Source organism: Primulina tabacum, chromosome 18 (genome assembly GCF_025594145.1).
Source record: "Primulina tabacum isolate GXHZ01 chromosome 18, ASM2559414v2, whole genome shotgun sequence".
Classification (NCBI taxonomy): Eukaryota; Viridiplantae; Streptophyta; class Magnoliopsida; order Lamiales; family Gesneriaceae; genus Primulina; species Primulina tabacum.
Genome location: NC_134567.1, coordinates 677,845 through 749,933, shown reverse-complemented (window position 1 = coordinate 749,933; position 72,089 = coordinate 677,845). Strand labels below are relative to the sequence as shown.

The following is a 72,089-nucleotide window of genomic DNA, read 5'->3' as shown; positions in this document are numbered from 1 at the left end:
AGAGGTAAATTAATTATATCAAAGTTTGGGGTAGGATCCCCTTAAATCCCAACAAATATTAAAGGTTTAGCTACTAGAATTCATGGTAAAACTAAACAAAACAAAGTTTAAAGAAGAGAAACTAGATCAGAAATACTAGGCGTGACGAAAATCGCGAAGACGACGCCCGAAAATCTTCAAATCTTCAGCTTCAGGCGCAAAGTGCTCTCCAAAGCTTGTGGCGGCTCTCAATGAAGTCTGAATATCCTCTTAATTTCGTGCTTCTCCTCCTTTTTCAGCCCCCACTACCTTCCAAGTTGAAGAAGAGATAAAATAGGAATCTTTCCATGTTGAGTCGCGCTGGGGCGGTCAAGTTTCACCGCCCTAGCGCGAGGTCTTCTGCCCTGTTGTGTGCTTCGCAACCTCGCGCGCTGGGGCGGTCGAGTTTCACCGCCCTAGCGCGAGGTCTTCTGTTATTTATTTTTTCAGTCTCACGCGCTGGGGCGGTCAAGTTTGACCTTCCTAGCGCGACACCTTCTGCTTGACACTTGTTTCCTTGCTGCACTCGCGCTGGGGCGGTCAAGTTTCACCGCCCTAGCGCGAGGTCTTCTGCCACAAATTCTCTTTTTCTCTCATTTTTGCACGAATCTCCTGCATTTTCACACCGAGACACATGATTAATAATAAAACATAATATAAACTAAAATGTGACAAAACGCATGCACTTTAAAGATAAATGCAACACAACGAAACAAAACATGACATGAAAAACAAGTAAAATCCACCTATGTCAACCCCCCAATACTAACCTTTTGCTCGCCCTCGAGCAAAATAGGTGACAAGACGGAATGGAACATGACATAAATTAGCTCGACAGTGGATTAATAGTCATCAACTAGCCTCAGCGAAACTCAACATATTCCCTTGTCAATCAACAAAAAAGCACAATTCTTCGCACTTCCCTTGGTCTAGACATCGTTTCAAATAAAGCCTGAACGTTTGTGTGTGTTGTTAGTCCTAGCATCACAAATGATAGAGGGATCCATTCTCAACCATTGTCTGAGATTTAAATCAGTCTGTTAGTGTAAATATCACTCTCCTTTATTCCTTTGCACTCAGTATCCATCAGCAACTACTTTTTTTTCTGAATAAGAATACAGTAATGAAAGGACTATATTAGAACTTTTCATTTCAGATTCAACTCCATGTGTTTTGCATTTTTAGCCAGGAATAGGATTTCATTCCTTTATTCGGCTCCTCAACACCTTACATCTCCAACTTTAGCCAGGAATAGGATTTCATTTCTTTATTCGGCTCCCCCACACCTTACATCTCCATCTTTTTCTTTTTCTTCCCTTTTTTCTTTTTTTTCGATGCTGACAGATACCTCGATTCAAGAGAATGTCATCAAGTTCAATTACACCTTCAAACATCTTCCTTCCCCACTTTAGTTTTTAAATTTTCACCATCTTATCATGTATGCTTCTAGTTCCAACATTTGTGCAAAGAGAGTTCAATGTTTTAAATAAAACTGTATATCTTTACCATAGTATGTGCTAAAGGTGTGCGAATACACGACAGAAAGAGCATGTCTCATCACTTCCTAATCATCCTTGGCTAACAATGTACTACTCCAAACACTGTCGGCTGACACACAAACATATGCAAAACAACTAAGACTACATGCCAACGAACAATACGACCAAAGCACCAACACGACAAAGACGACACAACACCCATCCTCCTCCAATACTAAAGTCGAGCATTGTCCCCAATGCAATAGATGATAGAACGGAGACAGATGGGGCACAACAAAATGGACACAATATAACTTAAGCATGTAATAGTAAAAGAAATAAATAAAATGAATGGAAAGAAATGCAGTAAATAAAAGAAGGGATAGAAGTGACTCCCCTCTCACTGATCCTCCTCCTCGTCATCGGGTGGTGCAACTCCATGCTCCCCATCTTCGGCCTGAGGATAAGCATACTAGAAGGGGAAAGGGGGTGGGTATGCCGGTGGTGGCGGGTAAGCTACGGTGTCAAGGCCCATGTGCAATTCCATCCCACGTACCAGAGACTCCATCGATGTCATGTGTGCGCAATGGACAGTGTTATACTGATCTTGATGGACCGCAAAGGCACACAACTCGTCCACTCTATCAATAATGGACCGGGGGCGGGGCTGTTGGGGTAGTGGTGGGTGGTTGGCGGCCGCCTCCTCCTCAGGTACCTCTGGGAAGTCAATAGCACGCTTTCCTCTCTTTGTCTTCACCCACGAGGCGTCAATGGGCCTCATCGGTTGTAGCCATTCGTCTTCCACATTAACGATTACCCCGGCTCGCACACACAGCTCGGTAATAATATTAGGAAAGAATAGGGCGATGCTCGAGCTATGTGTGGACTGCTGGATCTGCGAAAAGATCACCCGGCCCACATTAATGGGAATCCTCTCTACTAATGCGTACACCATGATGGCGCGGTCCTTCTGAACGTCACTGGTATGTGACACTGGCATCAATCGTTTTGATAGGAATGCATACCACATTGCGGGTTTGAACAACAAATATTTTTCCAGAAAGCAACTCGGAGTCTTCCACCTAGCCCCAGGGTAACATATAGATTGCAAAATGACTTCGAAATTCGGATTGGCGATTAGCGCCTCTAAATCAGACTCATCAACTACAAGGGTAGCTAATAATGCAATTATCGTGGTTGAGTCGAAAGAAACTAGCTTACCCCGTACCATAGCCGCTCCATCAGTACTCTCGGCGGCGTTGGCATAGAATTCTTGCACAAGCGGAACCACCGCGGCCTTAGATGGCGCACAAAAAGATTCCCATCCCCGGTTCGCAATAGCACGCATCAAACCTAATGACCCCGAAGATAATTCAAACCCCTTCTCTGGAATGGGGCGCCTATGAACTTTGGCATGTTCATATCTCTGTCAGGCTTCCTCGGTGACAAATTTATCTCGGATACCAGATGATGATGAGGAAGAGGCGTGTGTTACCTTGGATTTCTTTGGGGCCATGAATGAATGCGTGTGTGGAGGGTTGCCAAGTTAATCCGCGTGGTTGTCCTGAATGTGAGTGAAGAATGGAGTCACCAACTGATTGAGTGCTCTGGGAGTGTAAGAACCCGAGAATCTGCAATTCAAGAAGAAATTTGAAGGTGAGGGGCGATTTTTAGAGTGTTCGGTGTGGGAGGGGAAATTGGGGCGTGCAGAATGACAAGGGAAAGGGGAGGTCGCGTTTAAATAACGCGGCGCGCTGGGGCGGTCAAACGCGCGAAGCGTACGGGTGAAAATCAAAAGGGTTGGCGCTGGGGCGGCAAAGTTTGGCCGCCCTAGCGTGCGACCCTCTGTTCCCAACGTGCCACTGGTGTTCGCTGGGGCGGTCAAGTTTGACCGCCCTAGCGCTATAGCCTCTGTTTGTTTTTAAATATTTTTTTTATTTATAAAATAAAATAATAAGAGCACAAACTAAAAATTGAAATAAATGCAAGAAAAGAGAACGAGAGGTAGTTCTCAATTTATAGTCGAGAGCTGGAATTTCGGTCAGTTTCAGTTCGGATTGTCTTGGAACCGGGTGATTTCAAGTTGTGGCTCAATCGTGCCACCCATGTAGTGCTTCAGTCGCTGGGCATTGACCGTAAATGTCCCATCCTTTCCGTCGTGCAATTCTACAACTCCCGATGGGTAAACTTTAGAAATCACGAACGGACCAGACCATCGTGACTTCAATTTTCCGGGAAACAGTCGCAACCGGGAGTTGTAAAGCAGGACATTTTCGCCTTCTTTGAATTCTCTTTCGATGATCCGTCTATCATGAGCTTTCTTTGTCTTTTCTTTGTATGACAGTGCAAGATCATATGCAAGATTCCGGAACTACTCCAACTGATCCAGTTGAAGGAGACGTCGTTCACCTGCATCAGTAAAGTTAAAGTTTAATGCTTTTGTCACCCAATATGCACGATGCTCTAACTCTACAGGTAGATGACATGCTTTACAAAACAGTAACCTTATGGTGTAGTGCCTATAGGTGTTTTAAAAGCTGTCCTATATGCCCAAAGAGCATCGTCTAACCTCACTGACCAGTCTTTCCTACTAACACCTACCACTTTATCTAAGATTCGCTTTATTTCTCGGTTGGACACTTCCACTTGACCACTCGTTTGGGGGTGATAGGGAGTAGATATCTTATGTGTGACACCATATTTACTTAAAAGTTTTTCAAAGAGTTTGTTGCAAAAATGGGTGCCACCATCACTAATGATTGCTCGTAGTGTCCCAAACCTGTTAAAAATATTTTTCTTTACAAATTTCAGGACCACTTGAGAATCATTAGTGGCAAATGCTTCTGCCTCTACCCATTTAGACACATAGTCAACCGCAACCAAAATATATTTTTTCGTGAATGAACTGGAAACGGTCCCATAAAGTCTATCCCCCACACATCAAAAACCTCACATTCAATGATGTTATTCAATGGCATTTCATGACGGTTGGAGATGTTACCTGTCCGCTGGCATTTATCACAGGCTAGCACATAAGAACGAGCATCTTTAAAGAGGGTTGGCCAATAAAAGCCGCATTCAAGTACCTTAGATGTCGTCCTTGTTGGTCCAAAGTGACCACCTACCTCATGGTCATGGCAATGATTGAGAATTTGCCCAAACTTCTCCTCTGCAACACACCTTCTTATCATGGAATCTTCACAAATTTTAAACAAAAACGGTTCCTCCCAAAAATAATATTTCACGTCAGAGAAGAATTTCTTTCGTTGGTGAAATGATAGATTTGGTGGTGGTGTGCCTTTGACAAGAAAGTTAACGAAATTTGCATGCCAAGGACAGTTTCTCACCTCAAACAGTTGCTCGTCAGGAAACCAATCATTAATCGCCTGATCTACACAGTCATTACTAACAAGTTCCAGTCTAGACAAATGATCTGCCACCACATTCTCAAAACCTTTTTTATCTTTGATTTCTAAGTCAAACTCTTGCAACAGTAAGATCCACCGAAGTAAGCGTGGCTTTGCATCTTTTTTAGCAAGCAAATATTTCAGTGCTGAGTGATCTGTGTAAAAAATGACTTTGGACAAAACAAGATATGCATGAAATTTGTCAAGCGCAAATACCACTGCAAGTAATTCCTTTTCAGTTGTTGCATAACTCAATTGAGCATCATCGAGGGTCTTACTTGCGTAGTAATATGTATGAAATACCTTGTTTTGCCGCTGGCCAAGCACGGCTCCTACCGTAGTGTCACTGGCATCGCACATAATCTCGAAAGGTAGATCCCAATCTGGTGCTACCAAGACAGGAGCCGTCACCAAGCGCTCCTTCAAGTTCTCATATGCCTGTAGACAATCAGTATTGAAATCAAAGGGCACATCTTTCATAAGTAAGGAAGATAGAGGTTTAGCAATTTTAGAGAAATCTTTGATAAAACGCCGATAAAAACCGGCATGGCCTAGAAAACTTCTAACTCCCTTAATGGATGCCGGAGGTGGTAAGTTCTTGATAACTTCAACTTTTGCCTTATCCACCTCCATTCCATGCCCTGATATCTTGTGTCCCAATACTATTCCCTCTTGTACTATAAAATGGCATTTTTCCCAATTCAGCACCAAATTTGTCTCCTCACATCTCATCAATACCACCTTCAAATTCTGCAAACAGTCATCAAAAGAAGAGCCAAAAATCGAGAAGTTATCCATAAAAATTTCAAGAAAGGTTTCTATCATGTCATGAAATATAGCGGTCATGCATCGTTGAAAAGTGGCAGGGGCATTACACAAACCAAAGGGCATCCTTCTAAAAGCAAAAGTGCCATAAGGACAAGTGAAAGTGGTTTTCTCTTGGTCCTCAGGCGCAATCATAATTTGGTTATACCCTGAATACCCATCCAAAAAACAATAAAACTCATGACCCGCTAACCTCTCAAGCATTTGATCAATGAAGGGTAGTGGAAAGTGATCTTTACGGGTAGCATCATTTAATTTCCTATAATCAATGCACACACGCCATCCCGTAATTGTCCTAGTGGGAATTAATTCATTTTGTTCATTTGTGATCACAGTAATCCCACCTTTTTTCGGCACACATTGAACAAGACTTACCCATACACTATCAGATATAGGATAGATAATACCTGCATCAAGGAGTTTGATAGTTTCTGCTTTTATTACCTCTTGCATATTTGGATTTAATCTTCTTTGAGGTTGCACAAGAGGTGAGTACTTATCTTCCATCAAGATCTTGTGCATGCAGACTGATGGATTGATTCCTTTGATATCCGCCACCTTCCACGCAAAAGCACTCTTGTGTGCTTTCAAAACTTCCAACAGTTTGTCCTCCATCACACCTGTCAAAGCAGCATAAATTATGACAGGTAAAGTGTTATGCTCACCTAGGTATATGTACTTGAGGTGTGGAGGCAATGGTTTTAGCTCAAGCGTCGGTGGCTCCTCCAGGCTTGACTTCTGTGGGATCAATTCTCTTCGATCTCCCAAGTCCTCTAATCTCATCTTTATTAGCCTCTTCCATGGCTGGTTGGCATTGAGGTATGCCACAATTTCGGCTTTCTCTTCGTCCAATTCATCTTCTCTCATTGCAGTGGGAAATGATCATGCCTTAGAAACCGTCGGGGTAGGTACTATCAAAATAAAAATATTTGATGGCACAATTTGCACCATACAGGATGTACGACATATGAAGGGACTGACAAAAAATCTTTTGTCCTTGGGGCACACACAAAAAAGCAAAACTAGTTGTTACATCAATTGAGTCAGAAGAAGAATTAACAATGTTATAGCATAGAAAGCTCGGGCATATGTCAGAACGAGGGTTGAAAATTCTCTCAGAACTGAACCTGCTGCCGGGACTTACAAAAGTGTCACTACTCTTTTGTTATCATTGTGTTACCAGTAAACAACACGGATTAAATTTTGGCACTTCTACTACCAGGAGAAAAAGTATATTGGAGCTGATTCATTCGGATGTTTGGCAAGCACCGGTTGTATCCCTAGGAGGAGCGAGATACCTTGTTCTCGTTTATTGATGATTTCTCTAGGAGATGTTGGGTGCATCCAATAAAGAAGAAATTAGATGTTTTCCAAGTCTTCAAAGATTTCAAAGCGCGGATTGAAATTTATTCTTAAAAGAAAATCAAGTGTTTGAGGACTGACAATGGAGGAGAATATACCAATGACGAATTTGATGCATATTGTCAACATGAGGGCATCAAAAGACAGTTCACGACGGCTTACACACCTCAACAGAATGGGGTGGCGGAGCGGATGAATAGAACCTTGTTAGACAGAACAAGAGTTATGTTGAGGACTGCAGGTCTAGACAAGTCATTTTGGGTGGAAGCAGTCAAAACCGCTTGTTATACTATCAACTGTTCTCCTTCAGTAGCGATTGATCTAAAGACTCTGATGGAGATGTGGACTGGGAAGCCGGCAGATTATTCTCATTCGCATACATTTGGAAGTCCTGTATACGTTCTATACAATGAGCAATAAAGATCGAAGTTGGATTCAAAATCTAGAAAATGTATCTTCTTGGGATATGCTGATGGAGTAAAGGGGTTTCGCTTGTGGGATCCTACTGTTCACAAGCTTGTCATCAGCAGGGATGTTATCTTCGAGGAAGATAAAGTAAAAGGCGACAAAAGAACGCTGAATTCAGAAACTACTATATTTCAGGTTGAAAGTAAGACGGACGAAGGTCAAATTTCTTGTACAGTAATACCAGAGCACGAAGAACAAGAACATGTTGAATCTAAGGTTTCCAATGTGAGGCTGCCAACTCGAGACAGAAGACCACCAAGTTGGCTTTCAGATTATGTCACTGAAAGCAATATTGCATATTGTCTATATCAGAGGATGGTGAGTGATATAGGTGGATTTTACTTGTTTTTCATATCATGTTATGTCGCATTGTGTCGCATTTAACATTTAGATTGCATGAATTTTGTGTTATTTTAGCATAATTTATGTTTTCTTATTGCTCATGTGTTTAGTTGGTTAAAATGCAGGAAATTCGTGCAAAAAAGGGAGAAATTCGAGAGTCATTCGCCCGGCGCATATTTATGTCTGCCCGGGCACCTGAAAGGTAAGGGAGAAGGAGTTTTTGCGAGAGTCATCCGCCCTGCGAAAACTTATGTCCGCCCGGGCGCGTCAAAGAAAAATTAAAAGACAAGATCTGCGCAAACCATCCGCCCGGGCAGAAACTTATGTCCGCCCGGGCGCGCTTGAAATTTTGGAAAGAGTTCTTGGTCGATTCCTTACCTTATTTTCTGGATATGGATGATATGGAAGAGTTTTGGGGACAAAATTCATTATCATTCAGCAGCCATCGAAGCCTTGAGGAGGATTTCGCGCTTGGATTGAAGATTCGAAGGTTTCCGAGCATCGTCTTTGCGTTTTTTGTCAAATCTAGTATTTCTAACTTAGTTTTGATCTTTTAAACATTGTTGAGTTTATTTTTATTATGAATTCAAGTAGCTAAACTTAAATATTTGTTGGGATTTAAGGGGATCCTACCCCGAACTCTGATTTAGTTAATTCATATTTCAGTTGTTGGTTTATTCTTGATTGTGTTACTATTTTTCATTGTGTTGTTAGAACGTAGCTAACTTTAACAACGTTTTATATTGCGAGTAAGTTCGAGAGGATAGCTTGTGATAGGAACGAGTAGCATAGCTCGTGGATCTACAATTTACATAGACATATAAAATTGGATACGCGCCAATAGTCATAGTCCAGTAGGGCGAAAACTAGGGGATTTCATAAACCAATAAGCGATTCACTCATTATAAATAATTAAAGATATTTAATTACTTCATTGAGTATAATTAGTTTGGCATAGCTCGAGAAGACGTGTTCAATTGAATAGGAAATCATGTCGGAAGCATACAATCACTATCGAACGAATTAATAAATTAACGAGGGGTAGGTGAATTGAAATTCCCAACAAATTCACTTCTCATTGAGTTTTAATCAACCATTCTAGATATCATATCTCATTATTTAATTCTTGAATCTTTTTAATTGCATATTTATTTGAGCATAGTAGTGATAAACAATCAATCAAATTTTGTTGCTAAAGATTTGATAACTGAAAATAATAATTGTAAAATATAGTCTTCAGTGGAACGATACTCGTATTCATGTACATTATACTATTACTTGACATCGTGCACTTGTGATTAATTTTCGAGCATACAAAACTATATTTTTATTGAGGATTCCACAGTGCAAGTTTTGCTCGATCAAGTTTTTGACGCCGTTGCCGGGGACTGTTAAGACAATTTTATTTTTAGTTATTTTATTTACCATTTTTTCATTTTTATGAAATTAACACTCCATATTCTATTACAGATATCTCTTCCAGTGCATGCCAAAGTCACTTGACGTGGAGCATGAGCAATTTGACCCTGAAATTGAAAGAACTTTTTGCAGAAGAAGACAGCAGCAGAGACTGAAGGAAATGATGGAGAGGCACGAGCACGAGCATGAGGAGGAACATCATGAGGATAGACATGTTGAGATGCCATGCCGCATACCAATGCTAGAGTATGCCCAGCCTTCTTTTGATGGTGCATGCCCCAGCATTGTGAGGCCTATTGTGCGGGCAAATCACTTCGAAATCAAGCCAGCTATAATTCAGATGATTCAGAATACAGTCCGGTTTGGAGGATCTGCAGTAGATGACCCAAATACGCACATCGCAGATTTTCTTGAAATTTGCGATATTTTTAAATTTAATGGAGTTTCTGATGATGCTGTTAGGCTGCGTTTATTTCCTTTCCCCTTATCTGACAAAGCTAAAGCATGGTTAAATTGTTTACCTGTAGGTTCGATTACCACATGGGAGGACATGGCGAAAGCGTTTCTAATTAAATACTTTCCTCCATCTAAGACCATGAAGCTGCGGGCAGACATCACTACATTTGATCAATTCGAGCAGGAGTCTTTATATGAAGCATGGGAGCGTTTCAAAGATCTATTACGAAGATGCCCGCATCACGAACTGCCACTTAGGTTATTTGTTCAAACCTTTTACTATGGCTTGCTTACTCCTAATCATACTATGATAGATGCTGCTGCTTGTGGAAACCTCTTGAGAAAAATTGCTGAGGAAGGATATGAGTTGTTGGAGGAGATGGCTGCTACCAGCTATCGTCCTCAATCTGAAAGGAACAACCAGCGAAGAAGTGCAGGAGTCCACCAGGTAACTGACCTTTCTGTTATCACTGCAGAGCTTGATGTTTTGAACATAAAGTTGGACGGGTTGAATATGGGTGGCACGGCTATGCGTCTTCAAAAGATATTTTGTGAAAAATGCGGAGGAGAACACTATGTTAAGGACTGTCAAGATGGAAATCCCTTTTATGTGCAAGAAGGGGCACCAGTGAACCAAGTGGGAGTCCAAAACCGTCCAAGGAATGACCCTTATTCGAACACATACAATCCTGGATGGAGGCAACATCCCAACTTCTTATGGGGTGGCCAAAACAGTCAGAATCGACCACAGGGAGGACAACAATATGGGAAACAACCAATGTACATATCTGACCCTCCTAGAGAAGAAAAGTCCAATTTAGACCAGATGATGTCTAAATTCATCTCATCCACCGAAACTAGACTCCAAAACCAAGATGCATCGATAAAGGGGCTAGAAAATCAAATTGGACAGTTAGCAAAGATGATAGCAAGAAGAGAGCCGAGCACCTTGCCAAGTAACACAGAGACCAATCCAAAAAAGCAAGTGAAGGCCATCGCGTTGAAGAGTGGAAAGATCTTAGAGGCTAGAGGGACAGAAAAAAAACTCAAGTACAGGATGAACATGCTGAGTCATCAAAAGGTAAGTCTTCCAACTCAACACCAGCACCCACTGCACAATATAAAGTATTCAAAAAATTTATATCAATATTCCTTTTTCTGATGATTTGATGCAAATGCCTAGTTATGCATAATTTTTGAAAGACAAATTAGCTAATAAGAGGAAGTTGGAGGATCACATGACGGTTAATCTGACTGAAAATTGCTCTGCTTTAGTGCAAAACAAGATCACACCGAAACTTAAGGATCCAGGGAGTTTTTCTATTCCTTGCATGATTGGTGATGTTGTTTTTCATAAAGCTTTGTTTGATCTTGGTGCGAGTATTAATCTTATGTCGTTATATGTATTCAGGAAACTCGGATTAGGAGAACCTAAGCCAACAAGGATGTCCTTGCAACTATCAGACAGATCTGTCAAATACCGGCGAGGAGTCATAGAGGACGTCTTGGTAAAGGTGGACAAATTCATATTTCCTGCAGATTTTGTGGTACTTGATATGGAGGAAGACGTGGAGATGCCCTTTATTCTAGGGAGACCATTCCTTGCGACTGGCAAGGATCTGATTGATGTTCAAGAAGGGAAGTTGAGATTGCGAATGGGCGAGGAAGAAATTAATTTTGACGTCTTTAATGCTCTTAAGAACACACTGATAATTGTTTTAGAATTGATGTTGTGGACTCACTTGTGTGTAATTTTGTGCAGGATGCCATGAAAGACCCATTGGAAGCCACCCTCACAACTGAATTGAAGGAGGAAGACTTGGACGAAGAAAAAGCTGAAATAGTGGCATACTTTAATGCCAACCATCCATGGAGAAAGCCAATGAGAATGAGACTGGAGGATTTAGGAGAGCGAAGAGATTTGACCCCTCCAAAGTCAAGCATCGACGAACCACCAACGCTTGAGCTCAAGCCATTGCCTCCGCACCTAAAGTACATATAGGTGAGAATAACACTTTACCTGTCATTATTTCTACAGCTTTGACAGATGCTATGGAGAAAAAACTGTTGCAAGTTCTCAAAGCGCCAAAAAGGCATTTGCCTGGAAGGTGGCGGACATCAAGGGAATAAGTCCATCAATCTGCATGCACAAAATCTTGATGGAAGAAAAGTACTCACCCCTCGTGCAACCTCAAAGACGACTCAATCCAAAGATGCAAGAGGTAGTGAAGGCCGAAACTATTAAGCTTCTCGATGCAGGTATTATTTATCCTATTTCAGATAGTGCATGGGTAAGTCTTGTTCAATGTGTGCCTAAGAAAGGTGGGATTACGGTTATCACTAATGAAAAGAATGAACTTATTCCCACGCGGACTGTTACGGGGTGGAAAGTGCAAAGGCCCTCGAACTACTTGCTTGAAAATTTGCGGAAAATTAAATTTTTTTTTTTTTAAAGAACTTAATGGCCTCGCTCATAAAATCACTGGTGAAACAAGTTCAATATTTCAAAATAATTGCAGCGGAAGAAAATAAAGTTTTCCAAAAATCACAATTTAAAAATATCCATCAACTGATAAAAATTGTTTGCGGAAAAACATAACAACTGCTGCACTGAGGTCCTCGGGTGCCACTACTGCCGACCCAAGCTGGCTCACTGGTCCCCGCCCTCGGCCCTGGCCTCAGCAGTACCTACAACAATCAAGTCTAGTGAGCCTAAAGACTCAGCATGCATAAATCGCAGGTAACGAGTAAAAATCTGAATTTAAAATATGCATGGGATAAAATATCCTATCCTGAGGCATACTGAAAATAATCTGTACTGAGCAATTATAATACGTGCATAATTGAACTGGAAATCACTGTAAAAATATTTGCTCCTTGGAGCCTGTACTGAAATATCTGGTAAAATTTTCTGTTGAGATTATGTTTTACGCCTGTGGCCACTGCACTAAGCTGAACTGATCGGTAACTGGCTACCGGGGAGGCTGAAACTGAACTGAGCTGGCCGGTCACTGGCGACCGGGTGGTACCATACTGAACTGATCGGTCACTGGCGACCGTATAAAATAACACTCCCACATAGTGAATGAACCACAAGCCATATCGCATAAATCTCAAGAATAATCATTTTCTATTTAATGCACGTAAAATAATTAACTGGCGTAATGAAAAATCCTGTAATTTTACCAACTGGATTGGATTGGTTCGTTCCCAGGCTCGCTGCAACCTAACTGTGCCATGAAAAATATGCAATAGTTTAAACATGACCAACTATGCAATTTACGTTCAAAAGATGCGACTATGACGCCTAATGACTTCGCATTTAATCATGACTCCGAACCAACCTGAACTGACACCGAACCGACGTATAGTCATGATTAAAATACGCTGAAAAATCATAAAATAATGCTCCTAAAATGATAGGGTCGAAATCTAGGTGGAATGGAGGCCAAAACACGGAACGCTCTTTCGAGAGTCAATTTGGCACATTGCACCGTAAATTCTCGTACGGCCTCAAAAATGATCCAAATGACGAACGGTCGAAAACATGACCTTCCTAACTCAATGAGGCACTGTCCAGTCCAAGGCCATGGGCTAAAAGCCAACCAAGAACTCGAACGAGCCTCTGAACCGACACAGCAACTTGCTGTAATTTCCAGCAGCTGCGCAACTACAAGACTTGCGTTGGTTTCGAGACTATAGGCCATTAGGGGCGTGAACCACCGACCAGAGACTCTTACCAACATCCCAAGGAATGATTTTAACCATGGCTAAGGGCCCTAGGCCAGCCACAATCCGCATCACACCATAACTCAACCGAAGGGTCCAACCGAGAGCAACGTGCATGCGTGTGTAGTGTTTATGCTATGATCGATGTCTCTTGTCGTTCCAATGGCCATTTGATTGACCATGGCACGATCTAGACATCTAGGAGCATGATATGAACCGTGGCTAAGGGCCATAGGCCAACCAAGATCCACACCAAGCAAACACAAACCGAAACCAAAAGCTGTCCAACCGAAGTAGCCGAAGGGGTATAGGGGCTGTTGTGATGTTTTTTATTAAAAACCGATGAACCATGGACCAAGCCACCAAAAGGGCAACTTATTCACGTCTTAGACTTGCTAGGGAAGTGATCCAACCATGGCTATAGGCCCTTGGGGCAGCCAAGATCAGATCCTTCCTCCATGACAACAAACTGAATTTTCGAATCACATTTCTGCACTTATGGGGAACTTGCTGTCATTTCGGTTTTCCAGCAAGTATGGGGCTGGTTTGAATGGACCAACATGGTCCTAATGCATCCTACTACATGTAAACAAGCCGCCTTGGGAGCCTGGAGTCGATCCAATACCTGAAACCATCAAAACTCAAAAAAAACGTGAAGCTTGTCAAGGGAAGTCGAAAATTCTGCATGTGTGTTCCAAAATATTTTGACATGGATCTCGATTTTTGCTTGCTACAACATGATCATGTACTGAAAAATAAATGATAATATGACTTGATTGAGGTTTGAAAGAAATCTAGACATGCCTGGTTTTGTTTCGAAAGAAAACGAACGAAACAACGACGACGCGGCACGGAGGAGGTGGAGCGCTTCTTGTCTACCTTCCTTGAACTCGATTTTCTTGCCTTTCTCCCTAGCTATGGCTCACGATTTTTACCTCTGAAAAGGGTCTTATTTTCACTCAGATTTCGAAAGAAAGGAGAGGGGGAAAAATGGTTAGGAGGGTGAGGGAAGTGGGTGCAAGATATAAGGAAGGATCAAGACCAAGTCCACTCCCTTTGAATTTGAATTTTGAATTATGGTTTGATATCAAATGAGTTGGTGGATGCTTCTAGGAGGTGGTGGCCGAAATTTATCTTGATTCTAGAACCATTTATTTAATTAAATTGTGCTCCCAAAAATCCTAGAATTATCCTACTAATTACATGCAAAGAATTGGTCAAAGTTGATGAGTTGGAAAATGAATCTTCTAGCACTAAGGGTGGCCGAAAAATGCATGATAAAATAAAGGGAAATGTTGACTATCTAGTCAACTAATAATCCTTGAAAGCCTTACTAATCCTTTAAATAATTTAGTGAGCTAACCCCTTAATTTAATAACTTAAATGAATTCATTTTTTAATCACCTCAAATAATTAAATTAAATCTTCAAACCTCCCTTTCTAACTTAAATGAACTTGGTTACTAGCTAAATTAACTTCTGGAAATATTCTCGAATCTTAAATTCTATCTCAAAACTCCAACTCCGGTCCGGCCTCACTGAAAATACTGAAATGCTAAAAATCATACTACTGAACTGAAATAATAAATAATTAACTTCAAATAAATGCATTTAAAATAATCATGCAATGAAGTCAATTAAATTTAAAAAAAATCTAGAATTATGCATGGCTTATACGTCTACTGATTTACGGGTTCTACAGAAAGTATGTATTGACTATAGGAAGTTGAATGATATCACCCGTAAGGACCACTTTCCCCTTCCCTTTATTGATCAGATATTGGAGAGACTAACGGGGAGTGAGTTTTACTGTTTTCTGGATGGGTATTCGGGGTGTAACCAGATCACTATTGCACCTGAGGACAAAGAGAAAACCACTTTCACTTGTCCTTATGAAACATTTTCTTTTCGTCATATGTCTTTTGGTCTTTGTAATGCCCCTGCTATATTTCAGCGCTGCATGACTGCTATATTCCATGATATGATTGAAACCTTTCTTGAAATATTTATGGATGACTTTTCTAACTTTGGTGCAACATTTGATGAGTGTTTGCAGAATCTGAGTTCCGTGTTGCGAAGGTGCGAGGAAACAAATTTGGTGCTGAATTGGGAAAAGTGTCATTTTATGGTATAAGAAGGAATAATATTGGGGCACAAAATATCAGAGCATGGAATAGAGGTGGATAAGGAAAAAGTCAAAGTTATCAAGAACTTACCACTTCCGACATCCATAATGGGAGTTAGAAGTTTTATAGGCCACGCCGGTTTTTATCGGTGTTTTATCAAAGATTTTTCTAAAATTGCCAAACTTCTATCTTCCTTACTTATGAAAGATGTGCCTTTTGATTTTAATTCTGACTGTTTACAGGAATACGAGGATTTGAAGTAGCGTTTGGTGACGGCTCTTGTCTTGGTGGCACCTGATTGGAATCTACCCTTCGAGGTCATGTGTGATGCCAGTGATAGTGCGGTGGGGGCTGTGCTTGGCCAGCGGCAAAACAAGGTATTTCATACAATTTACTACGCAAGTAAGACCTTAGATGAGGCTCAATTGAATTACGCAACAACTGAAAATGAATTACTTGCAGTAGTATTTGCGCTTGACAAATTTCATTCATATCTTGTTTTGTCCAAAGTCATCATTTACACAGACCACTCTGCACTGAAATATTTACTTGCTAAGAAAGATGCAAAGCCATGACTACTTAGGTGGATTTTATTGTTACAAGAATTTGATCTAGAAATAAGGGTTAAGAAGGGTGTCGAGAATGTGGTAGCGGATCATTTGTCTAGATTGGAGCTGATTAGTAATGATTGTGTAGATCATGCTATAAATTATTGGTTTCCTGATGAGCAGCTATTTGAGGTGAGACACTATCCTTGGTATGCAAATTTTGCTAACTTTCTTGTCACAGGCACACCACCACCCAATCTATCGTTTCACCAACGTAAGAAATTCTTTTCTGACGTGAAACATTAATTTTGGGAGGAACCATTTTTGTTTAAGATCTGTGCAGATTCCTTGATAAGAAAATGTGTCGCAGAGGAGGAGTTCGGTCAAATTCTTAACCATTGCTATGACCGTGAGGTAGGTGGTCAATTTGGACCAACAAAGACGGCATCTAAGGAACTTGAATGTGGCTTTTATTGGCCAACCCTCTTTAAAGATGCTCGTTCTTATGTGCTAGCACGTGATAAATGCCAACGGACATGTAACATCTCTAACCGTCATGAAATGCCTTTAAATAATATCATTGAGTGTGAGGTTTTTGATGTGTGGGGAATAGACTTCATGGGACCGTTTCCCAGCTCGTTCACGAAAAAGTATATTTTGGTGGCGGTTGACTATGTGTCTAAGTGGGTAGAGGCAGAAGCATATACCACTAATGATGCTCAAGTTGTCCTAAAATTTTTAAAGAAAAATAATTTTAACAGGTTTGAGACACCACGAGCAATCATTAGTGATGGTGGCACCCATTTTTGCAACGAACTCTTTGAAAAACTTTTGAGCAAATATGGTGTCACACATAAGATCTCTACTCCCTATCACCCCCAGACGAGTGGTCAAATGGAAGTGTCCAACCGAGAGATCAAGCAGATTTTAGAAAAATTGGTAGGTGTCAGTCGGAAAGATTGGTCTGTAAGTTTAGATGATGCTCTTTGGGCATATAGGACTGCGTTCAAAACACCTATAGGCACTACACCATATAGGTTATTGTTTGGTAAAGCGTGTCATCTACTTGTAGAGTTAGAGCATCGGGCATATTGGGCTACAAAAGCACTAAACTTTAACTTTACTGATGCAGGTGAACGACGTCTAGTTCAATTGGATCAGTTGGAGGAGTTCCGGAATCTGGCATATGATCTCACACTGTCTTACAAGGAAAAGACAAAGAGGGCTAATGATAGGCGGATCATCAAAAGAGAATTCAAAGAACGCGAAAATGTGCTACTGTACAACTCTCGGTTGCGACTGTTTCCCGGAAAATTGAAGTCGCGATGGTCTGGTCCATTCGTGATTTCTAAAGTTTACCCATCTGGAGCTGTAGAATTGAAAGATGGAAAGGATTGGACATTTACGGTCAATGCCCAGCGATTGAAGCACTACATGGGTGGCACAGTTGAACCACAACTTGGAATCACCCGGTTCCAAGACAATCCGAACTGAAACTGACCGACAGTCAAGCTCTCGACTATAAATTGAGAACTACCTCTCTTTCTCTTATCTTGCATTTAATTCGATTTTTAGTTCATTTTTTTATTGTTTTACTTAAAAAAAATAAAAATTCGTGGGGCAGCGAACGAGGTCCGCCCGAGAGGAAACTTATGTCCGCCCAGGCGCGACCCTTTTTCAAAAAAAAATTTTCGAAAGCCACAAGCCATCTGCCCGGGCGGAAACTCACATCCGCCCGTGCGCGCACCTTTTTCTAAAATATTTTCAAAAGCCGCAACATATCCGCCCGGGCGGAAACTTACATCCGCCCGAGCGGGTCGCGGAGATTTTAAAAGCGCAGACTTCTTCTTTTTCTTCCCCAGTTGAAAACCTAGCCGCCCCTTCGATTTTTCCGCTCCTCCTCACTCAAATCTTGCTCAAATTGTTTGTTTTGTGCCGATTTCAGGTCAATCGTGGGCCATCACCTTCACCAAGCGTCAAGAAGTAATTTTTTTCGGCCACCACTAAAATTTTCCGGCCACCTCTGCGATCTCCGGCCGCCGCTGAAGCTTCCGACCACCATCTTCTTCCGGCAACACGCCTCCTACTCCGGGATACTTGTGCTTCCCAGATAATCCACAATGGCACCAAAGAAAGCTCGGGTAAGTCACTATGCGTCTTCGTCTTCATCGCATAATTCTCAGTTATTTGTGAATGATGCCGCTAGGGAATGCTACGAACATGCAAAAATACATCGAGCTCCGATTCGAGAGCGAGGGTTCCAGCTTGTTGTCCAAATTTTTATTATAAATCAAATTGATACTAGAAGATGGGGAAAATTTTGTAGCCAACCGCAAACAGCGGTGGCACCGATAGTAAGGGAATTTTATGCTAATGCGGCTGAGGGGAGTGATAGTAAAGCATTTGTGAGAGGGAAGCTGGTAGATTTTAGTTCAGTAGAAATTAATCGGGTGCTTGAGACACCGGCGGTGGATGACTCGGTATATGTGGCATGGGCAGAAGAACCCAACTTGGACTTGATGATGCAAAGAATCTGCTATCCGGGGTCTCCGTGGAAGACAACTGGATCCTACAATTGTTTTGCAGAGAAATATTTGCTTGTCCCGGCTGCAATGTGGTATGCATTTCTGTCCACATGTTTGATGCCAGTCGGGCACACCAGCGAAGTACAGGGGGATAGGGGAGTGCTGATGTATGTACTGATGACCCAGATGCCACTCAATGTGGGCAGGATTATTCATTCACAGATCCAGTTGAGTATTCATAACCGAATGTGGCACTACTCTTTCCACACATTATCACCGAGCTGTGTGCGGGTGTTGGGGTCGTTTTTCAAGATGATGATGAATGGTTACCACCGACCAAGGCCCTTGATGATGGTAGTTGGCTATAGAAAATGGCAGTATGGCGGAAGGCCTTCCCTCAGTTTGGCCCTATCTGGGACGACTTGATGTTCGATCCACTACCACAGCCGCCCCACCACCGGCCCTACGACCTCGACGTCGCCTTCTTCAGGACCGGATGGACGAATTTGCTGCCTTCGCGGACCATCAGTACAGTGGCAGGCTGTAGGTCAGACATATCAGACTGCTACTGATGCCATGCTGCGTCTGTCCCTGAGCCACGGTGGTATTGACCCATTCCTTATGCCACCACATATGCCAGCTTTCCCGCCACCATTTCAGTTCCACTATGCCGTTTCACCAGAGCCGGAGGCTGGTGTCATTCCCCCAAAGGCGCACGAGGAGGATGATCTTTGAGAGGGGAGTCACTTATGTCCCTTCTTTTTATTTCTTGCATTTTGTTTCATTCCTTTTGTTTATTTCTGTTTCTATTGCATGTTTAGGTCATATTGCATCTATGGTGTTAGGCACTATCTGTCTCTTTTCTATCGTCTGTTGCATTGGGGACACTGCTCGACTTTAGTATTGGGGGGTGGATGGGTGTTTTCTGTGTGTTCATTTTTTGGGGCTTTGTTGGTTATATTTGTTGGCATTTAGTTTAGTTGTTTTGCATTGGTGTGGGTGTCAGCCGACAGTGTTCGAAGTAGTACGTGTTAGCCAAAGATGATTAAGAGGTGATGAGACATGCCCTGTCTGTCGTGTACTCGCACTTCTTTAGCACCTATTGTGGTAAAGACATGAAGTTTTATTTAAAACATTGAACTATCTTTGCACAAATGTTAGAACTAGAAGCATGCATGATAAGATAGGGGAAATTTAAAACTAAAGTGGGGAACGAAGATGTTTGAAGGCGTAAATTGAACTTGACTATATTCTCTCGAATCGAGGTATCTATCAGCAGCGTTAAAAAAAAGAGAGAACGATGGAGATGTAAGGTGTGGGGGAGCCGAATAAAGGAATGAAATCCTATTCCTGGCTAAATTTGGAGATGTAAGGTGCTGAGCAGCCCAATAAAGGAATGAAATCCTATTCCTGGCTAAAAATGTAAAATACATGGATTTGAATCTGAGATGAAAGGTTCTAATATAGTCCTTTTATTACAGTATTCCAATTCAGTCAAAAAAAAGATAATAGAAAAAGGGACGTTGTTGGTGATTACTGAGTGAAGATGAATAAAGGAAAGTAAGATTTACACTAACATGCTCATTTAACTCTCTGACAATGGTTGAAAATGGATCCCTCTGTCATTTATGATGCTAGGACTAACGACACACACATACACGTTCAGATTTTATTTGAAACAATGTCTAGACCAATTCGAGTGCGAAGAGTCGTGCTTTTACATTGATCGACAAGGGAATATTTTGAATTTCGCTGAGGCTAGTTGATGACTATGAATTCACCGTCGAGCTACTTTGTGTCATGTTCCATTTTGTCTTATCACCTGTTTTGCTCGAGGGCGAGCAAAAGGTTAGTATTGGGAGGTTGATATAGGTGGATTTTACTTGTTTTTCATATCATGTTATGTCGCATTGTGTTGCATTTATCATTTAGATTGCATGCATTTTGTGTTATTTTAGCATAATTTATGTTTTCTTGTTGCTCATGTGTTTAGTTGGTGAAAATGCATGAAATTCGTGCAAAAAAAGGAGAAATTCGAGAGTCATTTTCCTGGGCGCATATTTATATTCGCCCGGGCGCCTGCAAGGTAAGGGAGAAGAAGTTTTTGCGAGAGTCATCCGCCCGGGCGGAAAATTATGTCCGTCCGGGCACGTCAAAGAAAAATTAAAAGACAAGATCTGTGCAAGCCATCCGCCCGGACGGAAACTTATGTCCTCCCGGGCGCGCTTGAAATTTTGGAAAGATTTCTTGGCCGATTCCTTACCTTATTTTCTGGATATGGATGATTTGGAAGGGTTTTGGGGACAAAATTGATTATCATTCAGCAGCCACCAAAGCCTTGAGGAGGATTTCGCGCTTGGATTGAAGATTTGAAGATTTTCGGGCATCGTCTTTGCGTTTTTCGTCAAATCTAGTATTTCTAACTTAGTTTTGATATTTTAAACATTGTTGTGTTTATTTTTATTAAGAATTCAAGTAGCTAAACTTAAATATTTTTTGGGATTTAAGGGGATCCTATCCCGAACTCCGATTAGTTAATTCATATTTCAGTTGTTGGTTTATTCTTGATTCTGTTACTGTTTTTCATTGTGTTGTTAGAGCGTAGCTAACTTTAACAACGTTTTATATTGCGAGTGAGTTCGAGAGAATAGCTTGTGATAGGAACGAGTAGCATAGTTTGTGAATCTACAATTTACATAGACATATGAAATTTGATACGCACTGATAGTCATAGTCCAGTAAGGCGAAAACTAGGGGATTTCATGTACCGATAAGCGATTCACTCTTGATAAATAATTAAAGATATTTAATTACTTCATTGAGTAGAATTAGTTTGGCATAGCTCGAGATGGCGTGTTCAATTGAATAGGAAATCCTGTCGGAAGCATACAATCACTATCGAACGAATTAATAAATTAACGAGGGGTAGGTGAACTGAAATTTCCAACAAATTCACTTCTCGTTGAATTTTAATCACCATTCTAGATATCATATCTCATTATTTAATTCTTGAATCTTTTTAATTGCATAATTATTTGAGCATAGTAGTCATAAACAATCAATCAAATTTCGTTGCTAAAGATTTGATAACTGAAAATAATAATTGTAAAATACAGTCTTCAGTGGAACGATACTCGTACTCACGTACATTATACTATTACTTGACATCGTGCACTTGCGATTAATTTTCGAGCATACAAAATCATATTTTTATTGAGGATTCCACTATGCAAGTTTTGCTCGATCAGTGAGCCATCGAGTTTCCACGAGGCTACTCAAAGCTCGGATATATCCTTGTGGATGATAGCAATGCAAGAAGAGTTGGAGGCATTAGACAAGAATAAAACTTGGGATCTTGTTAAACTATCACGAGGGAGGAAAGCCATTAGTAACAGATGGATATATAAAATCAAGCGTGATAATAATAACCAAGTGGAGCAGTATCGTGCTAGATTGGTGGTAAAAGGGTATGCTCAGAAAGAAGATATTGACTTCAATGAGATATTTTCTCCTGTGGTTCGGCTTACAACAGTCAGAGTAGTATTGGCATTGTGTGCAATGTTTGACATATATCTAGAACAGCTAAATGTGAAAACGGCGTTTCTTCATGGAGATATTGAAAAAGAAATTTATATGCTTCAGCCAGAAGGTTTCGCGGAAAAAGGCAAAGAAAACTTGGTTTGCAGGTCGAACAAATCTTTGTACGGTCTCAAACAGGCGCCGATGTGTTGGTACAAGAGATTTGATTCCTATATCATGAGTCTTGGATACAACAGACTGAGTGCAAACTTTTGTACATATTTTAAGAGGTCTGGTGATGATTATATCATTTTGTTGTTGTATGTAGACAAAATGTTGGTAGCAGGTCCCAACAAAGATCATGTCCAAGGATTGAAAACACAGTTGGCTAGAGAATTTGATATGAAGGACTTGGGACCAGCAAACAAGATTCTAGGGATGCAAGTTCATCGAGATAGAAATAATAGAAAGATTTGGTTTTCCGAGAAAAATTATTTGAAGAAAATCTTGCAACGCTTCAACATACAAGATAGCAAGTCAATATTTACCTCTCTTCTTGTTAACTTCAAATTATCCTCTAAGATGTATCCTAGCAGTGAAGCAGAGAGGATGAAGATGTCTCGAGTATCATATGCATCAGCAGTGAGAAGTCTGATGTTCGCCATGATCTATACAAGATCGGACATTGCTCAAGCAGTGGGAGCAGTTAGTCGGAATATGACGAATCCTGGACGAGAGTATTGGTGCACAGTCAAGAGGATCCTTAGATATATTAAGGGTACCTCAAATGCTGCATTTTGTTATGGAGGATCGGATTTTACACTCAGGAGCTATGTCGATTCAGATTATGCAGATGATCCTGATAAAAGAAAATCTACTAGTGGTTATGTGTTTACACTTGCAGGGGGAGCATAAGCTGGATCTCAAAACTGCAAACAGTTGCGGCGTTATCTACAACAGAGGCAGAATACATGGTAGTTACTCAAGCTTTGCAAGGAGGCAATATGGATTAAAATATTATTGGAGAAGATCGGGCACAAACAAGAGAATGTTTCTTTGTTTTGTGACAGTCAGAGCGCCTTGCACATCGCAAGGAATCCAATCTTTCATTCCAGTACGAAGCACATTGGAGTCCAATTTCACTTTGTGCGGGAAATAGTAGAAGAAGAAAGTGTGGATATGCAGAAGATCGATACAAAAGATAATATAGCTGATTTTCTTACCAAAGCAGTGAACACTGATAAGTTTAAATGTTGTAGATCCTCAAGTGACCCTGAAGAAACGTAAGCAGCATGTAATGACAAGATTGAAAGGATGTGCGGAGATGTGTTTGATTCTCAATCAAATCTCTAAGTGGGAGAAATGTTGGCAAAGTCATCCAGTCAAAATAATTTGGCCAACTTTCCAGTCAAAATAAGTTCGCTCACATTTTAAGTGATTGTGAACAAAATTTTGAAACGGAATGATGCGTTCACACAAGGAATTGCATTTATAAATAGATGCATTCATTCATAGTTCAAATCATCCATTCTTCGAGTTTTCTCTCATCTTATAGTATTTGAGTACTTAGTTCTATAATATTTGTGAGGTGTTTCGTTCTCCTGTATTAAGAGAGTGTGTGTCCTCTTTTGAAACACAGTGAGTGGTTGTACACCATAAAATATTATAGTGAAATTCATTTCACCTAAAAATTTTTAGGGTTTTCCACCTAAATCTCGGTGTCTGATTTATTCTTTATTTTCATATTATTATCTCAAATTTACGCAAATAGGACCAACATGACAGACGTACACACCGTAATTCCACGAACGGATTGAAAGCTCAGGTTGAGGAAAGTTGAGTCATTGAAGTTACAGAATCGGCGCCAATCAATTTCATTTATGAGCGGAAAGCTAGAAAGAATCAAATCATTTGATTTATTAATTAATTGTTATATTTTATTTTGACAAGCAAGTGATTGTATTGATTTATTAGTTACTAAAAATTTCTCTGTCATCTGTAGTTTATTGTTTTGATTAGGCATGTTAGAAATGAAATAGACGCTCAATACACCTCTCGTCCATCCTCGAGAGCCTGACCTCAACCATTTAAAAAAGTACACTTTTGTGCCTCCACATTCTTATGCGGTTTCTCTATTGACACTTTACTCAAACACTAGAAAATTGTCAGGGGCCATATTTTAATCTCCTTGGTCTAAATTTTTTGTTTGTTTTTTGCTGTTGGCTGATTTGTGCTTCGCAAAGATCCTGCAGACCGATGTTCTAAACCTTGAGAGGAAATCTTCCGGATGAGATATTAACTGTGATCAAATGGTTCTCATCGGTATTTGAATCCCCATAATAGTTTCGAGACGGGTATGTAGATACTATCTTCGAATCTGCCCTGATAATTGAATTTGGAAAGCGAACAATACATAATCGGGAATCAAAACTACTCAAAAAACTCTAGCATGCCAATGAGGAGACTTTTGGAAGCCACATATGTAGTCAATTTTACACTCAAAACAACACGAGTCTTGATGTAATTATGATATTTAGAAATGAAATTTGGAAAAGGGACAATTCATACTCAGGAATGAAAACTACTCTCAAAACACTCCAGCATGCCAATGTGAAGGTTTATGGAGGAAGCCTCATATGTCATCGTCATTGTCTGTAGACAATGGGTCAATATCATATATGAGAGGTGACCAACATGCCGCAGAGGAGATTTGGGGAGGAATCCATGTATGCGATTGGACATCTTATTGTTTGTCCCATTATATATTCATATATCTCGCGGGACCTGTCCCAAGAATTCCATTTTTCTCTTTCCAACTCAATGAATCCAACTATTTGCTTTTCTTTTTCCTCGTTTTTCCTTTTTCTAGCAGCTCCACTACCCCTGCTCACTCTTTAATTGCTTCAAATGGATATTTTACCATTACATTTGGTTATAATGGTAAAAGATATTTTCTAGACATGGTAGATCAATTGTCTAGAGCTACTTGAATGTTTCTTGTACATTTCAAGACTCAGATTTGGAGTTCTTAGCTCATTTCAAATTGATTTTCAATTAGCGTTAGAACAACAAATAGATAATGATTAAGCAATACACTCAACTGTCGGTCTCTGTTGCTACCAATCATTAGAGTTCCAGTGCATACCCCATACATGGAACAAAATCTTAGGTTGACGACCCAGGCTTATGAGAGAGCATCACCATTATTTAGGAAGTTGGCACACACACCTGTACTCATCACAGCTTTTACCCAAATAAGAAATCAAGTCGTATTAAAGAAATAATCTGAGGACTATTTCTGTTTTCAACAGATACATTTGCAGGTTTTTATTTGAAAAAAGAAAAGTATGTTTTCAACAGCAAAAAATGAAACCCACATATTCTTCTACTTCAATTTTGGGGGTAGAAAGAAATATCAGGCATTTTCTTGGAGGGTTTTGGTCAAATAAAGAAAGGCAACAAAATTAGGAAAACTTATGAGTTTGAGTTTGTGGAGAAGTTTTTGACAGCAAGAGGTTCATACCATTGAGGTCCAAATCCAGCAGCTCTTCTTGCTGGCTCATTGAAAGGTGGTTTGAGTGGCCCCTTGAAGAAATCCTTGACAGTTGCATGAAACTTCTGAATCACTTCATCCTCCATGTCCCTCGAAACTTCATCATTGTTGGAACACATCAAAAGATTCAAAGATCTCGAACACACATACTTAAACCACTTGACTCCAGCACCACAGTGTGTTATCTCTTCTGGATAAACTATTTTCTCCAATAAATCAGCAGTCTTATCATCTCCTCCTTTCCTGAAACGAGAAATAGTTGTTGGCAGCACATCAAGCCCTCTAGCCTGATAATATTTTGTAGAAGCATTATTGAAATGGCACCACATTTTCTCTTATATTTTTCTTTTCAATTAGAGATAGCTTAGGATACCTCATGAACACAATGTTCAACTGCTAAGCGCGCTAGCAAATCCTTTGAAGTCGCAATAGCTGAATCCCACAGACCATCATGAGCCGGCAATTCTCCATAGAAAGATCCGAGTTCCTCGAGTCGTTCTGCGAGTAGGATGAAGTGTCGACCTTCATCTTGTGCCACTTTCACAAAATCGGTGAAAAAGTCCATTGGCATGGACTCTTGCCTACCAAAGCGAGCAATTATATCCTATACAGAACACATGCAATTATAATATATGTGAGAAGCTAATGAGCGAACAAAATAGCATCAAGGACTAATACGTATTACCTAAGAAATGGGCATTTGCATTTGGAAATATTACATACCCCCGGAGTAATCTATTCAACTAGGTATGTAAATTAAAAATGTGATTTAAACTAATATATGTTTACAAATGCATCCAAACTTTGATGTCAAATGAATATTATTGTGTTGCATGCAATATTCACCACTGATCTTGTGAGGTGGGCATGGCATGTCTTGTGTTTTCCTTCAATTCACAAGATGATGAAATACAAGTACCCATATTAGAGAAGTATGGGACAAAGGTACTTGGCTATTTTAGGAGCATATGAAAGTCCCCACCCCCATGCAGTGAAACGCATATACTTGACAAATTTGGCCATAAATTTTCAAAATATTTACCAATGATCTTGTGATATTTTTCAGTAATATGGTAATTGCAATTATATCGAATCAATGTTCTTTGCTGCATATTGTTATCTGCATCATTGCAAAAAGAAAAATGAAAAAGAAAGAGACTTCAATGAAAAACAAGGTATGCAATTTATTTGATTTGATAAGATAAAGTAACTTGCAAGTTCGGTAGGATGATATTTTTTGGGGGAAAGTCCTCGTACAGTCTTAGATGTTTGGGCCCTGTCACAGTTCGGTCCATGATATTTCGTTCTTCCCGATTTAATCCTAAACGTATCAAAAATTTGATTTAGTTGGTCATTCCATTAATTTAAGGGTTAAAAGTAACAGTAAAGAGTCATGTGCAAGTTCAGAAAACCCAAAATAGAATCCGTAATTTCAGTCCAATTTTGTGCCTTAATTCTGGAAGGGACTTGCAACTCACGCTCACAAATTTTTCTCCACCTCGAGGAATGAAATGGATGTTGCACACAATTAATCTCTAGCAGGTAACTCCGGCTTCCTCTCACGCACGATAACCACATTTTGTTCTTCTCGCAATCGAAATATCAATTGAACTTTAGAATCAGGTTTTTTTATATATTCGGTTTTTCTAGATAGTGTTGTTTTTTGGTTTTGAATTTTATGTTTTTGTTGATTGATTGTGTTTTTTTACCTTTCCATTGGGGTTCTTTTAGGATTGAGGTTTCGATTTCGAGAATTAGGGGTTTTTTATAATTTCGATTTTTATGGAAATTTGAGTAATAAATTGACTAAAGCTTTGTGGGCAGTTGATGTTGATTAAAACTCTCCTTTATTTTTGTTTCTGTGTAGAATATAATTTTTGATTCCTTAAAATGGTGAGCCTTCTTTATTTGAAGTTTTTGGGAAACTCTGAGCAGTAACTGTATTGTTTCGATTCTATTTCGGGTGGTTTTTGGAATTTTTTGGGGGCTCGACTGACACGTGGCTTTTTACCATTATTTTAATCTTTAAACTGACGGAATGACATATTTGGTCAAAATTTTGAAAATTGGGACTGAATCGGGAAAAAGCCCAAACATCTTGGACTAAACCGAGACTCACATGTGTTTCTCCATTGGAGTTTGTTTTTGTTTTGATTTGCCGACATAATTTATATTTGAATACAAAATGGAGTAAATCTTATCTCCTTATTGAGCTTCATAAAATCACGCTTTCCCGACGTCATTCTATGGATACCCTATAGGCTTCACAGAATCGAGCTTATATGTGTTTGGACTATGATTTCTTGATTCGGTTGTGCCTAATGGATCGGAATACGATATGATACCGACCCGACCCGACCCGACATGCATTGTATACATATCATTTATCATGGATACATGTTGTCTTCATTATGATTGTTTCTTACTTGGCATTAACTCACCCCCAAGAGGGACTGTTGCCTTTGTGTGTGGACAATGTCCGACATGACAAGTGGCCAAGAAGCGGGAGAAGTTGCTTCTGGAAGGAACCACTTGAGATTATTTTGGTAGAGTGTATCCCAATATATATTATATATGGGGCATGTCCGATAAATATGACATGTTCGTGAATATTTATTCTGATTCAGTTATGTGTGGGAATGTTTATTATTTGATGGTTTTAAACAAGACATTATATTATACTACTTTAGTATTGAAATTACAACCAATAAATGATTTTAGTTTCACGTTAGATAAAATTTTTACACTGGTTTCCGTCGTGATAAATTAACCTAATCATATTTGATGTGATCTCGTTAAAATGGGTGAGCCGGGTACGGGGCTCCAACGGACCAAATCAATAATTTATAATGTTTGGGAATTTGTGTGAAGATAATGGCTTGGATCAACACCTGCAAACAAGAAAGTAACTCGTGAATGGGCGCCGGAGGGATGTCCGGCGTGGCCACTACGATGCTTAAGTCAGCCGGCTTTTTGATGAACACATTAAATGACTTTAATACCTGCTATTTTTAGTGGAAGAATGGGTAGTTACCTTGATTACCACACCACCTACTAAGTCGGTTTATCATACTAGCTTCTGATGACTTCTCGGACACTCCAAACCCAAGTGGTTCTGACGGATTAGACTGCCTGTATCGATCACACTCGAGTGTGGTGCAATTCTCGAGGTGGCCTGAGTAGTTGATTACCTGGGTACCTGTATGAGAAACCGGGTGGAGGAAAAGTACCCGTGCAGTTGGCTTCTGATCCGGGCTATTCAACCGATAACCCGGGTCATCATTAACCCGGAAATGGGTCACCATTAACCAGGACCTTTACAGGGGTATCACCACACATCCTAAAAATAGTCGGGCTAGAGCTTGACTCGCTGTCCCGATCAGTCATGCATGTTTACTCCAAAACATATCCCAGAGTGAATAAGAGCATTGGGTCTCTGAATATCCTGCAGAAGTGATGAGGTGTCAGGCTTCCATATCTCTCAGGTTTTGAACATTCATCGTTTAGTACTCTCGGGAAATCCAATGAATGTCATTATGCTGCATGTGTTAACAGTGATACCGTCGAAAATTGTTCGTATTCCGAGATAATAATGAGCCTGTTTCCTCGATACCCGTACACGTCTTTTCATCTGCCTGCTCAATTTCCTAGATTCCCTCTGATCGTCCGATTGAATTCGGATCGACGATGGAGACTGATTCCTTCCTATATATATATACAGTAACTTGCTTACCTATTCTCCTACATTCCATCAATTCAGTCCTCAAGAAGTGCAATGGCGGGTTCCAGTGGTTCGAAAGCTCCCGACATGGCAGCCGAGTTCATGCACGCAGCTTTTGAGAAACGGAAACCTGAATTGGAAGATGAAGTCTTCCAAAAGATCCTCCATTACTGGGAGGAGCTGCAAGGACTTCAGCTTCTTCACGAGTGGGAGGAGGCTATCACTCCTGAACTGGTGGCCAAGCTTGCAAAGTATCGGGAACGCTTGCAGATTTCTGATACGGAGGACCTCTTTGAGGACGACTTCATCCTCCAACTATTGCTTCATAAAGAGAGGAGGACGCTGCAAAAGATTGCCGACTCCGCTAGCTTTATGAAGGCGTTCACTGGTAGCTCTGTAAAGAGTTTTGTGATTAAGTGGATAGCCTCTGTAGAAGAGGAATTTTTTAATGTAACGGGTAAAAAATTCCCGGAATAATAATAATAATAATATTAATAATGCTTATCTAGTTACTCTTATTGTCCGTATTTCATTGACACCGCATGATATATGTACCATAAAATGAATCAGAATAAATATTCAGAACTGATAAGTGATCAACTGAAAAAACCGGGCCCTAAAATTCCCCATGCTCAAAATGAAGTACCGGGGCCTTACTTTTCCCGGGATTAAGATAAGATGCCGGGGTCTCAGACCTCCCGGGCTAAAATGAAATCTTGGGTAACCCACGGGGTGCCATGATAACGCGTGCCCTTTCTATCAACGATCAGGAACGTTTCGTATTTCGAGGAGCCGATAAGTCTGACATTTTTAATTATTGCGTGTGTCCCGTCGTAAGCCTGGTACAATTTTCTAGGCAAATCGTGGTCGTCCACGCATGCTTTTTAAATAAACGGCTGAGATCTTCCCCCACCGCCTATATATACTAACTAACAGGTTTTCCAAAAATTACTCTCAAACTCGAAATTGCAGCGAAGCTCTTGCGAATTCTCTTCTCGAGACTCTATTTGTGCGAAATCATTTCCGGCAATCTTCCACCGCATATATCGTCGTAAGTTTTCTTCTTTTAAAATGTCTCATTCCACTTCTTCCACCTCAGGAGCGAATGCGCGAGGCTCTCCTAGCGCTGAGTCTTCCGCACTTCGTTCCGATTCTCCCCCCTCTCCCCCACGTCGCTCCATCACCCAACCCTCAAAAAAACCAGTGGCACTTCCAACCAAACCTCTCTTTTCTAAACCTTCATCTTCTGGCCAGTCCCGGGCCCGAGCTCTTGCGAAGAACAAGGGTAAGGGTAAAGCCAAGGTCTCGAGTCCTCGGGCGGTCGAGATCCCGGGAACTCCCTGGTTCTCCTCTATGCGAAGCGCCTTACGCTTGGGGGCAGATGAGGAACTCCGAGCGCTGGGCAATATTCCTTCTTCCATTTCTATCTTGATACCTGGGCCCTCTGATAGGGCCGATAACCCTCCTCCTAGGTACACCACTTTCTTTCGGGACCAGGTTAGGAATGGTCTTCGATTTCCCGTTCATCCCTTTTATATTGATGTTGCCAAATTTTTTGGTGTACCTGTCAATCAATTTCATCCCAATTCTTTCAGGATTATGGCCTCGGCCTATGTCCTTTTTAAAATGAATAATCTTCTCATCACCCCCCTCATCCTTCACTATTATTTTTCTTGCCATTTCGGGGATAATGCATTTTCCCTTAAATCCCGGCTAAACACCCGATTCCTCGATGACATCCCTTCTTCTCAAAAGGGATGGAAAGGAAGATTTTTTTACATCCAACTCCCGGGTCCTCTACCCTGTCTAACCCGGTTTCTCCCTTCCCTTCCTCAACAACCTTCCCTTCCTCCATCCTACAAATTTGAGGAGCCTTTCCTCCTGAGTCAAACCCTCGTGGAGGGACACAAGTACTCCTCTTCCATCCTTATCTCAGAAGAGAACTTAGTGGCCTACGGGTTGAGTTCCCGGGCTGAGGACCCCATAGACCGGGTAATTGATAAGGTGGCTGGCTCGGGCTCTCAACCCGGTACATACTTTATCTTCTGTGCTTCCCTATTCCTTTATCCTGTTTATTTAATGTATCATAACCTTGTCACTCCTCTATGCAGATAACTTTGAGATGCAAGCAGCTTTTGCTAAAAGGCGTGCAGCTGAGAAGGCAGCCCAAGAGAAGGAAATGGCGGCTCGCCGGGCAGCTGCGGAAGAAAAGAAACAATGGGATGCAGAAGCGGCAGCCTTGAGAGCTGAGGTGTCCCGGGAAGAACCTCCCCAGGATGGCGCTTCCCGGGCGATGACTGAGAACTCGGAGGAATCTGAAGATCTCATTCCCCTCATTCAGAGAAAACGAAAAGCTACTGCAGAACCCGAGCTGGTTATTCTCGAAGACCCTTCCGAGGGTGACCAAAGCGCCTTCCAATCTGCTCCACCTCCTCCTCTCCCCCCCCCCAGTCCAATGAAGAACCTTGCCAAGAGCTCCCTCCAACCGACCAGCTTTCTCTGGCTAACATCTTCTTCGAGGGAGCTTCCGCTGTTGGTGTTAAGCGTTTCAAGAAGGTGCTCAGCCCTGCTGAGATAGCTATCCTGAAAAGCACTCCTTCTAGTGTGAGGTTTTTGGAGGGATCCAACCGTCTTCTGTCTGTAAGCTTTATTCTTTTTTTTTTCCCCTCTCTCTCCCTCCCCCCTTTTTCTTTTTTAAGATTTCTTCTTGTCCAGGCTGCCCAGATGCTAGTTTCGGCCGTTGAAGAGGTGGCAGCGGTGGCAACCAAGAAGGGTAAGCAAGCCCGGGCAGCTCAGGATATTCATGACCATCTCCAAGGAGAGATGGCCCGGGCTCAGAAGCTTCACGAGGAGACAACTGCCAGTCTACAAGCTTCCTTGGAAGCAGCTAATCAAGAGCTGGCCGCGGCTCAACTTTCTCGTGATGAGAGCATAGCCCGGGAGGAGGCTTCTCAGAGGCAAACTGCGTTCCTGGCATCTCGGATTAGCTATCTCGAGGATGAGGCCAGTGCCCAGCAACATCGAGCCGAAGTTGTTGAAGATAAGCTTAGACTTCTTCAGCTGACCCATGAAGAATGGAAGACTATTTTCCTTCAATCGGCGGAATTCCAAGCAGCTGTTGAAGATAGGGCATACAAATACTTTTCGATTGGCTTTGAGAAATGCCAGGAGCAATTTGAGGAGATAGGTCTGATTCCGACAGATAAGGAGGGTTTTCCCGATATTGATAAGGCCATTGCTTCCCTTCCCAAAGATGATGCTATCGAGAAAGAGGCTGAGAAGACTCCCGGGGAATCCGGAGAACCATCAGGGCAGCAGACTTTAGAATAGGCCTGTAATTTACTCTGTATTTTTTCCTTTGTATTTCTTGCCTTTGAACTTTGTAAGGAAATGTTGATTTCTTTCCATCGCTGTGCCTTTTTCAATATGATTTTTGACAATTTTTCCGCAACCCGGGTAATGCAATAACTTATGAGTATTTCTTAGTAGGAGAAAACGGTAATTCCAATCGAATACCCGGGGTCCCGGTCCATACGTTAAATAAGTAGCTTAACTAATACTCCAGATGTAGAGATTTAAACCTGCACTCAAAAGGAGTATTTCTTGGATTCCACAAACCAGGGTGTATTGCCCTGAGCTTTTAAGAAATGAGGTTCGGAGCCTTGGGCCGGGGATCATGTCCCGGGACTTGGGAATGGTCGAGGTGTGGTGCCCCGAGCCAGGGTGTAGTGCCCTGGGCTTTTTAAGAACCAAGGTACGGAGCCTTGGGCCGGGGATCATGTCCCGGGACTTGGGAATGGTCGAGGTGTGGTGCCCCGAGCCAGGGTGTAGTGCCCTGGGCTTTTTAAGAACCAAGGTACGGAGCCTTGGGCCGGGGATCATGTCCCGGGACTTGGGAATGGTCGAGGTGTGGTGCCCCGAGCCAGGGTGTAGTGCCCTGGGCTTTATAAGAACCAAGGTACGGAGCCTTGGGCCGGGGATCATGTCCCGGGACTTGGGAATGGTCGAGGTGTGGTGCCCCGAGCCAGGGTGTAGTGCCCTGGGCTTTTTAAGAACCGGGTCATAGCAGCTCCCGAGATATAATAACAAACGCAATACTCTAAGAAAATATATATTTTTTATTGATTTCTTCCATCAAACAATTACATCTATTATGCATAGTACTTCTTTAAGTTAAACACATTCCAAGGCCTTTTGAGGGGACGTCCCTGCGCATCTTCTAAATAAAAGGATCCCGAGTTGACTCTCCGAGTGATTTTGTAAGGTCATTCCCATCGGGCTTCCAGCTTCCCAACTTCCCCAGCAGGGTTGACTTTTTTCATGACTAAATCCCCAACTTGGAAGTCTCGAATGCGGACCTTCTTGTTATATGATTTCATCACCCGATTTCTGTATGCCTCCATTCGAATAAATGCCCTGTTCCTTTTTTCTTCTATTAAGTCCAATTCCATGGCCCTGCTCTGGTCATTGTCCTCCGGGTAAGATTTTACCCGGGAAGAAGTCTGCCCGATCTCTACTGGAAGAACTGCTTCAGAACCATATACCAAACTGAAGGGAGTTTCTTGAGTTGGTGCCCGGGGAGTAGTTCTGTAAGCCCATATGACACTAGGTAACTCCTCCACCCAATTCTTTCCTTTACCTTGAAGTCTTGCCTTTAATGCTTGCACAATGACTCTATTGACAACTTCTGTTTGACCATTGGCTTGAGGATATGCAACAGAGGTAAAAGATTGAGTGATTTTCATTTCCCGGCACCATGACGTAATTCCTTTGCCTTGAAATTGTCTTCCATTGTCCGAGATTATTCTCTTGGGCACACCGAACCGGCACACAATGTTCTTCCACAAAAATTTCAATACTTCCTGCTCGGTGATCTTTGCTAAAGGCTCAGCTTCAACCCATTTGGAAAAGTAGTCAACAGCTACTAGTAAGAATTTTTTCTGAGCCCGGGCAACCGGAAAAGGACCCACAATATCCATGCCCCATTGATCAAAAGGGCAGGATGCCCAAATAGGCTTCATGAGAGTGGCCGGACTGTAGCTGAAATTCGAATGATTCTGACAGCCCTCACAAATCTAGACCAAACGAGCAGAATCTTGTTTTAAGGTGGGCCACCAGAATCCAGCAAGCATTGTTTTTCAAGTTAAAGACATTCCTCCGAGGTGCTCGGCACAACATCCCTCATGAATTTCTCGGAGAACATAATCCACCTCTTTTTCATTTAAACACTTCAAAAGCGGTCCTTGGAATGATCTTCTGTACAAAATTTTATTTAAGAGAACAAACCTGGGAGCTTGTCTTTTGATCTTCTGAGCTCGGGCTTTATCCTCAGGGAACTCATGGTTCGTAATGTACGCGATCAGCGGTGTCATCCATGAATCTTCAGGCATGGGTGATGCTTCTTCCTCCGTAGAGAGAACCAGCCGAGTAATATGCAGCACCTCCCGGGTATTAACTTCTGATAAAGAAGCAGCCATTTTAGCCAAAGCGTCTGCCTCACTGTTTTCTTCCCGGGGTGTAATTGTTCAATACTCCACTCCATGAAGCTTTCTGCTTGGACTCGAATGAGCTGTAAATATTTAGGCATCCTGTCATCTTTAGCCTCATAAATGCCCTTTATTTGTTGAGTGATGAGCTGTGAATCAGAATATAGAATAATCCGAGAAGCTCCAACTTCCCGGGCAGCTCGAATACCTGCAAGAACAGCCTCATACTCAGCTTCATTGTTGGTTATCCGGGAATCAATTCTTAATGCTAATTTGACATTTTCTCCCAGGGGAGACACTAACACCACCCCTACTCCGCACCCCACCAGGCTAGATGCCCCATCCACTGATACTTTCCATACCTCCTCCTCGCTGGGCTGGATCATTTCAGATAAGAAATCTGACAAAGCCTGCGCTTTAATGGCCACTCGGGGCTTGTACTCGATGTCATATTCACCCAACTCTACTGTCCATTTTATCATTCGCCCGGATACTTCAGAGTGAGTCATGATCCTACCTAGAGGACTATTGGTAAGAACAATAACCTGATGTGACAGAAAGTAAGGTCTTAGCTTCCGGGCGGTCATGACCAGGGCCAAAGCAATTTTCTCCACTTCGCTATACCGGAGCTCGGGCCCCCTCAGAGCATGGCTGACATAATAGACAGGTTTTTGATCAGTTCCTTCCTCTTTTATTAGAACAGAGCTGACAGCATACTCTGTAGTGGACAGGTAAACATATAATTTTTCTCCAGGTTCTGGTTTCACCAACACCGGGAGCCCGGCAAGATGAATTTTCAAGTCCTGGAAGGCCTGTTCACATTTCTCATCCCATCCGAATTGCTGGGCCTTCCTTAAGACTTGAAAAAAAGGATAACTCCGGTGTGCTGATCGGGAAATAAATCTGGAAAGGGAAGCAATTCTCCCAGTTAGCTTTTGTACCTCCTTGACAGATCGGGGAGATGGCATGCTTAGCACAGATTTGACTTTCTCTTGATTCACCTCGATCCCTCGGTCTGTCACAATGAATCCCAAGAATTTGCCAATCTTCACGCCAAAAATACACTTGGCAGGATTAAGCTTGATTCCATAATGCATGAGAGTCGCAAAAGTTTCTTCTAGATCACTAATAAAGCTGGCACCCTCTCGGGATTTGGATAGAATATCATCCACATAGACTTCCACATTCCGTCCCAGCTGCTTCTCAAAGACTTTATCCATCAGACGCTGGTAAGTAGCCCCTGCATTCTTCAACCCGAAAGGCATTACAATATAACAAAATGTACCTCCCGAGGTGATGAAGCTGGCTTTGTCTTGATCCTTTTTAGCCAAAGGGATTTGATGGTACCCCTGGTATGCGTCCATGAAACTTAGCAATTCATAGCCCGAGGTGGAATCCACCAGCTGATCAATCCTGGGCAGAGGATAATGATCTTTGGGGCACGCCTTGTTGAGATCGCGGAAGTCTACACACATGCGCCACCTCCCGGTAGATTTGGGTACCAAGACCACATTCGAAAGCCATGTGGGGAATTGAATTTCCCGAATGTGGCCAGCTTTCAGAAGCTCCTTAATTTGCGCATCAATTACTTTGTCCTTTTCAGGGCCAAAGTGCCTCTTTTTTTGTTTTACTGGGTGAGATCCCGGGAAGATGTTCAATTGATGTTCTGCTATCAAGGGAGAAATCCCTGTCAACTCCTGTTGGGACCAAGCAAACACACGAATATTAGTTTTTAAACAATGAATCAGACTGACCCGAGTGGATATACTGAGATCTCGGGCCACCCGGATTTGCTGGCCTGGTCCGATTTCTATTACTTCTTGTTCTTCTTCTGCCACAAAATGCACCTTTCCTCTCCCCATCGTTCTTTCCCCGTCCACCCTTGCCTTCTTCCCTTCCTTCCTTGTTCTACTCTGATCAGCCCGGACTGCCTCCACATAGCATTTCCGAGAGGATGGTTGATCTCCTCGGACTTCTCCCACCCGAGATCCTACTGGAAATTTTATCTTTTGGTGGTATGTGGATGCTACGGCTCTCAATTCGTTCATAGCCAGTCTCCCCAAAATGATATTATATGATGACGGGAAATCCACTACGGTGAATGAAGTCATCACCGTCCTCTTAAGATCCTGAGAACCCAAGGTTAATGGCAACATGATCTCCCCTTCCGGGTAAACCATATGGCCAGCAAAACCAAAGAGGGCAGTCTCCACAGCCTCTAGGTGGTAGCCCTGCAAATCCATCTGTACAAAGGCATCTTTAAAAATTACATTTACAGAGCTGCCTGAGTCCACAAAGACCCGTAGAATATCATAATTCGCCACTCGGGCTTGGATCACCAGGGCGTCGTGGGGCAGATTCATCCCTTTCAAATCCTCCGGGCCAAAACTAATGATCGCCTCATTCCTTCTTGCTCCCTCTAACTCCAAACATTCCCTCCTGCTTCTCCCCTTCCACGCCCGGTTAGAGTCTCCATCAGTAGAGCCTCCTAATATCATTTTGATCATTCCTGTGGCAGGGGGCGAATTCTTTTTTCTCTCGGGCTCAGACTCCCTTCTTCTACTGGGCTCAATCCTCGGGATATTCCTCACACTTCCTCCTCGGGCGCTGGATCCTGGTGGCCGAGATGTCCAAGGTGGCACTCTCGGCCTCTGGCTATTGTTACTGGGTCCCGGGATGGAGGGTGAGACATAATTCCCCTTTAGTGCCTTGCAGTTTTCAGTGTTATGGTGGCATACTTTGTGAAAAGAGCAAAATCCACTCTTTTCTGGCCGGGATAACTGATGATCCGGGGCCAAATCTCTGCTGCACTCCTGCACTTCCCTTTCCCGAGCAATTTTCAGAGGTACGTGGTGAGAAAAGTGCCCTGTATTGCCTCTTTTCTGTCCCCTCTCCTCGGGCTTAGACATCCGGTCTCCTTATTCCTTTCTCACAGCGTCCCTCTTCTGTTTCTGGGCCTCCTCCATATTGATATATTTTTCTGCTCGCGACAATAGATCCTCGAAATCTCCCGGCACCTTCTTAGTCAGTGACTTGAAGAACTCACCCTCTCTCAAACCCTGGGTGAATGCAGTAGTCTTTGTTTCAGTGGCACAAGTAGGGACGTCTAGGGCCACTCTGTTGAATCTTCTGATATAGGCCCTTAAACTCTCTTCTGGGTTCTGCTTAACTTCAAAAAGACTAAAAGCAGTCTTTTTGTACTTTTTACTGCTGCTAAAATGGTGTAAAAACACCTTCTGGAAGTCTCCAAAGGAACTGATACTTTGGGAAGTCAAGCCTTCGAACCACCTCTGAGCTGAATCCACCAGTGTTGTTAGGAACACTTTGCACTTGGTTCTATCAGTGTAACAATGCAACATGGCCATATTTTCAAACCTGGCCAGGTGTTCCTCCGGGTCTGCATTGCCATCATAGTCTTTCACCTTCGCAGATTTGAAATTTCCAGGAAGAGGCTCCCGGATGATGATATCAGAAAACGGGCATCCTCTAGGGACTGCCCGGGCAACGCTCCGTCTTTCCAACTGTCCTTCCAAGACCTTCATCTTCTGCCTTAATTCCATCAATTCCTCTGCCACGGTAGGAGATTTGGACCCAGCGCTGGATCCCTCGTCTTCTACTACCATCTCGTTATCCCTCCTTCCCTGCCCCTGCTCCTGCTCCTGCTCAAATCCCTGATCACGTCCCTGTTTATCACCGGGTGGTGTGACAGGGTGAGAGACCTCCTTCCTGGCCATAGCTAGCACAACGGCATCGGCCATCATTTTCTTTAACTCTTCAGGGGTCAGGGTAATGAGGTTTGTTCCAATGTTATTAACATCAGCTTGTCTTGAAGTTTGCCCCCTATCACCCTGGGCGTGAGAATTACCCTGGTTGGTTCTTCTCGTACGAGCCATATCAACGTCTCGACCTCAGTGATTTCCCACAGACGGCGCCAATGATGTGATCTCGTTAAAATGGGTGAGCCGGGTACGGGGCTCCAACGGACCAAATAAATAATTTATAATGTTTGGGAATTTGTGTGAAGATAATGGCTTGGATCAACACCTGCAAACAAGAAAATAACTCGTGGATGGGCGCCGGAGGGATGTCCGGCGTGGCCACTCAGATGCTTAAGTCAGCCGGCTTTTTGATGAACACAAGCAATATTTGAGAGGAAATATGTAAGTGCTTTTAGTTCAAAGATTTCAGAATCATTAAATGACTTTAATACCTGCTATTTATAGTGGAAGAATGGGTAGTTACCTTGATTACCACACCACCTACTAAGTCGGTTTATCATACTAGCTTCTGATGACTTCTCGGACACTCCAAACCCAAGTGGTTCTGACGGATTAGACTGCCTGTATCGATCACACTCGAGTGTGGTGCAATTCTCGAAGTGGCCTGGGTAGTTGGTTACCTGGGTATCTGTATGAGAAACCGGGTGGAGGAAAAGTACCCGGGCAGTTGGCTTCTGATCCGGGCTATTCAACCGATAACCCGGGTCATCATTAACCCGGAAATGGGTCACCATTAACAGGACCTTTACAGGGGTATCAATATTGAATGTTAATAACGAGTAGGAGTTAAGGACCCCAAACCATTTTCCATGATGTCACCATGCTGGTATCAAGACACCATCTTAAGGTCCCAACAGAAGGCCTTTGCGAGAACACTGTAAACGACCAGGCCATAACTAAAGATAGGGGTGATCAATTTTTATTAACCGCTCGAACCTCTCGAACCGAATTGCACCGCACTGTTTTCCCTAATATTTTATAAAAACCACGATTAAAAATAATAATCATAAACCGCATTGCATTCGCGGTTCGGTTATTATTTTTGCCAAGAACCGTACCAAACCGCACCGCCTAAACCACTTTCCATAATATTTTGGCATAGGATTATAATAATTTGTAAACAACATATTCAATTAAAGAAGTCGTCATTTATTATATCTCAACTCTTATCAAATTTATTACTCCTACAAAGAAAACTTATCTTCTTCTTAATTATTCTTCATACTAGTATTTTATTAGAGTATTTATTTCTTTTACCACAATATTTTATTTGAAGTTTGAAAGTAAAAAAATGATAAAATAATGTAAATGTCATTTTAAAATAATATAAATGTCATTTTTGCTGTGAGTGTGCTGTGTTGTTAAATTATTAACTTAGTTTTGAATCTTGATTATTGTTTTATCAAGTTTTATCTTTGTATGATTTGAACTATACTATATTGTTGTTGTTTTCAAATAAATTAGGATACATTTTCTAATATTTTTCATTAAAAAAAACAGTAAACCGACCGCAACCGCGTGAAACCGCTCAAAACCGTAAGACTAATTCTACATTTAAACAGTGATTATTTTTTTAAAATACTAACCACCGCATATGACAATTCGGTTTGATTTAAAAAAAAAACCGCACCGTGATCACCCCTAACTAAAGACAAATGTTGGGTGGCAAACTAGCGAATTGGCAGCTTCATAAAAAGATCGATACGCATGACTACCAAGTCCAATCCACCCAAGATCATCCAGGAATATGGGCATGGCTACTTCACAAAGGAAAAAATTGAGCAGATCGAACAACACACAGCCATCTCATTCTTCAGGCTCTCGATCTCTCCACAAGATCTACTGCCAGGTCCTATTACATGACCCAATCCAGTATCTTTCTTCAGTCCTCATTTCTCTTTCTATTGGCTCTTGGATTGTTGATTTCAGGGCCTCCAACCAAATGACAGGCAATTCTAGTTTATACTACACTTACACTCCTTGTTCAAATCACACTATTGTTAAAATTGCTATTGGTTTTATGACTCCAATTTCCCGTACTGGTAGTATTGGTCTATCTCAAGATATTATCCTAAAATATGTCTTCCATATTCCCTTCCCTGAAGTGCAACCTAATTTATGTTAGTAAGTTCACACACGATAATCATTGGGTTACTAACTGTGATCCACAAGAATAAGTACTTAAACCAGATTCAACATCCAAAGAAGCACATATACAAACGTTATACTCAATGTCGTTTCAAGGACCCCAAACCATTTTCCATGATGTCACCGTGCTGGTATCAAGACACCATCTCAAGGTCCCAACAGAAGGCCTTTGCAACAACACCGTAAACGACCAGGCCATAACCAAAGACAAATGTTGGGTGGCAAACTAGCGAATTGGCAGCCTCATAAAAAGATTGATACGCATGACTACCAAGTCCAATCCACCAAAGATCATCCAGGAATATTGGCACGGCTACTTCACAAAGGAAAAAATTGAGCAGATTGAACAACACACAGCCATCTCATTCTTCAGGCTCTCGATCTCTCCACAAGAACTACTGCCAGGTCTTATTACATGACCCAATCCGGTATCTTTCTTCAGTCCTCATTTCTCTTTTTATTGGCTCTTGGATTGTTGATTTCAAGGCCTCCACTTACACTCCTTGTTCAAATCACACTACTGTTAAAATTGCGATTGGTTTTATGACTCCAATTTCCCGTACTGGTAGTATTGGTCTATCTCAAGATATTATCCTAAAATATGTCTTCCATATTCCCTTCCCTGAAGTGCAACCTAATTTATGTTAGTAAGTTCACACACGACAATCATTGGGTTACTAGCTGTGATCAACAAGAATACGTGCTTAAACCAGATTCAACATCCAAAGAAGCATATATACAAACGTTATACTCACGGTCGTTTCAAGCACAAGAATTAGGAACTTGGTTTATAATTAATTTTTTTCTTTATGTGTTGTAAATAAAATTAGAATAAACTATGTGATATATGCATTGATTAAGTTCAGCAGTTTATAGGGGAGTAGGCAGTTATTTTAGGAGTTGGTTATGCAGGACTATTTGTATACTTAAGATGCTTATGGACAATAAATAAAAGGCTATCAGCATATTTATCAAAATTCAGGTGAAGAGATAGGAGGTTCTCTCATTTATTGAGCCTCATTTCAATATTTTACAATAGGTTGTCTCGGAAGAAAATCAAACAAGAAGAAAGAAACAAATACTGGAAAATAATGCAAATAGACCCATTACATATTCCATAGCACAAGCACGTGGCACTATCTTTGTTCCTTTATTGTCAATTTCAGGACCTACTATCATGAAAGACGATTGGCAGTGCTAGGATTCACAGTGGACATTACTCCTTGAGATTCCTCCATCAGAAGGTCTCCAAACTCAAGTGTCTAATGTTGCTTGTACTTTTGTTTCTAGTACGTGGAAGCAATGTTCTAAATGGCGGTCGAGGCCCCGACCGCACCGCCTATGCATAAGGCGGGTGTTTTAGGCGGTCCAAGCTATACGCGTTGGGGAGGCGGGTCGAGGCGGCAAGCAGACGGGGCGAGGCGGCGAGCAGGCGGGCGAGGCAGGCAGTCAAGATTTTTAAGTTGTAATCAACAATTTTAAAAACCTAGTCAACAATTTTAAAAACCTAGTCAAAGTCAACTAATTTTAAATATTAAAACCCTAACACACCTCATTTTCTTTATTTTATTTTTGGTTTTCACTCTCAACTCTTATGAGGAGAATGAAGAAAATGTTGATTTTGAGTCCGATGATGAGAGGATCATGGATGTAGTAGATGGTGCATATGTAGATGATTTGGAAGATTAGTTATATTTAGTCTACTACTTGTTCTAATGATGGATAATTGATTGAAACTTTGAAATTTAAAATTAGTTTTTTGGTAAAAATAACTATATTACTTTGTTAGCATAATAGCATTAATATGATGATGAATCTTTATTAATTGCACATTATCTAGATGATATTATATTTTGTGCTTAAATATTATTTAATTGCACATTTTATATAAAAATGATTATATTGCATGATTATCTATGATTATCTATAAAAAAATTACTTAAAAAAATTCAACCGCCTAGGCACCGCTTGGGCGGCCGAGGCGCTAGGCGGTCACCGACCGCCCTGCCATTTACAACCTTGCGTGGAAGTGGAAATAATGTTATTGAATCGTAAACTTGGCCATCCCAGTTTTTCAAAGTAATGAATTTCAGGTTGGAAAGATTGGAATCATCAATATGTACAGCCAAGCTTGAAGGGGAGTTCAGATTGAGATAAAACTCCTATATGAAATTTTTTATTTCAATACCCAACCATAAATTTCATCTGATTATACGAGAACTTATTTTCCAAAAAAAGATGGTAAAATTAATTAACTTGCAATTTAATTCGAGACGAGGACTCGAGGTCGCATACTTGGAGTTGTAAATTTTTATTTATACACAACATATTTGATACATAAACCACAATTTAAAATACATAATGAAGCATTATAATTGCCATGAGATGCAAGACATTAAGACACCGATCGGTACAAAATAAAGGAATAAAGTGGGATGAAATGAGCTTTCGAATGAAACAAGGAACCTGAATGGAATGGTATAAATATTTTATTTCCAAATGATTGGTATCATAAGGAACGACAAAAAAATGGAATACAAAGATTGATTGGTAAATTGAAATAAAGAATGACATGATAAAATTATTTTTATCACCCTTTCTAACATTAAAATAATGATTATTCAAGAAGTTTATTAACATATGATTATTATAATTAAATGATTATTATTGTTATATTTTATTTATTATTATTATTATCATCATCATCACTATCGTAATTATGATTATTGTTAAATGATTATAACAATAATAATAATAATAACAATAATTATTATTATTATTATTATGGTTTTATGAAGATTTTATTATTATCGATATTTTTTATTATTGTTAAGATGACTATTAATTATATTGTAGTCATTACAATTATTCTTTTGATTATTTTTCTTTATTAGTTTTATATTGATACTAATATTTATTTATCAGTACAATGTTTGTTATTGTTGTTATTATTATTATTATTACTATTATCGTGAAAAAGAAGATGATATCCTAATGTTTAGGTTGAGGATTACTTTGTGAAAGGTAACAGATAAATAAAACAAATGGTAATAAATAATCCAACATGTTGAAAAATCGAATTCTAATTCCCATGAACATGGGAATAGGCATTCCAAATAGAAATGATCATTCATCATTCCTATTCCCGTGGTGTACCAAGCATGAGGAATGGAGTAAGGTTTGGAATGCCAATTTTATTCCCAACCCGTTCCTGAGTACGAACAACGGTTTTAGCGTGAAACCGCATGAAACCATCAAAACTGTATTAAATGTCATAAGCGACGATATATGGAACTTAAAATATTAAATCAATAGTGAACTAATTTTACATTTCGATTATACGTCACACGGAATACGGGATACCACGTAGATAAACGGAAGTATTTGCTACTAGCAATAATAGAATAATCTAATTCCAAATTATTATTTGATTAGTTTATGACTAGATGTCTTTTACAGTATTAAATCCATAATTGTGCAAGTAAAATATTCTCGGCCATACAATATATGCCACATATGAATTATTATATATGTCACATAAACCTTGCGACATAATGGTTAGCTATTACTGTAGAGCCCAAAATCAGTACACGTAAAACCCATGCATTTATTTAATTGTTAAATCATTTATTTAAATTTAAAATGATTTTAGTGATGCATGACCTATTATGTATGTTTATGTGATGCACGTTAAAATGTTTTCTCGAGTTTCATATTTCAGGAGATTATTCGATGCGGATCGAGGAAAAGAGACCGGTGACAATTTTGGCAATTTTAAAACGCGGTATTTTATTTTAAGTTAAGAATGAGGCATTTTAAATGATTTAATAAGTTTCAGCATTTTAAAGCCTAAATTATTTATTTAGGGATTTTAGAATTTTAAAACTTTTAAAGTTTAGCAAGTGTACATTTTATTTTAAATTAGAGGATTTTAGTAAAGTGGGTAGTAGTTTACCATTTTGACTAGCTTGTTTATTGGTTGAACATTTTAAATAGCTTGATTAATTATCTAATTAGGCAATTTTCCCCTAATTACTCACTCACACACACGTTACACACACTCACACACACTTACACGTTTTTACACACACCAACACACAAAACACACACCTACACATTTTATTTTCAGATGTTTAATATTTTGGAGAGCAAAGACCTAGGGTTCCTCCACCTTAGAGCAGCCGCCCCTCTCCTTTTATTTCTCTAGCATTTTTTTCGTAAGTTTTGTTGCAAGAAAATCGTTGCACGATCGTCCCAGATCAATCCTCGCTTCCTTCCCGCGTCGGAGTCGTCGTTTCGGTAACCTTAAAGATTTAAAGGCATGTATATTCTGTTTTTCCTGCGTCGATCTAGTCATATTATGTGTTGCGATGTTTTTATGCGAGAAAATCCATGTGTGATGTAAGTGGTTTGAGCAGAAAAATTGTTTGATCAATCTATGCAACGTTTTTAGATCTCAGAATTTTGTTTTTATTGTATTTTGAATTAATGCGATTTTTCGGTCGCGATTTTGGGAAAACTTTCAACATATGAAACGTAGAAATTTTCGATACCTTCGATTTGATATAAAATTCGAAATATTTGGATAAAAATTGAGTGATTTATGGTGTTTTTCATGGGGCTGCTCAAACTGCGTTTTCTGAAATTTATGCTAATGATGTGTTCTTGAAGTTTATTTGTTGCAGGCTTCGTTGGGAACCGTCGGGTGATCGCTGTTGTGTTTAGGTATATGAAGTATGAGTTTGGAATGAGTTTTGATGCTTCGTTTCGTGTCGATAGTCGTTGGTTGCATTAGAAATCGTAGGAAGCAATCGGTGTCAAAAATTGAGTTTATGGGTTTTATTGAGTTGCGTGTGGTGCATCGTCTCCTTGGGAACGTGTGGGGCATTTTATGGAGTCGAGTCAGTGTCATAGCGTCCGAGGATGAGTCTCGATGGATTGGTTCACGATTCGTATGATTTAGTTAGGAGTTTTAAGCTTCTAAGTTGCGGAGTCCAGAAGACTCGGCGCCCGAGCAGTAAAAATTACCGCTCGAGCGCCGCTCTTTATGTCCGAGGGTAGGCTTCCAGAGACCTGGCGCTCGAGGGGTAATTTGTTACCGCTCGAGCGCGGCCCCATCTGTAAAAATGTTTGGTTTCTTTTTTTTAAAAGTTCAAATAGTGAGTTCATGTCTTTTATTTTTGGAAAGATGTTCTCACATCATTTTAGAGATTTTTCGGGGTTCGATGTCATGGGTTAGTACGATGATTTAACGAGGTCAAGTCCCGGTGATCTAGAATGTCTTAAGCTATTTTCGTACTTCGATGGTGAGCACGAGTACCTACGTCTAAGCTATGTAAGTTAAAGGTTTGAACGCTTGATAATGTGTTAGTATGTGCAGCAGTAGCCCCAAACAAGATCCAACGAATCTCTCAACGCCAAGTGAGTATGTTCGACGTGCAAATGAGAAAATGTTTTATTTTTGAGGTATGCTAAATGTCATGTGACCAATTTATGAATGGGTTTGGAAGTCGGTAAACGTGGTCGAGGACCTCTCCACCCCGTTAAAGCATGAACAGGTTTAGATCAGGATTGGAAAGCGGTAAAGCATGACCAGAGACCAATCCGCCCGTTAAAGCATGAACGGGGATCTCATGTATGTGACAGTAGATTTTCCCTGTCAGCCCGGCCAGTACTGTGGTTTAGTCTGATCAGGCATATTTATGTATGGGTCACTTGCTTTGAAACACGCCTCTACGCAAAATGATGAAGTTATGTATGTTCAAGTATGTACAAGTATGCAAACATGTTTAAGAAAAGTTTCACATTATGGCACGTCTATGTAATGTATGTAAGATCAAGCTTTTACACACATGTTAAAGTTCAAGTATGTATGTTCTATTTTAAAGTTGCATGTGATTTTATTACGTATTACTCGTTACTTCCAGTTTATACGTGCTGAGTCTTTAGACTCACTAGACTTGATCGATGCAGGTGATGATGCATTTGAGGAGACGAGAGGTGAGGACCAGTGAGCTGGCTTGGACTGAGCAAGAGGCTAAACCCAAGGACCGCCATTTAAGAATTTATGAAAGTTTCAAATACTCTGATTTCACGTTTGTTTACGATGTTCTAAAACAAGTATTTTCGTTAGCAAAATTTCTATGGTGATCTTTCATTGCAAATATTTTTAGATGGTTGGCAAACTTGAGTGTGGTTGTTTTATGGCAAATGTTTTTAGACGAACGAGACATTTTAATGCAAATTCGAAAGTTTATTTCATATTTTAAGAAAATTTTTATTTTTCCGCAAAATTCTAAGTAGTGTAAAGTACGGTACGTTACAATTACTCTCACAAAACACCTTGAGAGGATAACGTGGCACCGATACTAGCGGCTGCAGAAAATACCACACATAATCGAAAGGTGCATAGAACAAAAATTTATGAAAAATCATCGACTCTGGTAGCACATAGGAAAATCTTATGAAGTCATAATAATTGAGTATATTGATGGTTTCAGATACCCTTTTCTGAGTATACAGATCATTTTGATTTTGCTTCATAGTTACATGGAACTTTCAAGGTCAAAAAAATCCCACAACTGTGGCTCTGAGACGCAATATCTAGCCTTTCTTCGTAGATTTGGACATTATATCAGCTGATTAACCCTCGAGACAATCCTATATTTCAGTTTACTCGGTACCCTTTCCATATCGTAGACGTATGCATACATAAATATACTCTGACTACGTGGTGGTTGCATAGAAAGCATATTTGTTACTCTACATTTATTTAATTATTTCTAGTAACCTGGAACAGAAACCTCCGCGCATGTTAATCAAAGTACTGAATCCAAATACCTCTTATCTACAACTACATTAAAATTACAGGAAATAAAATGAAAATAAACGAAAGACGGAGAGTGAACGCTGAAGAAAAGCATACGTACGTACCCAAGACAAGTCAATAGCCCAGCTTTCAGTATGCACAAGACTATGCACAATCGCCTGTCTACTTCGCAAACTCCCAGCTTTTCCCAGCTTTGGCATCTCGCTGGGTGAAACCAATTTAACCTACATACGTCATAGTGTCAGAAGCATTTCATCGAGCATTTGGGCGGGATGTGGTTTGATGTCTTACATTGGCGAGTCGGGCGGGTCTATCATGTACGGGGAGATCCAGGAATTCATCGTATGGGCGGGTAATAATTCCCTGAAGCCATTTGTTGGCAACTTCATCACCGAGTCTTGCTTTCTCAAATGGGTCCGTTGTGTTCAATACTCTCAACGCCGCCTCCACCAGAGTCTCTTCCGTATCACTGGTGCTGCACATCATCAGAATTGGGTTGCAGATTGAAGATTTGGGCTGGACACATCCATTCTTAAATTGAAGATGAAGAATTGGGCCAACTTATTGTCCAATTAGATATTTAATTTTATCTGTGTCAGCCATAAATTAAATTTGTTTTTATTTAATTATTATTGCTTATATTGTTTTAATTATGGTATGGCTTAATTGCATAAACACCATTTTAGGTGCTATATATTGTCATGCATAAAATTTTATTTATTTTTTAATCTACTTTTTAGTTTAGAGAATAAATATTATGATTAAAAATTGAACTATTTTAAGAATATTATAAAAATTAAATAAAATATTATTTGTGAGACGGTGAATTTTAGATTAGACAATTAGTAAGAAACTATATGCCTTGTGTCAATTTTTATTTGTCTCCTTATAGGAGGGCTAAATTGTTTCAGTTTTGATCATTATTTTTCTAGTAGAATTAATTATAATTTCCCTATAAATTGACATAATTAATTTGGCACTCTGTAAATAATTAATTTAATGACACACACTTAAGTCAATGATATTTTGAAAACTTGCTATAGAATATTTTGCAATATCTTTTAATGGCTAAATTAATATTGCATAAGTTGCTAAATAAATTGAATTTAGTGGAAGGGTCTCAGCCTAGCTATAAATCACATTTAATTTTCCTTAAAAAGTATGTATTTTGATTTTGGAGTTTGTATTGCTATTATGTAATAGTTTGGGATATATTCAGTATTTCATGCATAACATGACGTCATTTTTATTTATTGTATGAGGTGCATTTAATTTATTTTAATTTCAGAAAAATGGCTGGAAATTCATTGTCTATGATTTTATGTAACAACCAATTAGTTGGAGAAAATTACATTGATTGGAAATGCAATTTGATGATAGTCTAAACTAAGGAGAAACACAAATATTGCTCACTGAACCCTATCCATCGATGCCTACGGCAGAATCCACAACGTTTCAAATGTAGGCTTATGATAAGTGGATCGGTTCTGGTGAGATGGCTTGTTGCTACATTTTGGCACTACAAGAAAAATGATTTTCCGCAGCACGTCATTAACAGCGTGCATTAAATGCACGCTGCAAATACTACTTTTCACGGCGTGCACCCATATGCGCGCTGTTAATAGTGTTGCACTTGATACTATTAACGGCGTGCATTAAAAGCACGCTGCGGATATTACTATTGACGGCGTGCATTAAAAGCACGATGCTCATAGGAACTTGATACTATTAACGGCGTGCATTAAAAGCACGCTGCGGATATTACTATTAACGGCGTGCATTAAAAGCACGCTGCGGATAGTAATATCCGCAGCGCACAAAATATGCACGCCGTTAATAACACTATTAACGGCGTGCATTAAAAGCACGCCGCGGATAGTAAAGTAATATCCGCCGCGTGCTTTTAACGTACGCCGTTAATGATGTTATTAACGGCGTGCATATTTATGTCTGCTGTTAAAAATAAACCATTTTTTAAAAAAAAAATCGTGTTCAGACATTAACGGCGTACATTAATCGCACGCCATCAATAATATTATTTACGGCATGCATATTATTAGCGTGCAGCGGAAAATAATTTTTAAATTAGCGACGGTATTAGGAATACTGTCGCCTCATTTAGCGACGGTTTACATCAAACCGTCGCCGATGTAAAATCTGCGACGGTGTATAATAACCGTCGCTAAGAGGCATACATCGGCGACGGTTTTATAATAAACCGTCGCTACAAAAATAGCACATTCTCTATTTCTATACCATTTCCGTTCCATTTTCATACACAACGCTTAAAATTTTTCTCTGCTTATACGATTTTAGTTTCAATTTAGATATGTGTTTTTCTTTCAACTTTTGGTTAATTTTTTAATTGTTAATTAAGAGAATGAGTATTATTATTATAGTTGTATTGTTGGTTTTATAAAAATTTATTAAATTATAAAAGTAAATTTTTTTTTTGTTTTTTCGCAAAATATAGCGACGGTTTTGGAACTGTCGCGAAATTATAAAACTGTCGTTAAATTTAAGGATCGTCGCAAAAGTAGCGACGGGTTTGTGGTGTTTTACCGTCGCCAATTTGCGACGGTTTTCTAAACAACCGTCGTTAATATTTTATTTTTTATGAATTTTAACGGCGTGCATTGCTCGCTGTGGAAAGTTGTATTAACAGCGTACATATGCACGCCGTTGATAATAGTATTAACAGCGTGCACATGTACGCCGCGGATAATCTTAAGCTTTTAACCGCTTGCAACTTTGCAGCGTGCAATGCGCGCTGCGGAAAGCCCATATGCGCGCTGCGGAAAGCCATATTTGTTGTAGTGTGGGATCCATCTCAAATGTGCTGAACAGAAACATCTGAACATAGACGCTGCTACAAAAATCATGGATATTCTCCAAGAATTGTTTGAGCATCAAGGACACCAGGCACGCCTAGAAACCATCAGAACCATTATCAACATGCGCAGGAAACACGTGACGCCCGTGAGAGATCACATGCTTGTATTGATCGCTGAAGTTGATGTGGCTGAGGTTTTAGAGGCTAAAACCACTAAAAGGTAGAATCCAAATGCATCCCTATGCAACCTCTCCGTGTTTCCTCTCACGTTTAATAAGGACCCTCAATAATATGAGCCGAAGTCATTAGAGTTCCACTCAATTCATATCATATGTTAGTTGGAAGTCACAGTTTTCGGGCGTTCAGGCCTCCTCAATAATATGAGCCAGAAACTGACAGCGCGTAGCTTTCATCATGCAACCACGGCTGATGGAAAGCAAGAATAATTAAACTCTTTTAATTTTTACTTTTGCGGTTTGATATAAATTTTGAATTTTATTCAAAATAAGATATTTTAATTTTTAAAATTGTCTCATCATTTTAATTTAAAATCGTGTGCCACGAGGTTGTATGATTGTCATATCATGCAACTATATTTTTAATAATATACATACATGTATACTACTATATATCGCATATATATCATAATATAACATAAAAATTAAGAAAGATGATCGATCATCAACACTATTAGATTAATGTGAGCCACACATGGATCTAGACCCATAACCTAGGTGAATGCAGGTATGCAAATGCTATTTATTACAAGAGTTTTCAATATTTTATATGTCTTCATCTTGTGCATCGGGCCCACCATCTTCTAGTCTTGATCTTCTATTATTTCTAATAATTATATTTGAATAGTCATGGCACATTATAAATAGATCTGGTCAAGACTCTCGATCATCTTTCATGCATTTAATATCACATATTAACATCAATTAATTAAACAAATTTAATTAACTGACTAAATCATGCATATAATAATTTTATTACTAACAACCACAATTATTAAATAAGTTAATAAATTAAATAAACAATTTTTATTTAATTTCCAATTTATTCAATTATAATTGATTTTTTGTAAAATTTATTTTTATCATAAATAATTAAAATCATAAAATCAAATTTTGGTAAAATAATGATTTTATTATAAAATAAATATATAATAAAATCATTATTTTACCAAAATTTGATTTTAAAAAAATTTGATTTTAAAGAAAAATTTAACAAATTTTCATAAAATTTCAATTTTATCCAAAATTTTGTAAAATCAGAAAATCGCATCATTGGCCCGAAAAATTCAAACCATGACACAGCATAGTGCCCGAGTCATTCCAAGGCACCCACCCACGCTGCCCGCTCGCTGCCAGATCAGATCCGGAACTGTTCCAAGCAGTTAGATTTTTTTCCGATTAAAATCAAAATTTTAATGTGCATCTATTTCTGAAAAAATTTCTTGTGTTGTTAAAAATAAGATACTCAACATCAAAACTAAATCATACGATATAGAGAATCTGGCTCTAATGCCACTATTGAAAATCGGTTTTCTCATGTTCAAAACACAGCGGAAGTTTTAAAAAAATTTATTTGACATTCAAAAAACGTCTTTTGGCACTTGTATGGTTTAAACACTAATTTTTATTCATAGGTAATTTATGAATATACCTTTAGTAAATGAATCACTTGACACCAGCTATTCCGAGATTGTCAGAGATAGCTCTTGTAGTATTCTCTACAAACGATCTTCTTGAATCTTTTCTTTAATTCTCCAATCAAGTCCACGACTAGAACGTTTGCTCCTCTTCTAAATTGCACAAGAAAATTTAGAAGAGATTTAACGTTGAGATCAAAATTGAGTTCATGCTCAAACACTTTTTGTAATGCCCGAAAACCCGAACACACTAACCACATGCATGTATGAAAAGATATTTGAAATTTATTTAAATGAGTGGTCTAGAAGCGTGTTTAGTATTTGCATGGTTTAACAATTATTTTGTAACCACATGTTATGAATGTAAACTGTATGCAGTCGAATACGCGATGCACGACAAAGGCGAGATAATCGGGACGATTTTGATAAAGTTTCTATTTTTAGAAAGTTATAAAATAAATATTTCTATATTTAGAAAGTCTAAATTAGGAAAGCGGAAATCAATTTATAGTAAGGGACGAATTTAATCAGTAACAAACTTTTACGAAGAAAATGAGTGGTTTCGGGCATGCGATATTAGAAACGAGTAGCAGCAATTATTTTAAATATTGTTGGGACTCTTGGTAAAGATTAATTAAGTATTTAATTAATCGCTTACTCGGGCCTAGAGTAGGAAAGATTTAATTAAATAATTAGGGCTCAACTTGTAAATTAATCCCACTATTAACTTATTTAAAAGAATCCTACCCTACCACAAACTCCTCATTCACGCCTCCCCCATCAATCAGCACACACACACACTAGAGTCCTAGGAGGCTAAAACGTAGAGGAAGCAAGGAAGGAAGGAAAAAATCGCACCTCGTTCGTCTTTCGTCGCACCGTCTCTCGTATCTAGTAAAAAATAAGGATCAAGGCATGTTTTATAACCCTTTTTCAAGCACCATTCACTCCATAATATTTCATGAATCTGATTTTGTGTGAAAATCTTGTGAGGATTATGGCTTTAAGCTTCCTACATGTACATCTCATGTTTTCATCAAAGATTTTTTATGTTTATTAAATTGTTGAGGAAAGGATGCAAACCGAGAGTTCCAAGGGCTGGTATAGATGATTAGGAAGATGTTTGTAAGGACAATAGATGAGCCAAACCTCCGCATTGGGCTGCTGTCCCTGCACATGATCGTATGAGGCCGAGAAGGGGGAAGGGTTCGGGCTTTGGGTTCCTTGAGCCATGGGGGCTGCATGGGACCCTAGCCATAGTATGTAGCTTTTTTTAGGGTCCTAAGAAGGTCTAGGAGTGGTTCGGCGGGGGCTGGAATGAGCTGGGGAAGCACAGCGGTCGTGACTCCATAGGGCGTGCAAGTTGGCTTGTTTTGGGACGTGGGGGTTCCTAGGGCTAAGGGGTTGGTTGAAGGGTTGTTCCAGGTGCTAGGGACGTGACTTAGAGTCCTGGTGAGGGGTTAGTTTGTGCCAAAATTTGGGTCGAGGGAAGCCACAGCCGCTGGAGACTAGGTTCCTCGGCTGCACATGAAGAAGCATTTGGCGTGCGATTGTTGTGGGGAGGTAGGTGTATTGAGCGTTTGGTCTGTGTAAACAGGGGCCTGACAATGGTCTTATTTAGTGTCTAAGGAAGGGGGGGTCTAGGGCCTGGTTCGAAGTCGTTTCAAGCCATGGTCCGTTCGGGGTCATAAATTGCCCGAACGTGTAAAAATAGGAGCGAAGTGAGCCTAGGTTAAATTCTAAATCCTTGTTTCGGTTTTGGCTTGGGTTTGGGGACTTCCAGAAACTTATATTGAGTCTTAGGATGTTAATAAAGGTCTGGTCTCGGGTTGGTTCGAGTCGGGAGGGTAGTTTGGTTATTTGTTTTGCCGAAAACGCAAAAACGGTGGTAAATGACCCACTCGGTAAGCGTATTAAGTTGTTTTTGAAACGTAGGTCCTAAGATTGAATTTCCAACAAGCTACTAGATATTTTTGGGTGTTTTTAAAATCTTTAAAATTTATTTGTCTCTTTGAGTCAAAGTATAGGGTCGTCCGAGTACGAATAGTGTTGAAACATGTGCGGTCGATTCGAGGAAAACGACGGCGGTTTGCAACTTCCTAAAACAATTCCAAATCATGTTAAATGATATTTTTAGAAGTTTTAAAGTATTTGCATGTATTTGCTATGTTAGCAATTTCGATGTATACGAATGATATGAGCCATTTTTGAGAATTTTAAAGAATATGAAAAGTCATGAATGTTTTACGAAATTAAAAGGTAAAGGGAAATATTTTTTAGGAATATGAATTGATCGTGACAAAATATAGCAATGGATCCGTGGAAAACGTGAACGGTGAACTTGCACTGACGAAAGTGAGTGAACCGTTGAAAAGGTGGGCGGGAATCTCAATGATAACGGATCTGTTGAAAACGTGAATGGTGAAGTTTTGTTTATGATAGTCGATGGGATCGTCGAAAACGTGGACGTTGAACCCGGCGGCCTAGTACTATGGTTTATAGATTGATCAAACGAATAAAAGCTGTCACTTTCGAGGGTCGGACTTCACCTAAAAAGGATAATTTTAACGGGAAAATGTTCATATTTAAGCATTATTTCAAAAGCTGCATATTTTAAAGGTCTCATGATTGCATGGAAAAAATTTATTTTTAATAAAAGTAATTTGTATGCATGTGATTGTATATTTACGTACTTGCTATATGAGGTTTGAGCATTCTGAGTCATTAGACTCGCTAGTGTTGATTGATTGCAGGTAATGATGATGTTGAGTCATGAGGTGCGGACTATCGAATTATCCGGAAGGCGCAGTGCATACCCGAGGACCTAGAAATTCCGTATATGCTAAAGACATTTAATGAATTTATGATAACCGTTTTATTTATTGATTGTTAAGATGCTAGAAATTATGGAGTTAAATGTTAAACTTTTAATGCTTATTTTACTTATTCTGCATGAATGATTATGAATGATATGGAGTTTTGGATATTGGGTTATATATGTTAGTTTATTTATGATGAAATAATTATGCATTTAAAAAAATAGTGTAAAATAAAAGGAATAAAAGCTAGGGTCATTTCACTTTTTTTTTGTTGGTTGAAAATTGAAGAGGTTTTTGAGAGTAGGATTTTCGAAAATTGCATGCTGTGGAGGCTAGGGTTTTTGTCTCCTTTTTAAATCATGAGTCATTAACCTAGTTTCCTTAATTGTAGGTTTAGACTTGCTTAATTAAATATTAATGGGTTTAATTAATTTGACTAGTCCAACTAGCTTAATTAATTAATATTTAAAAGTTCATTAAGAACTTTAATTAATTAGCATGTTGGACTTGTACTTCTATAAGTTTATTATATATAATACGATTACATTTAATTTAATCTTTCATAAACTCAGCTTTTGAGTTTAATAATTTAAACTCTCAATTTCCATAAATTCAAATACTTGAATTTATTATCTCTAAATTTTAATTATCATAAATTCAACTCCTTGAGTTTACTATCTCATAATTTTATATAAATTCAACTCTTTGAATTTATTGTCTCAACGAGAACCAATAATCAAGTACTTGTGTGACCCTTAATAGTTCAAGGATAGAGCTAGTGTAACGTCTGAAAAACCAACCTACGTAAACCACACGCATGCAAAGATGTTTTAATTGCTTAATTGTTTTATTTAATTGATTTTAAATGCAAGCATGATATTCATTATATGATTAAATGATAATATGACATGATTTCATGAAATTAAGGATTTTACCCGAATATTCGATAATAGACAGTGGAAATGAGACCGGGGATGACCAAGACAAGAATAATTAGTTTTCATTAAAGGATGACAAGGCTTCCTAATATGATATAAAAATGATTTAATTTTCCTAAAAATGTTGGAGTTCGAATTATTTTACGAGTCGAGCTCGATTTTTTCCCGGGAAGCCGGTTTTGGGCAAACAAGAAGATTTAAAAGATCAAAAATATTATTTTATGGAAATTTATTTTATAAACTTTTATTATTTTATTAATTAAGTGTAATTGGGCCCAATTTAATTATTTAAAGTAGGCCCAATTACCCTTGAGCTTGCAAGCCCAAAACCAAAGCCCATTAACATGTTAATTTAATTATAAATAAGTGTCCTAGGTTTGCAAACCTCACAATTTCAGCCACCAAGCAGCCAAAATACACTTTTCACACACTTCAATTTTTGGAAAAAATTAGGAAGAAGAAAGTACTTGTGTTCTTCGTCGTCCGATGGTCCAATGTCGCACCCTCGCCGAAGATTGTATATTCGAGCGTTATAAACGGAAAGTCACGTACCTAAACCCTTTTAAACATCATACAAATCATAATATGTGTGTTTAATTGATTATTCATGAAAAATACGTGGGTTTGAATATTTTACGGTGGGACGTTTATTTTTCAAAAATACGTTGATTTTCCGCTTGTTTTGAAAACGTTTTTGAATCTCACGGACATGCTGCCAATACATGATAAATATGAATGAATTATAGTAAAAAACATGATATAATAAGGAAGAAAAGCATGATGGAACCGAAGTGTAAATTCAGAAAAAGAAACCGTAGGTTGCATGGGTTGTTCAAAGCTCAAGGGTTCGTTAGTTTGCATGGGGCTTGAGGGCTCGACCAAGGCTGGTTCAGGGGCAGTGGTGGTCTCGGTCTAGGGCTGGGTTGGGTCCTAGGTCGGTTAGGGTTCGAGCTTGGGGCTGGGGAAAAGTCCACGTGAACTCTCCCCCACGCTTGTGTGTGTACAACAGCGGTTAAGGGAGCGCGCTGCTGGGGCATGGGCGATCTAGGTAGGTCCATCAGGGTCCTAGAGTGATGGGCAGGGGCTGGAGTGGATGGGTTGGCCGCTGGCTCGAGAGAATCGTGAGAGAACAAGTGTCGCGGAGGCTGTTGCTGGTTGCTGGTGGCTCGCACGCGGGGTCCAGGACTTGGTCTGGTCTGGATAGGGTCTGGGCATGGTCCAGGGATGGTCAAGGTCAGGTGGGCTCGGTTGTGACTCGGCTGGGGGAGACGTAGGTTGACTAGGAGTCTACTAGCGTTGAGTTTTAGAAGAGTACGGGTCTGGTTCCAGGAGGCTTGTGCGTTGGTTAGGGTCACATTCTATGGGCCAAGGCTGGTCAGTAGGGTGCCTAAGTGGGTTAGCTCGACCATGGTTCGAGTAATTTGGGAGATGGCTCGGGTGGTTTGATCATGGGTCATTATTTCGAATTAAAAGGAAAAAAATTAGAAAAATGGGTCCACGGGTGTGGTTCATAGCTCACAAGGGTAAAAAAAATAATAAAAATATTATGTTTAAAATTTGGGATCAAAATAATGAGTTTTGGATTTATCCGAGATTTAATCGCCTCCCGAAACGTTAATTAAAAAATTAATTGAAAAGCCTAGTTTTATTCTTCATAAAATTATGAAAAATTATATTTAAGCTTAAATAACTATTTAGAATATGCACATGTCATTAAATTGGGAAAAAGATAAAATCAAGATTTTTTACCTACAAGGGCAAAACAGTAATTTTTCACTTAGGAAAATACGAAAAAGTTTTGCAGCGTCCCGAAGGATCATATTGCATGTTAAATGATATTATATGATTTAAAATGATGATTTTGATGATAATATGTCATTTTATGAGTTTTGGAAAAACTGTGCAATTTATACTATTTAAAATGCTATTTTTGGAAAGTTGTGCTATTTTATGATTTTTAAAGAAAAAGAAAAAAAATTTGAGGGATGTAAATTGACTGTGACATATGATATATGATTTGTGGAGGATCCGTTTATGTGAAGACGGTGAACTTACAATTTTATGGGGATGTCGTGAGGGGAAAAGGCCCAGAGGGAACCCATTTATGGGAAAAGACCACAGAGGGAGCCCGTCTATGGGAAAAGGCCATCAAGGGAACCCCAACGATCGTATTTCCATGGTGGAGCCTAGTGCACACCCCCATTGGCCATGTGGAGCTGAAGGCTGATCAGTCGACCGGATGATAAAAGCTAGTCACTTTCAAGGATCAAACTTCACCCAAAATGATATATGATTAAAAGCTTTATGATTAAAATGATTTTATGATATATGATTTATGATGATGATTAAAGTTATTTTTAAATGATTTATTTATGTTTAAAGCTATTTTTAAATGGTTTATTTATGTTTAAAATATTATTTTAAATAAAAGTATGATTTTAAATACATGTGAATGTATATGTATTATTTGTTATACACATTTCAAACGTAATGAGTCTTTAGACTCACTAGATTTGTATGATGCAGGATTTGATGATTTATGAGAGGTGCTGACGCTTGAGTGGATCAAGTGCAGCAGTATACACCCGAGGGCATTTATATTTCGCACTAGCTAGATATATTTATGATTTAAGGATTTATGTTCATGATTTTTATTAGAGATATTTTTATGCTTTATTTTATTGTTAGTAGATCTTTTCAAAGATCGATATATGATTTTTGGTTGGTGGATGATTTAGGATTTATTTTATGTACTTGATATTTCATATGTTAAATTATTATGATGTTAGAAATGTTAAGTTATTTTATTTAGTATTTTAGATTTTATGATTTATGATTAGAAAAAAAAAAGTCGAGGTCATTTGTGGCGCCCCAAACCTTGCCACGTAGTTATACAACAAGTGATGTCATATGCATATAATTTTCTTTTCAACAACATAATAATATAATGCATATACGACAAAATAGTGCAATCATACACTATCTATATTAGTGTAGCAGAAACAGTATAATAAATACACACATACAACTCAAATAAAACAATAAGTTATACTGTCTCTATCTACTATTATCTACAGGATTATTTGACTAGACATACCTAGTCCTTCACCACTATCATGTCTCACGGCATATTTCTGTAACCTGTCCAACAGAAACAGCCCCCAAAGGGTGAGCATACACATTAATCATCATCGCAATACATAACAGTTATATTAATAACAACATAAGATATAACTGAAATGATAACAGAAATACCCCTTTTGCCATTTCTGGACAATCAGTCATCAACAACATCACACTGCAACAATAACATCGACGATACGTCGCACCCCAACTCCGGTGACAGCAATATCGTCGAACGAAAAACAATATCGACGATACGTCGCACCCCAACACCGACGACAGCAATATCGTCGAACTAATAACATCAACGATACGTCGCACCCCAACTCCGGCGACATCAATATCGTTGAACGAACAACATCAACGTGACGTCTCCCAACAACGACAGTCAACAACATCAACAATAATAAACAACAGCAAATATAATATCAAATCACCCAATTCCAGTGATTTATCATCGTTCAACACAATAGTATTCATCAATACTAAACAATAACAACATATGCCCGTACGTCAACACGTACCTGATAATTGAGTATATATAAAATCTGGCTATTTCTTTGATCCCGAGGCGTGTGATGTATCTAAATAATTCAACAACAATATCATATCATTGTCACCGTATCAACACAATCATAACAGCCTCAACATATAAAATCAAATAGCCCAACAACAATTAATTCAACAAAATATAAAACTCGATTATAAATTCGTATTGTTCAAAAATTTAATATTCTGGTGTATTTAATTCACAATACTACCATCAAATACACCTTAATTAATTAACTTCAAATAATATGCTATTTTACAACATTCGTCAAATTACGAAAACTTTATATCAACGTGTAGCCTATACCTCGTAGACTCCGAATATATAATCAGAATTTATAACAACTGACAAACAACTCTCCAATCTCAATCCAACGATTAAAAATCCCTAATTATAAAAATTAGGAATAATTCAAAATAATACCACTATAATCTTCTCCACTTCGTTAAAATCATACACTATTCAACAATATTCAATTTCAATATGATTTAACAATTTATAAATTTATTCCAGAAATCGACGAATTTCAAACATCATCAAAACTATAAAATTTATACCTCGAATGGAAGACCTCGTGTCAACGATCCCAAACTGAAGTCGGTTCGTCGATTTGATAAAACGATAAGTCGCAAGATCGAAAAGAAAAATTCAAAATCATATTTCTTTTCCTTTCAACTTTCTGAAACTTTTTGAAGAATGATTCTTCAACGTAAATTTGATATTTATCTTTTTTTATTTTTATTTTTAATTATATTATATTATATTAATAAAATAAAATAATATAATATAATATATAATATTTAACATTTTAACACTGGTATATCCACTTCGACTAGTCAAACGATCAAAATTTCAAAACTCAAAACATGAAACTTCTATATCTTTGAGTTTTCTACGTTATATCCAAATTTCAAATCATTTGGACTTCATACGATCAAAATATGTCATATTTCCCTCTTTAAAAATCATTAATTATTTAGTAATATCACATTACTAAATCAACAACTTGTAATATTTACTTTAGGCATTACATTTCTACCCCTCTTAAATGAATTTCGACCCCGAAATTAATCAACAACATTAATAACATGGATAAGTAAAGATACGTTATACCATCAGAATAAGTAGGGGTAGAGCTCCCTCATATGCCGCTCTGTCTCCCAAGTGGCCTCTTCGACACCTCTATGCTTCCACTGAACCTTCACCATCGGTATAAGCTTATTATGAAGCTTCCGTTCAAATCGATCCAAAATACAAACTGGTCTCTCAACATAAGACACATCAGGATCTAACTGAACCTCAGGAATATCCAACAAATGTGAAGGATCCGGCTCATACTTCCGCAACATCGACACATGAAACACATCATGAATACCAGATAAAGATGGAGGTAAAGCCAATCGATAAGCCAAAGTGCATATCCGCTACAATATCTCATATGGGCCAATATACCTCGGTGCCAACTTTCCTTTGATACCAAATCGCACTGTACCTCGAAAAGGAGAAATTTTCAAAAATACTCGATCGTCCTGCTGAAACTCTAAGGGTCTTCCTCTTTTATTTGCATAGACGACCTGTCTATCTTGTGCTGCTTTCAATCGTTGTTGTATCAACTTTACTTTCTGTTCCACCTCATGAATCATATCAGGACCGGTAACCGCAACTCGATCAACATCATCCCAGTATAACGGAGATCTACAATGCCTCCCATACAATACCTCAAATGGAGCCATCTGAATACTACTCTGATAACTATTGTTATACGCAAACTCCACCAATGTAATAGATGACTGCCAAACAGATTTAAAATCCATAACATAAGCACGCAACATATCCTCCAGTGTCTGAATAGTACGCTCAGTCTGACCATCTGTCTGGGGATGATAAGTTGTACTCAATCTCAACTCTGTCTCCATCGCAGTCTGCAATCCTTCCCAAAAATGAGAAGTAAACCGAGGATCTCTATCAGAAATAATAGACACTGGAATCCCATGTAACCGTACAATCTCTCGTATATACAACTGTGCCATCGTCAAGTACGTACTACTCATGCTATATGGTATAAAATGTGTAACTTTCGTCAATCGATCAAGAATCACCCAAATAGCATCAATAGTTTCAGTGCTTCTTGGAAAATGAGTTACAAAATCCATCGATATGTTCTCCCATTTCCAAGTCGGTACTTCTAAACTCCTCAATTCACCTCCCGGCCTTCTCCTCTCAGCTTTGATCTGTTGACAATTAAGACATCGACGTACAAAATCAATCACATCACGTTTCATTCCCTTCCACCAAAACTGAGAATGTAGATCATTATGCATCTTCTTGCCACCAGGGTGGATAGAATATCGACTACAATGTGCATGCCGCAACAGGCCCTGGCGCAACTTAGATGCATCAGGAACTACCCATCTATCGTTCATCCTCAAACTGCCACCATCAGCCACTCTAAAACAAGTATCTTGTTTCCGAGAAACCAACTCCTTCCATTGCTGAACTCTCTCATCTGTCATTTGTGCATCACGAATACAACCATATATATCAGGTTCAGCTAATAAGGTGGATACCTGGATAGGAGTCGTCGAGATATCAAAATCATATCCCAAGGAACAACAAGACATCATCATAGCTGATAAACGATTCACATCCTCTGTAGTACAACTCACTTTACGGCTCAATGCATCAGTTGTAAGATTGGCTCGACCAGGATGATATTCAATCTCATAATCATAATCCTTTAGCAAATATAGCCATCGTCTCTGTCTCATATTCAACTCTGTCTGTGTAAACAAAAATCTCAAGCTCTTATGATCAGTATAAATCGTAAACGAGGTACCATATAAATAGTGTCGCCATATCTTCAAGGCAAAGATAATGGCTGCCAACTCCAAGTCATGCACAGGGTACCTTGTTTCGTGTGGTTTCAACTGTCTCGAGGCATATGCCACAATATGTCGATCCTAAATCAAAACACATCCCAAACCATGTAATGATGCATCAGTATAAACAACAAACCTCTCGTTTTCTGTAGGAATTGATAACACCGGTGCAGTCGTCAGTCGGTGCTTCAACTCCTGAAAACTCCTCTCACATGCTTCAGACAACTGAAATCGCACACCTTTCTGAGTCAACTGTGTCAAAAGTCTAGCAATCTTTGAAAATCCCTCGATAAATCGACGATAATAACCTGCTAAACCCAAGAAACTACGGATCTCTGGTACAGATGTAGGCGAAGACCACTGTAACCTGGCTTCGACCTTCGTTGGATCAACAGAAATTCCATCTCTCGATATAACATGACCCAAGAAGACCACTCGATCCAACCAAAACTCACACTTACTGAGTTTGGCATACAATTGTCTATCTCGCAGTATCTGTAATACTGAACGCAAGTGCCCTGCATGCTCAGCCTCACTCCTGGAATATATCAATATATCATCAATAAACACAATAACAAACCGATCGAGATAAGGCTGAAATGCTCTATTCATCAAACTCATAAACACAGCTGGAGCATTCATCAACCCAAACGACATAACTAAAAACTCATAATGCCCATATCTGGTCCTGAATGCTGTCTTCTGGATATCCTCCTATCTAACTCGTATCTGATGATATCCTGACATCAAATCAATCTTCGAATATACTGAGGTTCCTTGCAACTGATCAAAAAAATCATCAATACGAGAAAGGGGATATTTATTCTTAATCGTTACCTTATTCAGCTGTCGATAGTCAATACAAATCCGCATCGTTCCATCTTTCTTTCTCACAAATAAGACAGGTGCACCCCAAGGTGATACACTAGGACGGATGTATCCCCTGTCCAACAAGTCATGTAACTGGGCTTTTAACTCTCTCAACTCTGCTGGTGTCATTCTGTAACGAGTACGAGAAATAGGGGAAGTACCTGACATCAACTCAATCCCAAACTCCACCTCACGAGCTTGTGGGAAGCCTGGAATCTCATCAGGAAATACATCGGCAAACTCTGCAACTACAGGTATCTCCTCTATTCCCACCTCCTTCTTCTTTTCTGTCACGTCTACAACATAAATAAGATAACCCTCATGTCCATGCTCCAATAACCGAGACATCCGGATAGCAGATACCAACGGAACACGGGGACGAGAACCCTTCCTATAAAATGTCCAACACTCTTTCTCATCTGTATAAAAATATACTACTCGCTGATAACAATCAACAGTCGCACAATATCTCCTCAGCACATTAATTCCCACAATACAATAAAAATCAGTCATCTCTAGAATAATCATATCAGATCTCAGCTCATAGCCCTCATAAGAAATATGTCATCTGATATCATAGATACAACTGATATATCAACTCCAGAAGGTGTTGAAACAGAAAGAGGCATAGAAAATGTAGACGGGTGCATATGATGCTCAACCACAAACCTCTTCGATATAAATGTATGCAAGGCACCAGTATCAATAAGAATATAAGCAGGATAAGAACATAAATAACGCTTACCCGCCTATCATCTCCTCTCGTGCCTCCTCTGCCTGCTCTCGGGTCAAAGCATACACCTGTGCCTGAGGTGGACCAGCTCCCTGCGTACGTGGCTTGTCCTCCAGAAGGTCGCGGTGTAAACTGCTGAGGCTGTCGTCCTCCTCTCCCTGAGGATCTACCTCTATCACCCATGGGCTCTCGCTGTCCGTCACGACTAGGACAATGTCTAGCTATATGGCCTACACCGCCACACTCAAAACATGTGATCTCGGTCTGTGTACATTGTCTGATCAGATGAGGTCCCCCACAACGAAAACATCTCACTGCTCTGGACTACTCTCTGCCCCTGAACAGACTGAGAACTGCCCCCACGACTCTCAACACTTCGCGAATCAAATCGGCGCTTCCCAGATGAGGATGAAGAAGATGAACCCTTCTGGTATTTAAAAGACTGTCCCTATGGTCGCAATGACTCCCTAGTCGGCTCTGATAATCTTCCCTGAGCCCCATACTCCTGCATAACCAACTCAGCCATTTCAGCCCTCGTCACTGCATCTTCAAATGATACCGGGTTTTTCGATTGCACACGATCAAATAACTCTAACTTCAACCCTTTCAAGAAGTGCCTTATCTTAGCATGAACATTCGTAGAAACATATGGCACATATTTCAGCAATGCAGAATACTGAGACTCATAATCAGCAAGAGACATACTGCCCTGTCTCAAATCCTCGAATTATCTCTCTTTCTTCTGTCTGGCTGCTATAGAAAAATACTTATCAAGAAAACGAGAGCAAAACACATCCCAATCAACAGTACGGCCCTGGGCTCTCAATCCGGCCTCAGTCGTCTGCCACCACAATAGTACATTCCTCGAAAGCTGAAATGTAGCCAATCATAACCAAGCAGACCTAGCACACGGAGCGGTCACAAATATCTGCTCTATCCTCTCAATCCATTCCTCTGCTCGCTCACTAGTCTCAGAGCTATCAAATCTCGGTGGTAGATAACTGCTAAACTGTGCCAAAGTCAACTCACCAGGCAATAAAGGCTGATCTGCAGGTGCCTGTCCCATAGAAGGAGGTGGAAATGGATTCATCTGTCCAAACCCACTGTCAACCTCGTCTGTTTCCTCGTGTAAATGTACCTGTTCTCTAGCTGCCCTCACTGGAAATCAAATTGTTAATCATAACATTTAAAAATTACAATCTAGTATTCATCATCACACCTTTCGCACGAAACCACACGCAACTAAAGAACAATCAATCATGTCAAGAAGTCATCAGGAACAAATCAAATGCACACACATGCAGATAATATCAACATCAAAATCCTTCATCACAAACCCAACTCCTAACCATCCCAGACATCTAACATATGCTCTGATACCACCAATGTTGCGCCCCAAACCTCGCCACGTAGTTATACAACAAGTGATGTCATATGCATATAATTTTCTTTTCAACAACATAATAATATAATGCATATACGACAAAATAGTGCAATCATACACTATCTATATTAGTGTAGCAGAAACAATATAATAAATACACACATACAACTCAAATAAAACAATAAGTTATACTGTCTCTATCTACTATTATCTACAGGATTGTTTGACTAGACACACCTAGTCCTTCACCACTATCATGTCTCACGGCATATTTCTGTAACCTGTCCAACAGAAACAGCCCCCAAAGGGTGAGCATACACATTAATCATCATCGCAATACATAACAGTTATATTAACAACAACATAAGATATAACTGAAATGATAACAGAAATACCCCTTTTGCCATTTCTGGACAATCAGTCATCAACAACCTCAACAACATCACACTGCAACAATAACATCGACGATACGTCGCACCCCAACTCCGGTGACAGCAATATCGTCGAACGAAAAACAACATCGACGATACGTCGCACCCCAACACCGACGACATCAATATCGTCGAACGAATAACATCAACGATACGTCGCACCCCAACTCCGGCGACAGCAATATCGTTGAACGAACAACATCAACATGACGTCTCCCAACAACGACAGTCAACAACATCAACAATAATAAACAACAGCAAATATAATATCAAATCACCCAATTCCAGTGATTTATCATCGTTCAACACAATAGTATTCATCAATACTAAACAATAACAACATATGATCGTACGTCAACACGTACCTGATAATCGAGTATATATAAAATCTGGCTATTTCTGATCCCGAGGCGTGTGATGTATCTAAATAATTCAACAACAATATCATATCATTGTCACCGTATCAACACAATCATAACAGCCTCAACATATAACATCAAATAGCCCAACAACAATTAATTCAACAAAATATAAAACTCGATTATAAATTCGTATTGTTCAACAATTTAATATTCTGGTGTATTTAATTCATAATACTACCATCAAATACACCCTAATTAATTAACTTCAAATAATATGCTATTTTACAACATTCGTCAAATTACGAAAACTTTATATCAACGTGTAACCTATACTTCGTAGACTCCGAATATATAATAAGAATTTATAACAACTGACAAACAGCTCTCCAATCTCAATCCAACGATTAAAAATCCCTAATTATAATAAATTAGGAATAATTCAAAATAATACCACTATAATCTTCTCCACTTCGTTAAAATCATATATTATTCAACAATATTCAATTTCAATATGATTTAACAATTTATAGATTTATTCCAGAAATCGACGAATTTCAAACATCACCAAAACTATAAAATTTATACCTCAAATCGAAGATCTCGTGTCAACGATCCCAGAACTGAAGTCGGTTCGTCGATTGGATAAACCGATAAGTCGCAAGATCGAAAAGAAAAATTCAAAACCATATTTCTTTTCCTCTCAACTTTCTGAAACTTTTTGATGAATGATTCTTCAACGTAAATTTGATATTTATCTTTTTTTATTTTTATTTTTAATTATATTATATTATTTTAATAAAATAAAATAATATAATATAATATATAATATTTAACATTTTAACACCGTTATATCCACTTGGACTAGTCAAACGATCAAAATTTTCAAAACTCAAAACATGAAACTTCTATATCTTTGAGTTTTCTACGTTATATCCAAATTTCAAATCATTTGGACTTCATACGATCAAAATATGTCATATTTCCCTCTTTAAAAATCATTAATTATTTAGTAATATCACATTACTAAATCAACAACTTGTAATATTTACTTCAGGCATTACATCGTTTCAGCTAGCCATGAGTTCACAAGTCTTTGTGATTGAGGACATTGTCCTTTATTTGGGATTACACTTATTTGCCCCACTCTTTGTACCAATATTTGATCTTGAGAATGTCAGAAATAATTTTCTGATTAAACCCATTGAATCATAGTAAGAGCTTCTAGTATCATCGCCTTATGATTCCCTAGGTATCACAGTTAGTGTATGCAAGAACAACCGGTTATAATTAGTGTACAGTACGGTCCCTTCATCTCATATATTCAGTTCGAATCTGCAACTATTGATTCATCAAGGGTTGCATATTAGATTTGATAGCTATGTGATACATTCATGAAATATTCACAGTGTCATCGCATGGATAACTAGAGAACCCATGTCCCTAATGTAAATATTACACTCTGGCCAGAGATTACATGAACTACTATTTCGTTAGATCACAGAGGATATCCACACTCGTAGGTGAGCGGTGAATTCCTGACTACGATGTATTGGCTCTTACACATGTCGCAATTGCACCCAACCTTGTGACCCTCGCGGAGTCGGTAAATGAGTCAAAACACAATCCTAGTATGTAGAGCCTCAGTGTTGTCCCGCGTTGTAAGGACTAATGATATACAATCATAACCACAGACTTTTCATCTCGATGAATGATAACCACTTGGAAAGTCCGAGGGAGGGTTGTTCGGTACAATCATCATATGATTGCCTATCTGAATGATTGGAAATCTATACACTTTTACCATGAAACATGGTACACAACATCACATAAGCTAGTTTCAAGCTCAAGCAGCCTTTATCCTTGTTTTTAGGTGGCTGAATCGACTAGGAACGGATTTAGAATATATAGTTTTTACAAATGAGTTTCAAGATCGAATCACGATTCATTTGCATTAAAATATAATCAAGGTATTTATCTATGCCAATTGCATGGGTATATAGATAAAGCAAAACGAAAACCATGAAATGTAAATTATATTAAAATAAGGACTGTTAATTACAACTGAGTCAATAAATTCTTTAGCCAACCGTTGACTTACATGACATCTACTCTAATAATTTGTATGTAATTTGTATCACGAACATTTTATCAATAATTATCCAGTGTACAGTTGATGTTCTTCTTGACAAAAATGTGAAAATACAGAACTTTTATATATTAATCAACTTTTGATGTGAAATTGGGTTGTGCATGAGCTACATATTTCTTGACGAATTTGTTTGATCTTAGTTATTGCGTTCAATACTTAGAATTTTATGATCATCAAATTTAATTATGAACATATATAATGACCTTTTTATGTACTTTATATTTCTAGTTGAAAGTTGGTTTTTCTTCATAAGTATAAGTTTTTTTAAAAAATATTAGAAAATATAAACAATTATTATTTTTTTAAGAAAATCTTGAAGCATTATCCATAATATTTTAATATTATATGTTTCTAACTTTATATTTCTTTTTTTCTTTAGACATATATATTTTCGGAGTAGTATTGAATCGGGGGATTTTTTTTAAAGGTTCGGCTAATATTTTTAAAATCTTTCCAACATGAAATTTTTTCGGGAGTGTGTTTGGATTTAATGTGCCTACTTTAAGCTTATTGGGCTTAAATATCTTTTTTAACCTTTAATAAACAATTTAGGGCCCACTGAACATTTGATTACTATTTAATTAGGCACCAAACCATTCTTTAACCTAAACCTAAAACATTCAGCCGACACCCCCCCTCATTTTCAGAACTTTTCTCTCGGTTTCTTCACCAGCAACCCCAAGAAGGCCTCGGTTTTTGCTTGTTCTTGCATCCAAGGCTCTCTGGCACTCCTCTCTTCATTCTTCTCGTATTTTTACATCATAGGGCGCGCATTGTATCTATTTTTTTTGCATCTCACACGTTATATATGTTGTTGAATGCATGATGCATGAAAACTCTCGATCCAAGCATAAGCATGAATGATTTTTGGTTTTTACTTGTGTTTTTGCACTTTTATGCTTGCTACTCACGTTTTCTGAATTATTGGTGCAAGGGGCTACTGTAATAGGATGGCAAAGTGCTGTACAGGTTATGGGTGAGGTGGTTTAGATTGGAATCACGCTGTGGTCGGGTGTTGTTGAAAACGTTGGGAACCGATCGGGTGTGGGGCTTGTGGAGGGTTCAATCCTTTTTTCCTGCTACAACAGCTGTGCGAAGGCCTTCTCCAGCCCTGGATGAGACCCTGGTAGGTCTTAGTTGGGGCCTAGAATGGCTCGAACCATGTTGGAGTGATGGGACGATCGATCGGGCCAGGAGGAGACGAGTTGGTCTCGGTAGGACTCTTGTTGATGATTCTCGGTTCTTAGCAGTTAGTGGCGTGCATGGGGCTATTGGCTTGGTTCTGATAGGTTCCTTAGGGTCTGGTGTAGGTCCATGGTAGGCTGGTTCAGGGCTGGTGCCGTCGGGATAGGCTAGGGGCGTGAGTTTTGGGAAGAAGAGGGTAATATGGGGCAAATAAGGAAGGGCCAAAACTTTATGTTATTTCTTGAATTATCAGCCGAGGTATTGGGGGCCTGAGGTTGATGTTTTAGGAACATTATAGTGTTTTTAAGGTGTGATAAAAAGTTGGGAAAGTTATGGTTAAGTTTCGGTTCGATTCGGGTTAAAACCGGGACCCCGATCCAAGTTTTAAAAAGAATCGGTTAAGTTGTGAATTTGGCTCGAGTTCACATCTAGGAATGCTTTTAAATATGTTTTGGGACATTTTAAAGAGTTTGGTAAGCTTCGGGTCAATTTTAGAGGTCTATGGGTGAAACGATAATTTTCGGACTTCCAGGGGCAAAATGGTCATTTTGCACCCGGAGCGAGATTTTGGTCATGACAACGACTTGAGCACAAATTTATGATATTTTAAATGTTTATGCATCATGTTTATGATTTTTACGCAATTATGATGAATACGGTGCATGCTTGGTTTAAAGGAAAAATTACGTATATGCATGCTTTTATTTAAGTGATGAATATGATGACACATGTTGAAGGAAGTGATTAGTTGTTACTAAGATGATGACATGTAGGCCGGGACTCAGTGGGCGGGTAATGCTGTCGCTGATGATCCTCGCCGCCGGGTACCACGGTTACACGTAGATGGATCCATCGACTGACATGATGATACAGAAGTCATAGCTAATGAACGGAATTCAAATTAAAAAATTCAACACGTATATGCTGATACGATGATACATGCTACGATTTTTACAACGTTTTGACAGGACACGTTTACGTTTACGATTTTACTGCAGACCTGAAATGTATTTTGATTATGCTTTTTTTCACTGTTGTGTGCTACGTATATGTACTCGTTATTCCTGGTACATGTGTGTTGAGTCTTTAGACTCACTAGGAGTGTGTGGTGCAGGTGAGCATTTTGATTAGGGGACAGGAGGTGCCGAAGACTGAGTAGACAGGCGGGATGTGCGGTGACACGACCCGAGGATCATTATTTTTTCGCATATTAATTAATGTGTTTTGAGAGGAGTTACACATTTTTATACGTTGGTGATATTTGGATTTTTACACGTTTACGTTTACGTTGATTTTGGATGATGTTGGTTATTTTAAACTGCGCTACTTTTATTGGCAAATAAATACGATTATTTTAAATGTTATTTTTGTAATTTCGGGATTTTATAAAATAAATAAATATTTCAGCACTTTTAAAATGGTAGACCCAATTGGATTGAAGCTATTCAAGAATATTTGAATCAATTTAAAAGAATTGAAGTGTGGTTTCTTGTACCTAGACCATCTCATCAAGCAATTATTAGAACTCGGTGGGTATTTAGAAACAAGCTAAATGAAGAAGGTACTGTTGTTAAAAATAAAGCGAGACTGGTGGCTCAAGGTTTCAGACAAGAAAAAAGAATATGTTTTGATGAGACCTATGCACCAGTAGCAAGGCTTGAAGCAATCAGAATATTCTTAACCTTTGCCGCTTTCAAGAACTTCAGAGTTTATCAGATGGATGTAAAAAGTGCCTTCCTAAATGGTCTACTGCAAGAAGAAGTTTACGTTGAACAACCCCCAGGTATTATTGATCATTTCTTACCGCATCATGTCTTTAAATTACACAAAGCCTTGTATGGTTTGAAACATGCATCTAGGGCTTGGTACGATACTCTTTCACAATTTTTGTCAATCATGATTTTACCATCGGCACCGTGGACAAGACTTTATTCACATTAGTTAAAAACAAGCACATTCTGTTAGTACAGATTTATGTTGATGATATTATTTTGGGTCAAATAACCCCAAATTGTGTGAGAATTTTGCTAAGATAATGCAGGAACAATTCGAAATGAGCATGATGGGAGAATTGACATTCTTCCTAGGACTGCAGATTAATCAACTTGATTCAGGAATCTTCATAAATCAGGCTAAGTACACAAAAGAACTACTTAAAAAGTTTGGCATGGTAACATGCTCTGCTGCTTCCACTCCAATGAGTTCATCTACTAAATTTGATAAAGATGAAAGTGGAATTTCAGTAGAGGTAACTCAGTATCGTGGTCTTATTGGCTCATTGTTATATCTTACTGCCAGTAGACCTGATATTATGTTTACTGTTTGTATTTATGCGAGATTTCAGTCTAACCCTAAGCAGTCACATTTTATTGCTGCTAAACGAATTTATAAATATTGAAAGGGTACTCAAAATTTTTGGTATCCCAATGATTCATCTTTCAA

At 39.3% G+C, this 72,089-nt stretch overlaps 1 protein-coding gene and 1 non-coding gene across 2 annotated transcripts; both read right to left on the bottom strand.

Moving 5' to 3' along the window:
• Positions 1-9,918: 9,918 nt before the first annotated feature.
• Positions 9,919-10,024, bottom strand: LOC142533986 (small nucleolar RNA R71). The gene has a single exon (XR_012816859.1). It is a non-coding gene; the product is annotated as a small nucleolar RNA R71 (small nucleolar RNA).
• Positions 10,025-25,629: 15,605 nt separating this feature from the next.
• On the bottom strand, positions 25,630-48,306 carry LOC142533914 (uncharacterized). The gene is made up of 4 exons (XM_075640847.1): positions 48,029-48,306; positions 47,842-47,961; positions 26,148-26,378; positions 25,630-26,061 (listed from the first exon to the last, which is right to left on the bottom strand). The coding sequence occupies exons 1-4, from the start codon at positions 48,221-48,223 to the stop codon at positions 25,696-25,698; spliced, it is 912 nt and encodes a 303-aa protein (XP_075496962.1). The 5' UTR covers positions 48,224-48,306; the 3' UTR covers positions 25,630-25,695.
• Positions 48,307-72,089: the final 23,783 nt, after the last annotated feature.

Bases quoted from the DNA above. Each gene is read 5' to 3' on its own strand.
- LOC142533914 (XM_075640847.1), bottom strand. From the start codon at position 48,223: ATGATGTGCAGCACCAGTGATACGGAAGAGACTCTGGTGGAGGCGGCG. The intron at 26,379-47,841 runs GTACGTACGTAT...TGTTCTGTATAG, and splicing joins GGGCTATTGACTTGTCTTGG to GATATAATTGCTCGCTTTGG. The intron at 26,062-26,147 runs GTATCCTAAGCT...AAATATTATCAG, and splicing joins TTGAACATTGTGTTCATGAG to GCTAGAGGGCTTGATGTGCT.